The following is a 71632-nucleotide window of genomic DNA, read 5'->3' as shown; positions in this document are numbered from 1 at the left end:
CATTAATTCACATCAGCTTCTGAAACACGTATTGTATATTTAGATTTTATTCTTCAGGATATAATTTCAGCATGATAATTAAAATGTTTATTCAGCAATTTTGCAATTATCTGAACTATGCTACTTTTAAAGATGAAAGCACAATGACAATGTGAAAAGGGCTGAAAAGTGCTCTGCTCTCCCGAGTTGAGCCTGGAGAATGCACTTATTTTACGAATAGCAGAAAGGATGTAATACATATTTTTGCTAAAAGTTTTTATGGACTTGAAACCATGAAAGAAGATTGCAATTCTCTGTATAATGAAATGTAAGTCATATCGTGGAATAGAATACCAGGGAAATGTTTCTCTATTTCAACATTGTGCCATGTAACATACAGTAATTATGCATTGTGCATATTTCTCATTTTGCATTTAAATACAAACAGATTTTCATGGCAAATGTATTATTTGCCATTTTTCTACAAAAAGCTAAATCTCTTGACAATGGCATGCTTTATTCTTTTTGCCCAGAGGAGAAAGGAAAAAAATCTTACCTGAGCAGCCCAACAAAGAGTCAAAAATATCTCAACAGAATGACATAAATCCATCCATAATGCTGCTCATGTTGATCCCATCCAATAACTCTGAATTTAGCTCGAGGAGGGAACTTCCAGTGAACCCCGCTCCACACTTTGATAGCAACAGTCCAGTGATTCAGAAAGGACCGTCAAGCCGGAGTCAGGAAATAGATTTACAGCTCTTTCAATTCCACCTTTGAAATATCACTGCATCCCCTTGAAGAGCTGCTCCCGCTGACACTGAATTCATTTGCCCCTTCGCATTTACAGGCACGTGCCGAGTGCTCCTTAATTAACTGTAGTGGAATCTCTCCATTCACCGTCTGCATCCTTTCAGTGAGAGGCAGCCTCTGAGCAGCGACTCTCGCCGAGTCTCCTCTCAGCGAGCACCGAGAAACCAATGTTCCCGTGCAGCCTTCGCTGTGTGAAAAGACTGTATCACATGTCTTAAAGCCAGACTGCCTCTGGATTAGATGGCATGGTGGGAAGCAGCACCTGATCATCTGCTTCTGACAAATGCAAACGCGGGGAAACTGGCACCACTCACGTCACCGTGACCACATGATTAACAATTATTTACATTTAGAAGAGATCCCTTTTGCTCCCAGGGGGAACATTTCCTTTTTTCTTCTCTCCCTTTTCTCAGTTTCTACTCTGCCGCCACATAAAGAGAACTAAGAGCGTGGTTACTAATTTTAAGTGAGTAAAAGTTGTTCCCAGAAACTTGAGAAGGGAGTCGGGGTGTTATATTAGCAGATGCAAGCGCGTGAGGAGGGAAATGAGTAAACCCTCGGTCCTTAGCTTTACCTTTTGTGTCGTTAGCGAAAGGTGCAAAATGGAAGATTAGGAAAGAACATGTTTTTGACAGCTGAGCAAAAGACGAAGAAGAAAGCAGATTGTGACAAGAAATAATAATGTCGATTCAGCTGAAGGTCATCTTCACCTACAGTTCTTCACTGGATGATGGAGATATAATGGTGATCGTAACAAAGAGGTGGAGTGAGGGCTGTTCTTTGGAGTAAATCAGCGGCGATCTGTATGTGTGTGCACGATCTTCCCCATTCCTCGTCCCCTTTAACTACATAGTGAGCTCTACTTTTGCATTGTGTCTGGATTTCTGTTCTGTATCCCTGGCATGCAGAACATGCGCAAGGCCTGCAGCTCACACTGCCATCTCTACGGCATAAAGACTTCACATTTTATTTTTGATGCGTGCTCAGGAAGACAGGGTGCATTCCCAGTTCAGGACGCAGTGAAGAAAACCCAGAGTGAGAGGAACGGCAAGAAACTGCTTGAGATGTAGGCGCACTACAATGCAGCAATAATGTCAGAGGTTTTGGCAGAATCAACTCTGTGCAGAGAGGGTTTTTGGGACATATAGGAGGAAGCCAAATAGCGTAAATTGCTGAGTTGTTCTGTGCAGAACAATGGTTTCTGAAGATGGGGCGGCAGAGGACTGCATTTCATTCAAGCCATCTGTTTCACAGGGAATTTGTTCAGAAATAAAAGGAGTTGTTGGAGCACATCGGAGGTCTAGTATCTGAAACCGAGCCGTTAAAGCGAGAGTGTCTCCCCCCTCTGGCAGGCCATATGAGAGAGGACCGTGGCGGCGGAGCAGCAGCTAAGAGTATGGCGAAAAGCAATGGCGGAGCAATCCTGAAGGTGCGTTCACACCAAAAGCGAAACTATTTTTCGCGTCGCCCAAAACGCGTGAGTTTACTCGCTCGACCATTCGCCGTGTTCAAGCCATGAGCGTCGAGACGCTGCGGGAGGGGCGGGGCTTATCTCTGTGTCTCGTCTCCGTAAAGAGTTATCATCTCCTTCATCCACCAGAATAACTAACCACTAGTTCTGCTTTATACTTGTTGTGGACGTCCCACACACCAACGCGCTCGTGTTTGGGTTCATGACATCACCCGTAGGCTCACTCAGCTCGGTCACTTTCACCGATGAAGTTACTGTTACGTCTGGAAGACTTCCGCTTCCAGCGCTACGAGGGCGGAACTCAAGAGCTGATTGGCCCGAGTTGCGAGACGACCGCCTCAAAGTTGAAATATTTCAACTCGGGGCGAAAATTGTGCCGCTGAAAACGCGCCGCTGTAAACATCGCGTCTATCGCAGCCACAAGCGTCTGTACGTTGACTTTTCATGGGATTCAGTCGCGCAATTTTTTTGTTGCGCTTTTGGTGTGAACGCACCTTTTGAAGCGTCCAAGAAAAGTTTCTAGATTTCACCGGACCCAAAGAACAACAACCAATCAGAGCCAAGGAGTTTCTAACACAGCTGTCAATTCACTGCTCACAAAGCTCGCAAACTGGGCAGCGCTAAGGAAATCAATCATTCATTAAGATTCTGCATTGCCCATTTATTGCCTCAAATATTTTCAGAAACATACAATATATTTAGTAGGCCTATACTGTTTAGCTTTAAAATGAGAACAAAAAGGAGAACAAATAAACTCGGTTTTTGTTTCTTGCTACGAGCTACACGAGCAGCAACCATTTAGCTAGCTTTCAACGTCACTTTTGACTTGGTTGTTAATGTTGTGATGACTCACTGAGGCCTTTCCCTGTTCTTTAGGAAATATTAATTGTGCTTCCGAACATATATACCGGCTGCTTTGAGTGTTTCGGGAGCTTTGACGGATTCGACAGGAATTCAAGACATTCAAAACCCTGTGCTGTCGGCTAAGTATTACTGCCTACCCATTATGGATCCAAGTTTTATAAATTCAGGGTTACATTTCTTTTCCGCACCTTTTAGAACGTTTTCACGGGCAGGTTTATCTCGCCCATCCCCTGTCTTCATTTTAAAAAGCGATCGATTTTCATGTCACTGTGTCAGAGGGAACGTTTGCTAGCTAACAGAGAAACCCGCTTGTCGCTACCTGATTGTTTGACTTGATCGGCGTGACGATATTACTTTTTCCATTTAATCTAACCATTTTGCAGTACCTCCGTGGCCCAATGGTGGTGAGCTGCTCAACTAAGTACATTTCTGTCTTTTACAGGGAGCAGGACAGTTTATGTGGGAGGAATTAACTGAAAATAAACTAGAGCCCCCATGTTCAAGGATGCAATATTGTGACACTGAGAAATCCGATGTATCAGGCTTTGGCTTCACAGGCAATACGTGTTGGGATCAATTACTTGTTTGTTTTTTTGTCTATAAATGGAATTTAGTTGATAGCAAGAAAAATATAAGATATAAATCCTTCAAATTAAGTGGAACAATTACCATGTAGATTCATATAAAAATACCTCTTGATCTTAAAGTATGCTTGTTTGATGTTTTTTGAAGCAAAATAATTTCTATATGGATAAATGTTTGACACTCAATACTCATACAGCACAGGTGAACTTTACAGAACTGACTTTCTTTAACTGCATCAGGCTTTGATGCTTTCCTGTGACACCCCTTTACTTTAACGTCTAAAATACAAAATGCAAACTTTATAATGAAATTATTCCAATCCTAAAAAAAAGGAGCCTTTATCATTCTTGCAGTGCACCAAACAAATCAAACAGACTTTTTTTCTGACCTGCAGACAACCAGTTTTCTGTCCGAAGAAGGTTCATGCACTGCTGATTCAATGGACTCCTCTCTGAAAGGTTCTGACGGCTGCTCTCTGAAAAGGAAGAACATTTTTGTAAGAATGTTCACAAGAGTTGTCTCCTAAATCTAAAACAGTCGTCACAGATATGGCCAGAAAGCATAGACAGGCCCATGAGCTCCCACAGGCTTTTGGCCTGAATGTTACATACCTACAGTGATGAGATTCTCAGGGACATCGCACTTTTTCTTATATCTGCAGAAAGACAACATAAAGTCATGTATTTTACAAATAATGGCAGCAATATGATTCGACTCTTAACGCCTGTCTGATTCCATGTCAAATTTCCTTTCCAAATAGCATGCCCACAAGATAAGGTGTTGGTTGCTACGTTATGCCGAGGGTGGCTAGGCAGAGTAAAAATGTCAATAAATCGTTGTGTTTTGCTCAGTGTGGGAGAGCTGGAGATGTCTCAGGAAAAACTATGTAGCAGTTTTATATTTCGCTTCCCCCTCAGCTGTGCCTACATAACCGGAATCACTAAAGGTTTAGTTGCCCCCAAAAACATGTGACATTTTAAGATGAAATTACTCTTGATAACAACAATTCCATTTCCTGGAGGCCTGTTACAATTAGGCATAGAGCACATCCTGTAGATCATGTCACGCATCACCACGCGATGCATTTTGTACAACAAAGGAGGAGGGGGGAGCTCTTGTAGATAAATGTCATATATTTCTACAGGCATTTCTGCAGTAATTTCACACAAATCCTCACATCCGCCTTCCTTTCACAGAGGCTGTATGATTGCATTAGCTGTGAGAAACATTCAACAAAATAAGAATATATTATCTCGCTGTGTGTTTAACAATTCAAATATCTTCTCAGTGAGATCAATAAATCATTGCCAGAAAATTATTTACAGTGAAAAAGTGAGGGACCCCTCTCATTTGCATTTTCATTGAGTGTTTTTGTTTTCTGAAGCATTCTCTGCTCCTTTCTGGAAAGGTCAATGGGAAACAGTTGGTGTCTACTTTATCTGCATGAGCCGACTCACAAGTTCAGCCAAGTAAGAAATAAGATTATCTTTAGAAGGCAGTGTGAGGATCTGGCCTTTGAATCTTATTCAGCAGAGTATTAATGTCTTCGCGGGTAGAATCAGCCAAAACTGTTATTAAAATAACTCAAGTCTTGAGTGGATTTTTTTTCTTCTTCTTTTATTTAGCTCAATTAGCTCAACTCCTCATGTTTAATGGAAATTGGGTGTCTCACCTTCTACATCCGTTGATCCTAACATTTAATAGATTCTTTTAAGGATATTCATCTTTTCCATTATATCTTTGTCATGGATAAGAGTGAAGCATATTTCTCTCAGGCCAAACGACTCATTAATTTCACAGACACAAACGTTTCTACAACCGAGGAGTCATATGCGAAAACTCAGGTCACCCAATGTAATGCATGACTAGTTCAGCATATCATTTAAAACTGGAAAAGCCTTTTCTTCTTGATTATTTCCTGAGTCTGATTGACATTTACTGAAAGCTACACTATTTGATCTTTCCATCAAATATCATTGCACGCACATTATGAAAATGTCCAATTAACGAAGAGGGCTACAGTATTGCAGTGTCAGGAAGAAGAAAATAGAGCACTTCAACACAAGTAGCCATTCTTTGAGTCCAAACTGCTGATGACAGTCTCCAAAGAGAGCAGATGCCTTTGCCTTCTGGCTCTGGGCTTCACCGTTCCATTGCAGTCACTGCCTCTGTGGCTCCTGAGAGGTTCTACTGTAAAACCTGCTGTCTCTCCGGCATACAGGTGACGGAAAAAACCCGGATACAAAAGGTGGCTTTTATTCTAGCCTTTTAAAAAATAAATCATCGTCCGTCAGCGGTTATCTGGGTTAAGTGCCAGGCCTGGGATCGTGTTAATAATAGAGATTAAATGTTTTTGCCGAGTGGTGTGTGCGTTCGCATATTTTTAAGATTGAAGAATCACATATAAATATTATTAAACAGGGAGATAATATGAAAAAAAGGGGGAGGAAATCTTTTTCTCATACAGGTCATACAATCAATCATCGTCTTTGCCTTTATTTCCTCGTCTCACACGGTCGACATGGCACATTGAAGTCCTGTTGGCTCCATCACATCACATGACAACACCCAAATTGTGGTTGCTCATGTAATTGAACTTGCCAGTCTTCCTCGGAGGCCTCTATTCATCTCCTGAGATGAAACCACGCTTGCCCTCCGGATGTTTACATCAGCACCTGAACGGCATGGACATAATAATTTGGTCTCGTCTTGTAAGAACCGTGTGTTGTACGTCAAGAATGCACACATCAGACCATTTGTGCAAAGGGGTTTTGTCTTTTTATGCTGTAGTTGATGCTGGATTGTATAAATACATCCTCTTCTCTTTCACTGTTCCTCCCAAATAAAAATGAAAACTAGACAAAAAACCTGTGTAATACAGGGACATAAAAGTGTTATGTCTTATTTTTGGGGGTAGCTGGTGGCTGTTACGGCAAGTTAAAGAGCTATAATTACGGATGAAACCAGTGAGAGACATGCCAAATCTCTGCCGGTCTCCTCTGCAGACTTGAAGTGATTCAGCAAAAATCTCAGTCTGACCTGACAAGGTCATGCAACCTTTTGTGGAAAGCACTCGGCACAACAAATGGAGCCGAAACGGTTCGAAACCGTCTGTTTGCTCTCTAAAGGCGGCTCATTTGGGTTGGCTGTGGACATCCAACCCGACGCTCTCCATCCTAGTCGAGCATTTGTTCTGGGTCACCGCTGGCTTAATATGATTTGAACAGCTGGAGGAACCTCCCTGGTAGAGTTGAACATTTCTATAAGTGATAATGTTATTTCTGTTATCTGGGTGGTTCAAAATGTATAGATGGTATTAGGCAACTCTGCTACTGATAGGAAGGATGACCTGTTGAAAAGACAATATATAATTTTCTTTCATATGAAAATCAAGGAGCAACCTGGGCTTCACTAAATAAGGATAGTAGGCTAACAAAAATATTTAAATACTGTTTTGTAACATTGCAAGCAAAATAGTCATATTTGCCAGCAGTGAACCAGCGTGGAGCTTGTTTACACTCTGAGTCTGTGTGTGAAACTGGTCCAGAAGCCACCTGTAGCCGGAACTACCACAGAAGTGTAATTACTTCACAATGTGCATGAACAGAGTTTGTCTTTGCAATAGTGTCACAAACGTGCAAGATGCAGTCACAATACTTCAAGATGGGTGTATTCGAGCAAGGATGCCAAAATAGGGGGCAGGAAGTGGGAACGGTACCCTTGCCCCAATGACTTTTCTTACAATCAAAACGTAGAATCAAATAAACGTTGTTTCTCTTTCTAATAGCAAATGCTCCAGTGGATGTTTTTAATTTTTTTAATTTTAAATTTATTTAACCAGGAAATGCCTCACTGAGATTACAAATCTCCTTTACAAAGAGTGTCCTGGCCAAGACGGCAGCAGTAGCACGTCACACAAAGTTTCAGACAATACAACATAAAACAGTGACAGACAATATATAAAAACATTTTTTGTTTTTAAATCACAGCATGAATAAAACCAAAACTAAGACTCAAGTCAACACAACCCAGTTTACACAGGAGCATACAGGACTGTCTCAGAAAATTAGAATATTGTGATAAAGTTCTTTATTTTCTGTAATGCAATTAAAAAAACAAAAATGTCATGCATTCTGGATTCATTACAAATCAACTGAAATATTGCAAGCCTTTTATTCTTTTAATATTGCTGATTATGGCTTACAGCTTAAGAAAACTCAAATATCCTATTTCTAAATATTAGAATATCATGAAAAAGTATACTAGTAGGGTATTAAACAAATCACTTGAATCGTCTAATTAACTCGAAACACCTGGAAACACATTTTCAAATGTTTGATTTTGTTTTGCTGTTATAAATCTTTTTTTTACTTGGTCTGAGGAAATATTCAAATTTTATGAGATAGGATTTTAGAGTTTTCTTAAGCTGTAAGCCATAATCAGCAATATTAAAAGAATAAAAGGCTTGCAATATTTCAGTTGATTTGTAATGAATCCAGAATGCATGACATTTTTGTTTTTTTAATTGCATTACAGAAAATAAAGAACTTTATCACAATATTCTAATTTTCTGAGACAGTCCTGTATAGAAAGTCCACCACAGAGCAGGTCTACAGAGAAGGCTGCGCAAAAGGACTAGAAGACGGTCAAAGGGGAATGAATTACTGTAAGTCTATTTTGAATATTTTCACTAAATTTATTTAACCATTACTGTGCTCACTAGTCTCACCCACCTCCACAGGCATAATAGGAAAATAGCTAATATAAAAACTGAAATTGTATTCTTTCCTCTGTAAAGAGAGATGATTGCATATCAAGTTGGCTGGTTGAAGTACCGACTGTGTATGACTCCTGTGTGGTGGGAGAGGAGGCATTTTTCTTCTCACCAATGGAAGAGTAAGTCAGGTTTATGACTATGGGGAGCAGAGGGTGGCCTTTATTTCCATGAGAAGAGTCATTGTTATTGCCCTGCAAATTTATGGCTTGCTTCTGGAGAGAGCCTACCCGCAGAGTCCTGTCATTTCTCTTACTATCTTATGCATTATTGATAAGTCTATGGTCCTATCATCTATTGTGTGCAATTGTCATAACTCAACAACAGAAAACAACATATGCAGTATACTGTAGATGTAGAGTGAATCTCTCTTTTGTTCCATCTACTGTATTTTACACCACTTTTTTATGAGCTATTTCACCTGTTGAACGAAAGTTATGACAAAACCAAGCATGGTATCAACAACCCTGACCCCTCTTAAAAGGAGCTGCATTTAACGTTGTGCACATTAATATCGCGGCAAACCACTGTTTACTATGTAAAGATAAAGTGTAATGTCTACATGTATGCGTGTGGGTGTTATTATCAGACCTTCACCTTGCTTTGTTGACCCTCTGTGAGTGCTTTTAGTGCATTTGAGCACATGTTAGCATGCCCCGGCCGTTAGCTAACAACCGCTGCTCTGCACTTGCAGTCATACGGTGGATACATCTGATAACGACGCCCCGACAGACAGCGTCGTCTGTTCACACCCTGACACCCACCTCTCAGCTCCCCCTCAGGTAAACAATGGTAGCTCTGTCAGCACTTTTGTCATAGCTTGCAATTGTATACGTTTTTAGCACCGTTGGCTGCTGACTTACCGTCACCATGTCGAGAGGCAATCGAAATAACCCCATATTTCGCATCTTGCACATTTAAATGAAAATATCTTCTTTTATAATAAAAATTAAATACAAATTTGCATTCATGATTTGCTACACACAAACACACACACACACAGACACACACACACACACACACACACTTTAAATAACGAATCCCTTGCAGAATCGTCATGTAAAACAAATAAAAATAAAGAATAATAATCAATATTTGATCATAAAATTGAAGTCGGCGTCATTGACCAGTTTCCATGGTTTGACGCTTGGATTCAGATGAAGGTTAACGAGACACAGATGATGGCTGAAATCAGAATAGACGTGGGTTGTAATGAGCATGCTAATCCACAAAAAGAAGCTCTGATGCAGGTAAACTATTCAAGAAAAACAGAAAAAAATGTATGGGGATTAAAGCACTTCTTTGAATTATACAGACAGAAATGAGATATTTATATATGATTACCCCTGACTACGATGTGGTTCTGTGTGCATTACTGGGCTGTGCAAAAGAAATGCGTCGCTTGACAATACCCAAAACAACTGACTAATCGTTGACGTCTGCTTCAATTAATATGTCCTGATAAATTGCTAATAGGTTGCTATTAGCAATACACTCAGCAGTTACATGGGGAGATAATTAGACCAGCATGCTGTTAAAAGATAATAAGGATGAGCCTCTTGCACAAAGGATGCCCTCTTTTGACTGTGTCCTTCACCTGGCCGTGAACGCTGCTCAAAGAGAAGGCGGGAAAAAAAAGAAAGAGCATCCGGGTTCACACATCTTTCATTTTCCTTTTTATCAAAACCGCCAGTAAATCTGCCATCTTTCATGTGCAACCACACACAATACACTCATACATTAAAATCACTGTACTAAATAAGTTAATCAGTGATGTATTATTTGGCACCTCCCACATGTGCTACCTCTTTCGTCTCCTCTTTCCTACAAAGCTCCTCTCGCTGAAGGACCCTTCAGACCAGCAGCAATCATCCTATTTAGACAGCTGAGAGAGCTGCTTTTGGAAACATGGTATTGTATAATACAGCCTGTGCTTGCAATCATGCACTTCACTCTGCGGTGATGAGGTTAATTTGGGTCTTTTGTGAATATTTTGCATATTTGGTTGTTTTATATAAGCAGTTTAAATCAAGCTACTTTTTAGCTTTCAACTTGTTTTCTCATATATATATTAGATTATATGAAGATCATACTGGTCTTACTTCTCATTGAGGTTGTATGCGTTTTTGCTGTAAGAATCATTTATGCATATCCATATTGGATATGTTTTTTTCTTTTTTCCCGATTTGATAGTCAAATGATGTCAACAATATTTAAAGCTGTGCGGCTGTGCATCTGGTGCTTCAACAGAAAAGGAGGATAAAGACTTAACAAATTTATTTATTAGCTTCCCCCTTTCTGAAGTTCAGCCAATCCATCACCACTGAACGACCTTATGAATACATTTCAGCTGATTGGCTGCACAGGAGTCAGTTTGTGAGTTATGTGGTTTGTCATTCTGTTGCATTAGCTCGTCACTCTTCTCCATTAAAAAGATAGATATGGCTGCAACTGCTTGCTAAAATATATCAAATAATTATGTGTGGTGTAATTTTCCACATGAGAGAAATAAAGGGAAATAATTATAATTCTTACTTTAGGCTTCAATGGAGCCTATTACATATATTGCAGAACTAATAAATACTTGACTAAAAGGTTGATTTGTGTTGCATGACAGGAACAGGAATGATCAGACTAATTCTAGGAGGAAAAACAAACAATTCAACTGTTGAAATGATGTACTGTGTGTATGTATATATATGTATGTATATGTATATATATATATGTGTATGTATATATATATGCAGTGGCGGGCCGTGCATTTTCTATCTAGGCCTTCAATGCCGTCTTACTACAGCTGAACAACCTAATGTAAGATATTAGTTCACCAGTGTTCCGGTGCGGGGCTTTTATTGTTAAGGAGCAGACGGAAAAAGATAAAGTTGTCGTGTTTCTTGTGTTATTAAGTAACGTAAAACCCTCAGTTACACTGAGAATTCAGATAATCGTATCGTACACGTATATGTATATTTATATCGATGTATGTGTGTGTATTAAATACACACATACATCGATATAAATATGATGAAGATGAAAGTTCCTGTTTACCCAAACACATGACACAATTAATGAGTCTTTTCAATATGTCCCTGTTGTTCTTCACCTGTTCATTGTGCAGCTCCGTTGCCGCTTGTTCGTTGATCTGTAGATCCGCTCCGTGTCCCCAAAAGTTTTCAAAGCACCGTTGCTTGTAGGTGCCGAGTCGTACTCTGGTGTCTCGTTGCTGCCTCGGTTAGACAACTCAAGTTTGCAAAGCCAGTGTGGCTCCCAACACCAAATCGATCACTTGCAAATAATAGGCATCCCCAGCAGTCCGGTATGCAGAGCTTCTCGGAGCCTGAGCCATCGGTAGCGCTCGTAGTTGGAACTTTGAAAGTGGCGAACGAACCCCTGTCCCGCCTGTGACGGGCTTTGTAGCGTCGGCGTCGGTCTTAAAGTTCGTTGAGAATGGCGTTATAATTATATCCTCGACCAAATCGATATATTCTCCTCCTTCCGCCATTGTGGGTTGAACAAACAGCTTAGTAGTACGCGAATTATTTCGTTTATCAAATTCAGTTTCCTAGTTCTGAGGTTCTGCATATACCTGCCCATAGGACCCGCCTCTCAATATTGGTAATCCAATCAAAAGACGTGCAGCACTACGCCTGCTAGCTGCTCCTGTGCGGTTCCGGGGCCTTCTCGAAGGCCTACAGGAGCCAACTCTAAAGCTGATTGGTTGACACAACATCGTCATTCCCATTCACTTGAAGCTACCAGCGCCCGCAATGTTGATTCTGAAGGCCTAAGGGCAGATGTTAGCCCCCTGGCAACACACGATGGCTGAATATGATTGGATAAAATATCTAACATAAAGACCAGCCCTCCAAATCTCAACCTGACGCTGGCAGCAGCGCAACCAAGAGGAACGCTATGAAATTAAGAGAATAACTCTTACTCTGGGAAATAATTGAATACATATTTGTGGGCAAATATATTTAGAAAAAAATATATATTCTGATGATGTTTAGGCCAGCAGAGAAGGCCTTGCTGGCCCTGACGGCCCGCCACTGTATATATGTAAAGTAGCTAATTTGTACTGTGTGTTCTAATATATATCTTCACCTTGAGGCAGAAAGAGGTTTCTGGAGCCAAGCTACTGTCTGTGTACTAGATACTGCCATTATGACAAATCTTTGCTTTGCCTGTTTTATTTTTTATTGTGGACAGCGTCAGTGAAGCATTACAGATACATTACACTAAAGCTTGCAGTAAAAAATATTTTATGATTTTTTTATGTTTTCATGCCATTTCCTCAAGTTGACTTCCACATTTTGAGCTAAAGCATGCCCTCTACAACAATACATTAGGCGGTTCTGCAGGATGACATATTTATCAGTGCCTTTCAAAACTGTTTTTAAAAAACAGCTTGGTAGGAGTTTGGGAAAATGTTCAAATGACTTGATTAAGGTTAAGGAGTGATGGCTGTCACAGGAAAAGGGCCCAACATTTTATTTTGTTTACAACGTGACACACTTTCCTTCCTTACTCTTTAATTTATTTCTATTGGATGATAAGAACATATAATACCAGCCTGATCCTCTCAATTGAGACTGTTCTCCCAATAATATATATATATATATTAATATTTATTTATTTATTTATATATATATTTATATTTATTTATTTATTTATATATATATTTATATTTATATTTATATATATATATATAAACCCGTCAGCAACATTAGTGATTATAGTGGGAGCAAAGGACGAAGTTAGTCGACGATATTATTGTGTGACAAACAAAGTGCGCTTGGGGAGGAGATTGTAGATGATAGATGGGTCAACAACATATTGAACATGGGAGACTAGTCAACTTTGTTTGTAGAAGCGCTATACCATAATTTAATTACTCCATCATCTCATTCCAGTGATTATTCCCCTAACCTTCACCAGAGTACTTCTTAAATCATGATATTTCCCTAAACTTTAACCAAGATGTGTCTGTGTCTAAACCAAACCTTAACCATACCGTTACCCCATCAGTAATTTCATTTTTCTTTCCAATAGTGATTTTGGAAGGCAAACGAACCGATATCACAAGAATAACACCTGCCTTACGTTTTAATAAGAGCCCATTTTGAAATACTTTTCAGTTTTGATTTAATGTTCACCTCTCGGCTTTATTTATCCAGTTAACAAAACAGAAAGCCTCAATAAGATGCCGGGAATATTAATGAATTAATTTTACTAATAAAAGCAAAATAAAACTCATGGACAAAGCAAGATACTGAAGTTCAATACAACTTTTATCAAAGACAGAGATTAAGAAACTATGACTATCACAGCAGAAGTGGAATTGTTTGCTTTTTCCACGATGCCAGTCATGTATGAGTCTCTGTTGGAAGAATTCAGGTTATAATATATATATATTTTAAAAGAATTCCCTTCACTTAAAACAGAGTCTGCCTTGTTAACTGGAACTATTATATCAAACTGTAAATTATTTCCCGGTTGAAGGACAGCGAGACGTGCTGCTTTGCTCTTTTCATTGGGCCTGTTAGCGATAACGACATCCGCCGCTTTCTCCCGTCAGCGTGGTTTCATTTGAGTAATTTAATTTCACGTGTCCTTGAAACAGTTCTTCAAAATGACTAAAGAATACTTTTGACACCTAAAAAAGAGGAGAATTAGCTTGTATATTACTTTGTTTTCCCTCCACCTGTGCCGCCATAAAAGTATGTTGCTTAACCACATGGAATCTGAGGAGTAAAAAAACGTGTCTTCAAGAATACGTGCTGCACACAAAATGCATCCGCCTTCTATCGTCACTTACATCGAGAAAAAAAAAGAACCTATAGGCTCTGCTCTGAAGACTCTTTATTGACTTGTCCATATGGTTTATAGGTTTCTAAATGGCTTCACTTCTCTTGAGGAAAAGAATGGGAATTTAATCACACACCTGGGGGGGGGGGTAGCGAGGCAGCTGTGACAGTCAACAACCTCGTCATGTCAGCCTCAGACTCAGGAGAGACTGTCCTTGAAGCACAAAGGACCGCTGATGACATTGATTCACTTCTACTACTGTAGCACTCTTTCGCAGTTACAGAAGGCCAGTGTCTTCAAAGCCTTTTCAGCTGAGACAAGCGACACTAAAATTACTGCGCGCTCCGGGTATCAAAATAAGCTCTTCATTAATGCCTCCCACATTCCCAAGGAGAGCTCTGCACTCTGAACTTGCTCATCAACAAGTTAGTTTCAGAGCAATGATACATTCGATTATTACGGGTGATGGAAAAATAAATGTGCAGACGACACAATTTGGTAACAGAATCTCAGCATAACAAGGTTTTCCTAATGTGTAATTACTCAGATGTTATCAGTGAATCAGGTACTGCAGAAAGGCTCGCGGTTGATTTGTGCCGTCATGTTTCGTCCTGCTTTTCATTTTCGAGGCGAGGACGAGCCGATACGCCTCAGTCGCCGTAATAATTATTTCTGCTCCTCTTTCTCTCTCTCTCTCTTCTCCGTGCCCAGTCTCTCCGTCATGCTCTCAGTCTCAGCCGAGGCCCGGGGTGTCGATCCCCCCGAGGACATGCCGCTGAACGCCTATCGCAGGCGTCTGAATGTGGGGATTGGGGACAATATCAGATTCAATACTCTTTTCAAAAATCACGCCTGAGGAATTAAACTAAATCACACAATGGTGTCTCGGGTCGAATTGGTCACTCAAGTGTGCCGCCCTGATAGACTGACAACACAAGCCACTTACTTTTTGTGTCATCCACATGCCTCCGTTTGCATTGGAGACCGCGTGTGTGTGCACAATGTGTAACTATAAGTGGATGACATGTAGTTTATGTCATCCAGTCCTCGAGCTCTTCAATCAGAATTGTGTAGCATGTAGCAACTCAGTGTGGTATTCAAGGCATAGATTATAATACACAGGACAATCCTCACATTCTTCCTGTAATATGCATACAACGGCACCGCCGTCCCCAGACATGCAAGCTTTAGTGGTTGTCTGTGTTCACCAGATAAAGAGGAAGAATGCTTCTAATAAGCAGCAAGAGAGTCTCCACAACCAGTGTGTCTGCGGCGCGCATTTGTTCTCACAAAGGCTAAATGTATTTTGAGTGGCGGATTAAGGATATTGGTCCGAGGTTTCTGCATTGTCAACTTTGAAAAGTGGGGTAAATGTGTGCCGGGGTGATAATTCACACATTCTCTGGCTCGACGGCGGACAAAGGAGACGTAGTGTTCTGGGTTTTGGGAAATGTGTTTCACAGATTGTTAATTGTGGGAAACATAATCTCATTAAGTCTTTTTGCTTTGCGACTCAATTTCTTTTACAAGCATTGGTCATGATTGAGTAGTTTAGGGGTTTAAGTTTCTCTTTTTCCGTCTTCATAAGGGCCTGTTTGGTCCAATTTGTATTCCACGTGGATGTATCATGTCCAGCAGCAGGAACAGCACAGTTTGAAGATTTGAATGTCTTTAATATCATACTGTCTTGGTCTGATAAAGACATAAACATTCAGAAATTATTATTATTATTATTACTTCTTCATTAGGGTTTTGGCAAACTTCATTTTATTCTCAGTACAATACACACATGGTGTAAGAGGGGGTCACATCCTTTGCTTAAAGCTATAATCGATATGTTAGAATAAGTGAAATGAGGTCACTCAGTGTTGAACCTACTGAAACTTCTCCCTTGTGCTCATATATTAATATATCCCCCTAAATACTACACACTGTTCCTTTTAAGAGCAGCTCATTCTAATGTAAGAAAAACACAAAGATTCCTATTTCCATGTGATTATATACTAAAGAAAACATGCTTATTCAAATAGTCTTACATGTTTGCCAATATATCTCCTTTGACCCTGTACCTTAAGGAACAGAACTAAACAAAGCTCTCATGGCATTGTTTTGAAGCTGATTTCAGCAAAAATAAAGTTATACAAACTGGCCACTGCCTACTCTGCATCACACAGCAGAAGACAAAGGTTTAGGGAGGAGGTGGTGAAGAGAGTGAAGAGACATATCATCTCCTTCGTTGGTAGAGACCAAAATCAGAGCTAAAATATTCATTCACATCTTTAGGGAAATGTATTTACAAAGTATCAGAAGTTAAATAATGAATAATTCAGACATTACCTCTTTCAAAATGGTATATTATTATGGAATAGTTTATTTTTATAGAACCATTCACATGTAAGCAGCATTTGATTTGTGTTGCTAGTTGAGGTGGCGCGAAGTCTATTAAAATAATGTTTGTCAATTACATTTTGGGCGGAAGCAATGAGTTCATTAATCTACTAATTAATTGACCGAAAAATAACTAATACCAAATACCAAAGAATATCCCAAAATCTTCAGCTTCTCTGATGGAATGATTTGCTCTAATTTGGTATTTAATAATCAGAATCAGAATCAGTTTTATTGGCCAAGTAAGTTTGCACAAACAAGGAATTTGACTTGGTAAAGTGACTCTCAGTGTGCTTACACAAAATATACATTTCAACACAATACAAAACAAAACAAAACAGTGCAGTACAAAACAAACAGTGCAAATCAGTGCAACGGTCTAAGAAGTTTAATAAAGTGACTTAAGAAAGTATATACAAGGCGGAATGGCTATATACAGTACAGTAGCTGTGAAACAGTAGTGCAAGAAGAAGTGGAGAGTGCGAGAAGTACAGTGATAAATATATAAATATATATGCTACAGTGAGTTAGCTGTTGAGTAGTGAGACAGCGAGGGAGAAGAAACTTATGCAATGGATTGTATTTCATAAGCTCATGAAAAGAAATCTCATCTCGTGACTTCAGCTGCTGGATAAATGAAGTAAAAAATTATATTTCTTCGGAAATTGAATCCACCAGAAGTATAAATTAGAAGCAAATTAGATTCTGTCCCTGAGAACAGTTACTTGAGTATATTGACATAGTTGGTAACCACCACTGTAGAACAAAGCCTTTACACATGTTCTTTCAAGATGAACATTCACAGAAAGCTCTCATCTGATTCAGGCTTCCTTCCAGGGATTAGAGCCACTGAAACACAATCTAGACTTCCTCTGCTCTCCCCTCTACTCATTCGAGTTGTGTTGACTGCGTGCGCTCGAGAAAAAAACTCTATTTTTCAAAATAAATCTGAGAAAAAACTGATGATTTTACGCCACATAGGCCTAAATATCAAGGTGACCATGATCAATATGGACGGTGGCTGTTTGCAAAGATGATGGATTTTAAAGGCGCAAAGGGACTCTGTGCCTTGTTTTCACCAAATGATCTCACTAAATCTTGTGTTTCATCAGGGTTGAGGCGGCACACTGCAGGACACGCTGGGTCTCCAGTCTCCGGGAGGTGAGATTGAGTCATTGAGAGCTCCTTGGATCGACTGACATGGTAATCGCTCCTCTGTCGACATGCCTTTGTGAATCCGCGTTAGCTGCCCCGGCTATCCACGTTTATTTTAGACAATGGCGATGCGTCGTTAATAGCTGCGTCCGCAGGATGAATACACTCTTAAGACTCTGGTATTTTCATGACGTTGCCTTCCCTCTCCGAGTGAAAACATTGTGGAAACAGATTAGTTCTGCCGCTGCGGTTTAAGAAGATTAGCAGAGATTATTAACAAACATGCTGGATTAAAAGGACAGTATCACTCCCCTCTTTACAGACATCCCAACTGTGTGGTTAGAGCACAACTTTGCGTTCAACTGCACAAACCAGCAGCATTATGTCCCAGTATGGTCGCAGGCATCACACGGATTGGACGCCAGAGCTGCCTGGATTTAATCGTCTTGGTCCCGATTAAAGTCAGATTTACTGACATCAGTCACAGTTATCAGCCCAGTGATTACGCTCAAACTGTTCAGTAAGGAGATGATACAGAGTTTATGGGAACTGACACTAATTGGAGATCTCACTTTGTGGCCACTCATCATTTCCCGCCCCCCCCATTGGAATAGATGACACACGTGTTGCTATATTTTTTTTAAAGGTTTAAATAATGTCACCGTGCTTCACTAGACTAAAATGTTGTGCTTCACTAGACTAAAATGTTGATTGGTTGTGACCTGTATTTACTTCATAGCTCTTTTTAAACTTATGTGTTACTTCTTTTTGAAAATATTTACTTTATTCTTTGCAGTTGTTAATATAATATGCACAGCGGTGAAATTTTACTTTGTACATCTATTCAAGAACTGCACTCAAGTACAACTCAGGAGTATCTGTAAAAAAGTATTCACATTTTAAATTGAATTGTATACCATTACCAGGGAAACAATACACTTTTTATTCACAGCTACATACTATTTACTTTATAAATTAAGATTATACATTCAAAACAAATTCACATTTAAACTACATTTTTAAGCTTAAATAATTATTTGATTAATCAATTTGTTGATGAATAAAAAATTTGAGAATTGCCTATTGATTAAAAATTATAAAAATTCTTTAAAATGTCATGATTTCAGCTTCCCAAATGAGACAGTTTGCTGCTTTGTCTCAAATTAGAGTAAACTTACATCTTTTGAAGTTTCTCTGAAATTCACTACAATGCAAGGAATACTGATAATACATATGTACCTTTTTAGTGCATAACTTTTACTTTTTTAACTCAAACTACATTTGTGACTACATCATTTTGTTGAAATAATAGTCTAATACATTATGGTTGATTTCAAATTAAATCAGCATCCAAAGAGAAGACTTCCCACATATAAGACATGTACTCACACTGTTTATCGGATTTTCAGATAATGTTAGGTTATGAATATATGTATTGACTTTTACACAATTGTCATCCATCTGAAAAAAAAAGAAGTCAATATGCACCTTGCAGGGACATGAAGAGAATGGATCATTTCAGCATGCATCTGTAATAATGGCATTGTTCTTGCTGAATGGTTCCACCGTCTATCTCCGTACTGCAGCTGTACTGCTGTAATATGCTCAGGCTAGAATACAAAGTTATATAAAGTTAAATAAAGACCTGTAATGTGTTGATGGGAGCTGGCCAAGGATGCACATTATTTTTCTATCAAATACTCCATCTGTTGTTTGTTGGATAAGGCGCAATATTTGATCATGTATTATTAGGTTCTTCACAACATATAAGATAAATATGTATCAGCTGAGAAACAACCACAAATCACACTGTGAAATACTAAAACATTTGAAGGCCTGGCCTGTGGCTACATGATGAAACATGTACGAGTGTTGCATGCGCGATACTTTTAATGTCACCGAGGCTGATCAAAACATTTCAGTTCTTCACCTCCACATGCAAACGCAGGCTTTTTTAAAAATGCACACAAGTTTCCGAAGACTTATTTAAAAGTTAGATGCTAAAACATTTCCATAACCTCCATAATTCTTATGACTATACTAAAGCGATGCCGCAGTAAAACAACTTGTACGGATCCCTGTGGCAGAGCAAATGTATTTTACTGTAGACTAAAACTTTTAAGGGAATAAAGAATGTTTCTATAAGAGTGGGAGTTGAACTTATAGACGGGGGATTTCAGGAAAGGTATTTTAAGAGGTAGTGTGTAGACAGACATATCATTTTCTCGTAGTCTAATTGCTTCACATTCATAATATCTGTCACAAACCAGACTCAATGATGTAAAGAACCAGACCACCAATGAAGATGCCTGTAGTTTTATTGCAGTTTAGTTCATCGGAGAGATGTGTTGCACCTTGAGGACTCACATGGTAGAGTCCAGTGCCATCTAGTGGTAAGAAGATGGTAGTAAACACTGTATTGCCAAGAACGTTACACATACAAGACATGTGACCAGGTGAATGGTGCATAACAATAAACAGTGCAATACTATAAGACATCATTTAAAAATATAAAATATAAAAATCTACTTGATTAGTAAGGTCATTTTATTGTATTCAGCCCCTCGGTAAAGCCACTCGACAAAACAAAGAGGACCCATATTAAATGAGTCATTATGATAAATACATTGGAAACTGCAAGGAACTGTCGCCTTTCTGGATGTTTATGAAATAAAAGTAGAGTTACAGTTGACCCATGATGTAATAATAATGTACAATAACCAATAAAATACCAAATGTTGAACGGGTCCAAAGACTAACAACCTCATCCAAAGTAAAAAACAACTGTTAGTCACATTTCTATTATTACTGCTAACATTAATGCTTTGACTATTATTCTTTGCTTCTATTACTGCTGGTGTCTTTAGTATTAGTCGTAATTTTTTCCATCATTATACTGCTTACTACTTTCATTATATGAATCATTTATGGTGTAGGTGTTAGCTGTGTAGTAATTATATTATGTGGTTAAATCTATGTTAATACACATGCCCTCTATCCTCAGTCTCTTCTATCCTCTCCGAGGATGGACAGAAGTTCGTCTCCCTAACATTTTTTCATTTACCGGGGGTGGGGGGGGGAGCATGTTGCATGCAGTACAGATTGTAAAGCCCTCGTATTCAAATTTGTGATTTTGGGCGATGCAATACATTAAATTGAATTAAAGCCTGTGCATGCGGTGTCATCTGTCTATCGATTCAAATAAAATCATACTCAGCGTTTTCATCCATCGTTTTCATGTGCTGTATTTCCATCCTGGCTCATTTTAAGTTTTACTGCCTCTTCACAAGTCCTCATATCCGCAGCCACACTCTTCTCCTCGTCCAGTTTCTTGTAGTTGAAGTAATGCATGATGAAGAAAAATATGCCCGGCACCAGCATAAACACTCCGCACGCATAGTACATGTATTTGTATTCTCCGAAAATGTCAACCAGGGCTCCTGAAAGAGAAGAGGCACCATTGTTTACCATTTTATAAATTCACACATGTTGTTGATTATAAAAACCAAACAAAAAACAACAGTCTCATAAAACTACACAAACCTGAAAGTGGAGGTCCAAGAAGCACTGGTCCACACTCGATAATGGTGACGAGTCCAACCGCACTGGAGAAGCGATGAGCTCCAACAAGGTCCATCAGAACTTCAAAAAGCAGTGCACACACCATCCCGAACGCCACACCGAAGATGACGGCGTACACAACCAGACCCGCGTATCCCGGTAACAGTGGGCAGAGAAGGTGGCACACGCCATTGAAGGACACTGCAAAACTGAAAAAGTATTGGATCCGTGGCCGAATCCACTTGCTGTTGCCAATGAGGCCGGTCGCCGGTCTCACAAACATGTCCACCAGAGCAAAAATGGAGAGCAAGAAAGCTGCTGAATATTCATCGATCCCTTGATGCTTTGCTTTCGCAGCCATGAAGACCACCGGCGCAAAGAAGCCAAAAAACATGACCACATTACCAATGAGATAAATGAGGAAGCCCCGGTGTTTGAAAAGGGACAAATCTATGAATTTGGCAAGACAGCCCGGACTCTTGCTCTCGTCTTGGTTCTCTTTGGCCAGGAGGTCGGAGGACTGCTCACCGGGGTCTGGAGCAGCGGCTTCCTCAGCTGGATCAGTCTTTGGTTTTGGTCGGGTATTAGTATGAACCGGTCTCATCAAAGCGCCGGCTACGCAGCAGTTCAGAACAATGGCTCCCAGGATGAGGAAGCTCCCTCTCCAGCCAAAAGAGTCAAACAGAAACTGATTGAGAGGAGCAAGAGTGAAGAGAATAACTGGACTTCCTGCCATGGCGATCCCGTTCGCCATGGGCCTTTTGACCTGGAAGTAGGTACCTATGATCGTCAGGGCCGGCTGGAGGTTGAGGGCGAGTCCAAAACCTGTTGAGATAATAGAAATAATACAATATGTGTTCAAATGACTCTAACTTCGGATACTGTTGTCCTTAAATGTAAAGACAGATCGAGAAACATTAAGGCGGGTGAACACTTAAGTCTATTTAAATGTTAATATTCACCACTCGCCCATGGATTATTTCTGTTTCTGATTTTAAATACAAACTCATAAAACCATGAAAATTAGAAATGAAAGTATACAACAAGGAATTGTTGACAAATCCAAAAAAGATATACTTTTTTATTCCAAGAGAAAATCAGACACTAAAGTTCTTTTGTGTGCCTCGGTAGGCGGAGCCTCTCGATGAGATTTAAGTTTAAAGTCTTTGTTTACGTGGTGGTATTAGTACGATCATGTGTTTTGGTGCACGTGCAAGCATGTAGGGATTTTCGTAATCATCCGATTTAGTCAAACACTTTCAAAAGATTTCGGCCACAACTATGCGTATTGTTCCAATAGTAAAATATTTACACATTGCACAGCAGGTGGAAGTTAACCCCCCATAGTGGCATTAACGTCACGAATGGACTGACTCTGATGATCAAAACACGCCTTCATCCTCCCTTTGTCAGCTGGCAACATCAAGCAAACAGTACAGCAGCCAACTTAAACAAAGCATACATTGAATTGTTGCTCATGTGATATGATTATTATTGAGAAAAAAACATAGATCATTTACCACCAATAACTCCAACGCAAAGATACAGATGCATGATAGTCCTGCCAAAAGAAGCAAGCACCATGCCAGCGCTGACCATGAGCCCACCGACCATAACCACAGGTCTGCTGCCATAGCGGTTGACCAGTACGCTGCTCACAGGTCCTGTACAGAGAAGAGAAATATGTCATTTTATTGGTCCCTTCTTTTACTGAAGATTCACAGAACTGAGGCTGTGTCTGTTGAATAAAAGACACATGTATGATAGAATAACTTTGCTCATGCGAAATGTTGATGGGAAACATGAAAAACATTATTTTAAAATGCCTTTGTGAAGAAGATACGATTGCCACTGACCTCCTGCATACATGGATGCGAGCATGACTGAGGACAGCCATGCAATCTCGCTGTAGGAGACGGTAAAATATTCCTGAATCTCCTTAAAGAAGATGGTGAGGGACTTGGGAAAGGCATAGGAGAATCCTATGGAGATGAAAGCGCCAACGACAACAGCCCAGCCCCAGCCTCCATCTGGTGGTGCGTGGCCTCCTTTGGTTGCTGCTGCAGGCGGCATGTTCGGTACCACCGGCTGAAAGTGAAAAGAAGTTTAAAAACAACAACCGCACATTTATAATCAAAGCTGGGGCAACGTTTACATGGCGCCGACCATAAAACATACATTCTATATATCACAGGAGCTCACCTCTGCACACTCCCTGAAACCGTAATGGTCAAGCTATGAATCCTGTTGTTGTAAGAGGCTGTGGCTGCCTCTCGGCGGGAAGACCCTGCTGTTGAGAGGCCTTTGATCTCATCACGTGTGTTTGCATGCCAAATACAAGTGACCATACTCAGAAAAGAAACATTCAACAACAACAGGCGTCCCTTGGGCCTCGGCCACAGATGGTCCGCCAAAGCCGTGTGGGACTTGTTGTTGTTGAATACCAACTAAATAAGCTACATTGTAAATGTACTTTTCTAGTCTTGACAACTCAAAGTGCTTTACCCCACTTCATGTCATCATTAACCCGTTCACACACTCAGTCTTACACTGATGGCTGGGGCGAGACTAACTAACATTCACACAGCGTTCACACACTGTAGGCACAGCTACAGGAGCAACTTGGAGTTAAGTGTCTTGCCCAAGGACACATCAACATGGACATGGATCGCAGCAGATCCTCTGATTGAGGATGACCCTGCGGTCGCCCAGCTGTCTTTTATCTTAATTAAAATGATGGAGGTGTTCAAATGTAATCAGACTTTACAGTATACCTAATTAGCATCGAATATAACCAGGAGCCCTCAGTAATTCGTTTCAGCTATTCAGAAATAATTAAGTAAAGCACTGAGAAATGAAAAATATATCTTTAGGGCATTCTCAAATAACAGAAAATCATTAAATTAAATCTCAAGAAGACCAATAAAAGATATCCCCTTTGAGAAACGGGTTGTCTTTTAAAACTGGCGTTCACCTTTATTCCACTGACAATTGGTTTGTTTTAAAAAGCAGCAGAGTGGGACCTCTCGCAAGAAATATCACTCCGCTGGAGCTACACAATAGCCACGCCCCCTAATGTCACGCTCTCTGTCAGCTGCTGCTAATAATTCATTCACGCAGTTTGTATGGATGTAATATCCTTCTTCTTTTTTTTAAATAAGCGGTTGTGAGCACGGGAGACAACTTTAAGAGTTTGTATGCGGAGCGTTTGCTTTTCAACACGGGTGACCTCTGCTACTCCGCCGCTTGTGTAACATGCATGCTGCTACCCGAAAGGCAGCACAGAACCCCTCTGTGTTGCTTAGTTTGTCGCCGGTTGGATCGCAGGGTGCACTTTGGAGATGTTATCCCAAATGAGTGTGCCTGACCCGATTGCCCGGTTGCGTAACGTGGACGTTCAACTCAAAAGCGGCTACTACGGTGACACATTCCCCCCACGAGCGTCATCTGCATCGGATCATCAGCTCGGAGCCTGCGAAGGTACACTTCTCTCGTGTGGTACTATTGGACTGTAGCCTCCAGTGCACGTGCACACACGTACCCATCGGTTCCATGTGTTGAGTAACATGAAATAACCTCAAGGCATTTTTTAAATGTTCATCGATATGCTCCCTTCAGATGTTTGAGGCTCATCTGTTTAAAATAGTTTCAGACATCAATGTTGCTATTTTTTATTCAATTTAATATTTTTAATTTTTAATTGCTATGTTTTTTCCAGTCGGGTCCGCCTAAATGCTGTCTGAGTATTTTCCTCTGTCAGGTCCTGCAGGATTGCATCACATGTTGGCTTTTGTGCATGCTATTAAATTAGCGCCCAATTTAAGCAATGTAACGCAAGTTATAGCCAAACGTGAGCTGCCGTGTCGGTACGTGTACCCTAGAGTAGACTGAAGGTTCGTACCCCGTTCGGCCAAAGATGCTCGCGAACGAAAGACCACCACTCTGCCGTTGTAATGGTAGAAGATAACAATTTTAAGGGAATGTATTGGCATTTGGGATGCAGTAAGAATACAGCGGAGTGGTACCTCTGTTTCTGAATAAACACTCTAAAAAGCACCGCGTGCAGTCAAAAATGTCAAAGTATTTCGTCAACGTTCTCTTTGTACCCATTTTTTAGAAAGTTAGCGGCTAACTCTTAGCTATAACGCGGTCGAGTACTGGTCGGCAGCTGATGCCGAAGGATCAACTAAAAGTTTTTTGTTCACAGTTAACTTAACCTTTAACAAACATCACCTCAGTGTCCAAAGCCCGTCACATCAACGTCTCTGGATCTTGACCCCGGAGTGTGTGTGTGTGTGTGTCCGAGTGTCCGAGCAGCCGCTCGTCCTGTCCCGTGATGCTATAATGGTCACTTTCCCTCAGCTGCAAAAGTTGAGACTGGAAATATCTTGTGGGCTACGTTAGGGGTCGTCAGATATCCAGATAAACCTAGCTTTAAATGTCAGGTGACGCGAGTCAGAAAATATGTTCCAGTGTTCAACAATGTAAACCAATATATCTCGAGATATGCAACCTACTACATCCAAATGATGCGTTAAATGACCATCGAATTTAATTTTGACTGTGATATCATTTTTACTCGACATTAGTTTTTATTGTTATCCTTAGAACTTTCATCTAGGTTTTCCAGGTGGATTGGGTTAGAATTATTTGTCTTTTAACATTAATGGTGAATCATTAACGTTATGCTGCAGGCAACTCTTGATAAAATGACTTTTTTTCCATAAATTAGTCCAGATCTTTTTTTATTGATAAAAGTAATACATTTGATCAGTGTAATACAAAACAACTTGTTTTTAATATCTATCATACGCATTATCAATTTTAATATTTTTTTGGGTTCCACGGTTACAGTTTGCACAGTATAATTCATTGTCCCCCTGTGAGCAATGGTTTTTGAGAAAAGTATTAATTAGACCCCATCTAAAGCAAACCTGCTTCAAACACTTAGTATCCCACGTTCATGAATATACTAGTTTCTAAAGAGTCCACTCCCTGCTCTGTTTCAGGTGCTGTACGGTGGGCTTTGTCCCATATGTGTCACGGAGATCCAGTTCTTCCAGTTTCTGCAGAGAAACCGGCCTGTGAAAGTCGATTTTGTTGACATTTCCCTGCCAGTCTACACTGCAGAGAAATACAAGGATGTCAGCTACCAGACGGCCATGGAGGAAATGCATGTGATTGATGAGAAAGACGAGGTGACCTTTCGTTCAGCCGGCTTTACGAAGACTATAATATTGTGTGGCCGGTTGATTTTTTGCACATTAGCCGACATGTCATTTTTATTATGTAGTAGTATTATGCCAGTCCTCTAACGTCGGGTGCATTGGCAGGTTCATCGTGGGATACCAGCTTTGGCAGTCATGTACAGAGCAGTTGGCCTCGGCTGGTTGGGTCGCCTCATGATGTGGTCACCTGTGAGACCATTCATGGACAGGACCTACGCCATCTTTGCCAGGAATCGCTTAAAGTGGACCGGGCGGTGGGGGAGAGTGCACCAAAGGACACTGTGAATAGACAAAGCGTTGATTCCAGGCCGCAGAAAAGTTTTAACGTTTAATTGTGTCATATCTGTCCATTTAGTCTTTAACCGTTTATCCTGTTCAGGGTCACGGGGTCGCTGGAGCCGATCCCAGCTGACGTTGGGCGAAGACAGGGTTCACCCTGGACATCACCAGACCATCGCCGGGCTAATTGTGTTATGCGTTTAAGTTAACTGACCGTTAAGAAGAACTAGATAAATACCACTTAGTCTTTCCGGTTAACACTCAATTTATGATTATTTATGGAAAGGTTTAAAAGTTGTTAGCTGAAGGTTAAGCCTTGTTAAATGTGTATACGTCAACGCCATTATATGCTGCAGAATATCTTGTACTTGTAAAACAGTAAGTTTGGTTAAACATACTTGAGTTAAAGTGAAGAAAACATTAACTTCAAATTATTACTGTCACTTTAATTCTTGGCTGGAGATGAAGAATAAATATAACAGTTTAATAACACAATCTTCTGGAGTTTTTTTTGTTGGTTCTGTGTTTTAATAATTCAATCTTTTATTCTTATTGTGTAGAACTCCGAGTAGAACTCTGGTAAAATGACTTAGGTTAACCCTAACAAGCATTACGGCGCAGAGAAAAGGCCGTAATGCAAGAGGGTAATGGTGTACGATGTCCAACACTGTCACAATAGGACACATCTACAGAAAGTGGAGAAGTTTAGTCATATATATCCTGTTGTACAGAATCTCAGAATGAGGTGCATTCAAAACCGGAAAGAGAACTAAACTGTCAAGAAGCCGCCACTAGGTGTCAGTGTAAGTCTACAATAATCACCCTTGAGGGAAGTTGTTCTTCTGCTGTTTGGCAGGGAGGATTATTTGCGTGGGCTGTAACGATGAGTGAAATCTTTTTCTCACAGTCCTCACAGTAAAGAAAACAAACATTACAACACTTTGCAAGTTACTGAATGATCATTTATTGGCTACGTTAAAAGGTGAGAGAGTAAGGGAGTGGTTGTGCACTTTGTGTTTAAGACAGACGCAGAAATAATTGTTATATTAATTTTTTTACAATATAAAAGTCTTGGAATAGTTTATTGAGAAAAGTTATAGGATAGAATGCTGAAAAAAGTAATTTTAAAAGTCTTGAATAAAGTATCATAAAATAATGCAAAAGATATTGATTTAGAGTGTTGTGTAAGAATGTAAATTATTTTTAAAAAATGACAGTCATAAAGAATTTCACAATATAGTGTGAGAAAGAAAGTCGTAAAAGTCACAGTAAACTATGCTGAACAAGTCACATGGAAATCATTGTGTAGTTTGTGAAATAAGTCATATACAACTCATGAGTCACGCAATAGTACATTGAAAAAGTTATAAAAGAGTCGTAGAACATTTACAAAATCATCGTATTGTTCAAAAGGTCATAATATAGAGTATAGTGAAAAAAAGCCACGTAAAAGGGTCACTTTTTTTCAATTATGGTTAAATTCTTAACTATAAAATAATGTTCCATTGTGACATTGTTTACACCCTTTTAACTGGACAGTTAGTTCCAGTTTAAATGAAAAGTTGTTTTCATGATTTAGTTGTTGTGAAAGGACCCGTTTGTTTGTACATTGTAATTACTCGGTCTAGACTGGTTACTAGTTACACTGTAACTTGTAGACTACAATCTTAAACATGACTGCATTTATTTATATGTATTTTACGCACGGCAAACCTAATTAGATGCGATTATTTTAATTATTTTATATCACATGTTGTGACCTGTGCTCAGTTTCTAAGAAGGCTGTTTGTTTTGGAGGAAGGTGTGTTTGCTGTGACGTAAGCAGCAGCTAACTTTCAGCTCACCGAGACCCTTGAGCTAACTCTCTAATTTTAGCTTGCAGTCCGGCGGTCAACAGGGACAATAAAGTTCAGCCCGTGTGGTCTCACACAGCATTGGCTTATGCTTGTCCGCCCCTCAGCCCAGCTCCACCAATCACGGTTAAGTACTGCATGAGAGAAAGGTTGAATTAAGTATCAAAAGAAGAAATAGTGCTTCTGACAGTTTGTTAAAATGAGGTGCTGGATTAAACAAAACATTGATTGATTGGATTAAAGTTATTACAAGTTCCATGTAGTTTTCTGAAGAGGATGGATCCTGGTGACTGGTGACCTCTTGACCTTTCCTCTTGAACCACCAGCAGGGGGACATTCTTTTGGAAATGTATTGCCAGGAAACGTGGTCAGGTCTTCATGTTCCCTCAGCATGAATGATACTAACGTTGATGTCAAAGTTTTCATCTGGTGCCGAGTCAAAAATGAACATCAACGCGCTTACTTGCTCCTTTTTGGAAATGCTTCCTCGGAGATAATACCAAAGAAATGAATAATCTCCAGGGGGTGCGTTTTTACCTTTCCTCCAATAGGTATACATTCAAACCTGAAGCTCTCAATTACTTTTCTTGAGGAGGCTCCGAATGGTTTTCTTTCACTGGGAGGACATCAATCATTTTCTAAAATATATCCAGATACATTAACATTTATTTCAAGAGAAAGGATGTTCCTCAAGCTGACCATCCAACCGCTGCTGCTGAGTGAGAAGCTGCAGGGTCGTGGGGGTCAATGTGTCCACCGTCTCCTGGATCACTGACTACCTCACAGGCAGACCTGGGACGGTCGTCAGTGATGTTGGAGCCCCACAGGGAACTGCTCTGTCGCCCTTCCTGCTGACCTTGTACACCATTGACTTCCAGTACAACTCGGGGGTCACGCCATCTGCAAAAGTGCTGATGACTCTGTAGTGGTCGGGTGTATTAAGGATGGACAGGAAGTGGAGTACAGGGCAGTAGCGGATGACTTTGTGGAGTGGGCCGAGAGAAATCACCTGCTTCTGAACGTGGCCGAGAGCAGAGAGACGGTGGTCAGAGACGGTATCAAAGTCAACCAGCACACAACGGAGATCTTTAAAAAAGATTTTAGGAAACAGCTCTTCGATAGAGCATGGTTCTGGACTGGCAACATTCATAAAGATATAGTCATGTTGCTATTCACATTGACTCGCCCTTCTCTCGCGGTTTTGCAAAAGTTTCAATGCAGGAGAATTTGGACGCTAAGTCTTCTTCCAGAGGTAAAAACGGAAGGCTGGCCATGAGAAAAACTTTAAACGTTTTGTTATAAAGTCTAAACAGAGAAAAGTGGGTGCCGATCAGTCGACAGTGACAACTAACAATATTTCTAGCAGCTGGGAGGAGGAATTCCTCTTCCAATCTCTTTCACACATTCCTGACAGTCCACGTCATAGCTGTAGCAAGACAAACCTGATGTTTGCATGCCGTCCTCCATAAAACGCTCGAGGAGCAGATGTCGAACACAGGGACAGGTGGTACTTAGTGCAAAACACGTCATAGAAACATACTTCAGTCAGAGTACAGTATGTCCAAAATGTCACATCATAGAATGTCAAAATAAATGTTGGCATAGGTTGAAAGAAACAACCTATGCCAAAATAGAACATTGAAAATAGTCACGCTATAGTATTTTGAAAAAAGTTAGTCGAGTGTCGAAAACATTTATGAAAATGTTAGACCATATTTAGCCTGTTGTAAAGTTATAGAACAATATGGTTGTTATTATTTATTTTCATTTTAATTTTATTTTTTTACATGTTATTTTTATGTTTTTGTCTGAGTACCATTGTTTACGTACAATGTGTACATATTTACAATATGGTAACAACAAATTATAAAAATAGTCTTTTTTTTAACATCAGGCTTATTCATATCTTCCTCTTCTCCAGTGTTACCATTGGTTTGCACTTTGTTATTACATTACATTACATTATGAACCATCAAACTGTATACCGGTATACTTTTATTCAATTCCTGTTGGATTTTTATAGCACTTATTTATGTACATACTATGGCCTACTACCAAAAAGAAAATCGAGAACACTCAATTACATTCAAGCTTTTTTCTTTCTTTTTTTTAAGTGCTCCGATTACAAGACTCTAGCCATGACCGCTGCGCTCTTTCCTAAAAGTTCATGGTCGTTGCCATCTTGGGTCACATGTGACATAAAGGACACATATTATTAAAGTAACTCTTAATGAATCAAACAATGTTCAATTTAAATGTTATTCAACATGTGTTCATAATTATTTACGTTTTAAAACTTCACAAACCTGTAAAGACAGAATGAGACAGGTGCCGGGACCAGCTGCTCGGTGCAGCTTCGTACTACTTTCTTAGAAATTACCCTCCCCCCCCCCCCCCCCCACACACACACACACGCACACACACACAAAATACATAAGATGTGTCAAAATATCTGAGTGTTTGATAGAGATTTTGATGTTGGAAGACAAAGACAATGTTCTCCTATATATATATATATATATATATAACATTGATGTATATTGTTCAGCATCATATTAGCATCCAAAGAAATATAACTAAAAAGCATATGCTATTTTTGCGATCAACAATTCAAACATTTATTCTCACCATCTAGAACTCTGGTTATGTCAGTCAAATGTGTTTCTTTAACATGAGCATTGCTGATAGATGAGAAGGCAGACAACAACTTTGGATATTGAGGAAAATATTGAGCCTCACAATAACAAACATGACTCCTGCAAAACACAAAGTAATTGTGTACTGTATACAGTACATTACTGACAAATATACAGAAAAGAGAAAATGGAGAATGCTAAATGAAGTCAAATATCCCAGTGCACAGCATTGCAGATTTAGTTTCACTCAAAAGCAGATAAAGAACCAAACTGTCAGGAAGCTGCCACTAGATGTCATCGTAAATCTAAAATAATCACCCGAGAGTGAAATTGTTGCCCATAATCTGTTGTGATTATTTGCCAGATCTTGTTTGAGCTGTTCATTTGAAGGTGATGGGTGACATAATTCTCGACATCACTTTTTAGCATTTCTAGGAAACTAAAATATAAAACAAATCAACTGACCGAACTGGCATGATATTTGTCATTTGAAGCCTCTCCTGTTATGAGCAGGTTTCATCATCATTACATTGCAATACAAAACAGCATGTGCTTTAATAAGGTTATATGATTTGAGACACTAAACACACTATTTGGCAAACACATTTTTTATTTACACAAAGGCAAAATACATTAATGAAATGTACTTCAGTAAATCCTTTAGATTATAGCTGGAAATACTTATTTTCTGTCGAGGACAAAAGGTGAGCGAATAAGGGAGGTTCTTTACCTAGAAATAAATCACTGTGTACCTTGTGTCCCTTTTAATGATTGCAGAGTACAGTAATATTTGTTATATAATAAGAAGGGATGTCCTCGACCAAAGAAATTCCTACTCAACTAACACTCGTACTATTTTGTCAACTCATGGATTAGTTGATTTAATCGACAAACTGAGTTTCTCCACAGAATCTGAATCACACAAAAGCGCGTTTAATCTTGTGTTTACAAGAAATCTCTTCAGATATTTCTTGGAAATAAATCTTTGATTGAACTCTACTAAATAAATCCCAGTTGACTAAGACCAAGATGACCAGGACCAGAAGTTCAGGAGTCGAATTATTTATATTATTTGTTGTTGAAGGTGATGATATACAGTATTTACAAAATAAGACAATGCTATAACTATAAAATACTTTATAGTTCAATAGGTTCGGTCTTTTTATTATTATTACATACTGGCTTCCATTTTTTCCACTGCTGTAACAGCAAAGTCACAGAATTAAAAATAAAAATACCCTTCAGCATACATACAAAATAGTAACACTAACTTGTAGGCTTGTATTTTTTCAGGATGCCGTCCCTTGGACATAAATAATTAGACTTGCTTGTTTAGTTTCACATGTTGTGACCTGTGCACAGTTTCTAGGAAGCCGGTGTGTTTTCGAAGGAAGGTGTGTGTGTGTGTGTATTGCTGTGACGTAAGCAGCAGCTAACTTCAGCTCACTGAGACCCTTGAGTCGACACCATCTCTCTAATTTTAGCTTCCAGTCCCGCAGTAAGCAGTGTCAACACATGACTTTAAGCATGGGTGGTATTACACAACATTGGCTTATGCTTGTCCGCCCCTCAGCCCAGCTCCACCAATAGTACTGCAGAAGAGAAAGGTTGAATTAAGTATCAAAAGATATAGTGCGTCTGACCATTTAAAAAAAATGGTGTACTGGATTTAAAAAACAGAGACTTGGCTGAAGAGGAATTGCGAAGACAGAAGAACTTGGTGTTGTGTTTAAGGTAAAACCTTAGTGTATGTTTTCATGACATTTCCTGTGACGGTTGCAGTAGCTGTAGGCTACTCAATGACCTTCCCCCGCTTGTGTGGATGTTTGTCTACAAGCAGCTTAGCTTTCTCTTTGTCAAGGAAACAAAGAAAATGTTCAGCAATTTATTTTACACGGTAGAATATTCGGAGACTGCTGGAACGCCCGTAAAGGTATGAGTCATCACATTTATATCTCAGTGGAAATAGCAGATCTTTTGGCAGCATCAACTGTTAATTACAGGTTGTGTTCGGAGAAAAGGTGTGTGCAAGGTTGTTGTTGAACATAATTGTCATGGTTACAGGTACTGGAACCCAAAAGCATGACAAACACAGGAGGAGGCAGTTTACTTAATCTTTCAGGCAGGGTCAAATCCAGGTGGTCCGTCAAACAGGGCAACAAATCCAAAAGGGGCAGGCAAAAATCTCAAGTCAGGTGAACAGGCAAGCAGGGTCGTAACAGGCAGAGCAGAACTAGTACAAGGAATTCACTGGAGAGTTTGGCGGTGACACACAAGACAATCTGGCAGAGGATGAGTGGAAGTGAGGGAGCTAAATAGTGAGGGACTAATGCGGGGATGGGCTGCAGGTGAGAAGGGCGTGAGGACCAGGTGAAGGGAATGAGGGACTAACGAGGTGATCAGAGGCAGGTGAGAAGGGCGTGAGAGACAATCAGGTGAGGATGACAGGATCTGGAATGACAGGAGTTAATTAAACGTGTAAGCAGGATGAATTTAGCTAAGAAGGTGGGGAATTTGTGACAATAATGTCATAGTTCTAAAACCATTATCAAACTATTTAAATAAGGGATGGGTAGATTCATGGCGATTGAAAAAACCCACAATAAAAGACTTTACATTTTACTCAAATCCCCATAACTCTTACTCTAGGCTAGATTACTTCTTTACTCCACGGACAATAGCATTATGAGTTCTAAATGATAGGACTGGCTCACTTCACATCTCAGACCACGCCCCTATTACTCTCACATGAACTTTGCAAAGCCCGGTACATTTTTTCGTAATTGGTAAATCTTAACATGATTAAACACTAAACTAAGACTCTGAATATGCTAAATGTTATGCTGCCAAACGTCAACAAACTACACTCTCCTTGTTAGCATGTTTATTTTAGCATTTAGCATCACTTTGCTCATACAGTCTCACAGAGCTGCTTCTATTTCCTTAGATTCCTGTTGAAAATGCTCCTACGGCCAAAATCAACGCAAGTTCAAGAGTGAGATTTGGATTACACCTTGCAGGTCAATCATGGGTCGCTACCTCAGCACCAACTTGTGTTCAAGTTCAGTGAACAAAACAATGAGAACATATTGCAAAGTTAGGTACCTAATGAGCCTCCTTAGAAAGTACCCTCATCTGGCTAATGCAACACTCGGCCTGGACCTCCACAGATATTACCTGCTATCACCTCCTCATCTCTCCAGATTTACAAGAAAAGGTGTATTCAACCATTCAAATGACAGTGCTGCAGGCTCTGCTTCCAACAACTTCCTCCGAGATAATACCAAAGAACTGAATCATCTCCAGGTGGTGCGTTTTTACTCGTCTTCCAATAGGAATACATTCAAACCTGACGCTCCGATTGGGATCCTCGAGGAGGCTGACACTGGTTTACTTTTGAGTTCACTGGGAGGACGTCTTGGTCAATCATTTAAGAGGATGTCCAAACACATCAATATTTATTTCAAGAGAAAGGAGGTTTCCCTCGCTGAAAATGCCATCCTTGTCGTCGCAACTCCAGAATGTCTTGAAAGTTCAAAGAGGCGTTGTCAAAGTCAAACAGCAGCCACAGGGCAAAATATATCAGGTGCAGACACAATGCAGACTGTGAAAAAAGATAACCAGAATACCTCAGGAATGAGTCCTTCAACACAAAGAAACTTTGAACTGCAACTATTTCACATCAGCTCTTTGGCGACAGCATTTGGGGAGAGCTACAATTACATTGCTGGTCACATTAACTCGGCCTTCTCTCCCGATTTGACAAAAGTTCAAATGCAGGAGAATTTGGACACCATGTCTTCCACAAGAAGGAAAAACAGAAAGCTGAAGAAGAGACAAACACAAAACACTTACATCATGAAGTCGAAAGAAGCTGAAACGTCTCCAGTCAAATCAGGTGCCGATCAGCCAACACTGGAAACAAACAATATCTCCAGCAGCTGGGAGGAGGGCTACCTCCATTTTGCCAGACATATCAATTCATACTTTGGTGCCACAGTTACCAAAGAAGTTAATCAAGATCAGATAAGGAAGGAACAACTTTCTGAAGAAAATAGCACTTACAAAAAACACTTTTCAGTACAATCTACCTCACAAACCCAGGGTGCCATATCACAATTGAAGCAAGACAAACCTACCATCCATGGAACAGGAGGCCTTTTTCACAGCAGCTCTAATACCACTAACTTCGGAGAGAACTATTTCCAAACGGCCAGCCACATAAATCAGTATTTTAAAGGTCAAAGTGGATTGGAGGAAGACACTGATGGAAATCTCTTAACAGAGATGGATCCTGGATCTGCTACCTCTGAGAGACTTAAGACTGTGTCCTTCATGGACTGCCTGTACAACCCCACAACTGCCATCCCTGACTTGCTAGGCGCTTATCTGAAACTCGGCCCTTTGACTCAGACCCGTAAGCCTGCTATGACGTCGCCAGAGACAATGCTGGCTAAAAAGGTGAGTTGAGGTTACATGTTCAGTGATCAAGAATGTGAGAAACTGAAAATGTAAAAATAAATTGATTGTTATAGCTTCCCGGTATTTCCCTTATAACACAAGTTGACACGGCCCACTATGCCTCATCTCATTCTTCAGCATTGTTATTCAAAATGTCATAAAAAAAGCAAAGTTTTATGCAAATGTTTATTTCTGGTTGTGTGTTCTCAGCTGGTATTGAGTCAGAGGCAGGCAATGAAAGTGACATCGGGGCTGATCGGCACTCTGTCACAGGCTTTGTCTCCCGAAGCTCTGGCTGCCTGCGTGGAGGCACTCAATGAACACCTCATCCGTTACCCATCATGCAAAGCTTTAATGTGGCAGGTCTGTTGGAAGTAAAACCACAACATGTACAAACGTTTAACTGACTGATTTGACCTCAGCGAATTCTCAAAGAAGTTTTTGTTTCCAGGAAAGAACGGCAGTCACATTGTTGAAAAAGCGACGGACCCACCGAGATAACCAGGTGCTTCAGAGCGCGTTAAGAGAAAGCTTGGCTCAAATCGGCTATGTGGACCCGGTCAAAGGTCGTGGCATAAGAGTACTCTCAATTGACGGTGGTGGCACAAGGTAACAGTGAGAACAAATATTATTGATGAATGATTGCCCTTTACAAATTTAGTGTGCATGAATATGTATTTATTATTTAAATTATCAATTAATTTTTCATTTATTTTCCCGATAATCTATTCATTGTTTTGTCAATAAAATGTAAGAAGATAGTGAAAAGTGGTATCAAGACTTTGTGTTCAATCCAATTGACAGTTCAAAACACAGAGAATGCTCTAGAATATAACAACGCAAAGGAAAGTAGCAAAGAGGCATTTTGAGTTTGAAAAATAACTCAAAGAATTAATCGATTATCAAAATAGTTGTTCATTGATTTTTATGTCTACCAACTAATTGTTTCAGCTTAAATCTGTTAAAGATGGTCTCTTTGTGCTGTGTATATCATTACTTCACTTGATCAATTAACTTTAATATGTTTATTCTACATTTCATTTTCATGATATTCAATTTATTGTATTGTCCCTTTCCAGAGGTGTGGTGCCTTTGCAGGTATTAAAGCTACTGGAAGCTGAAACAGGCAAGAAGATCCATCAGCTGTTTGACTACATCTGTGGCGTGAGCACAGGTGACAAACAACTTCACCGAGAGATACCAACAATATAATGTATGCCTAACTACCTCTCGATGCTTCTGAGTCTGAATCCATCTGTCTTTCTCTGCATGCGTTCATTCTAGGTGCCGTTCTGGCCTTCATGCTGGGTCTTGCTCATTTCTCTATTGAGGAGTGTGCGGACATGTATCGTCGTTTTGGCTCTGAAGTGTTTCGGCAGAACCCGCTGGTCGGCACTGTGAAGATGGGCTGGAGTCACTCTTACTATGACACCGAGACCTGGGAGACAATACTACGGTATTCACAGAATAGATTCTGACACTATAAATGTACTAAGTGTATGTGGTATAAGACAGCTGGTCTGATGGAATTTTATATTTTCATTATGTTTAGAGAAAAGCTAGGAAATAGAGTACTTATCAAAACCGCCGGCGATGAGTTGAGTCCCAAGGTAAGAATTCTGCATTTTAATGCTGAACATTTCCGTTTGCACGTGGTTTTGTAAACATCTCATGGAAGGTATTGTTATTATCTGCTCAGGTTTCAGCAGTCAGCGCTGTGGTAAACTGGGGTACCAGTCCAAAGGCCTTCGTCTTCCGCAACTACAACCACAAACCAGGCTCTCTCAGCCGCTACGCAGGAGGCTCAGCTTTCCAGATGTGGCAGGCAGTGCGAGCATCATCAGCCGCCCCAGGATACTTCCGGGAGTTTCCCTTACAGAGTGACATTCACCAGGTAGGGAACCAAACACATCTTTAAAGCATTGTTTTTAATGCAACTGAGATGAAAAAGGTAAGATATGGGATGAGTTCATATTATAAGGAGATTATTTAGAGATTAGAAAGGAACAAAATACTTGAGCTGTACATTTTTAGATGAATTTCTGTATGTCTTCGTAGGATGGAGGAATCATCTTGAACAATCCCTGTGCCTTGGCTGTTCATGAGAGCCGTCTATTGTGGCCCAACCAGCCCTTCCAGTGTGTGCTGTCCCTGGGCACTGGTCGCTATGACAATGCAAAAAAGGGACCTACCACCTCCACCAGCCTGAGGGCCAAAATCAGCAACCTGATCTGCAGTGCTACTGACACTGAAGGAGTCCACACCCTTTTGGACGAGTTGTTGGCTCCAGATGTGTACTTCCGCTTTAACCCCATGTTAAGTGCTCTGGTGTCCCTGGATGAGAGTCGGCCACAGGCCCTGGACCAGCTACAGAGAGACACTCAGAACTACCTGGAGAGAAACCGGTCCAAAGTGGCAAGACTCTGTTTGGTGCTCGGGGCGGAGCGCTCAGCTGCGAGCAGGACAAAGGACTGGATGAGTGAGAGGGCCTGGGAGATGAAGCAGAGATGGGTGTGAGTACGTACAATATGAGGTATGTGTACGCAGAAATGCATACCCAGAACACACTGATACCCATTGGACTAGGTGGTAATTTTCAGAAACTTTTGCGCCGTGGCTATATGGATAGCAATGTCAATCTGTCAGTTTGCCCACCATATTGGACAGAGTAATTTATATGATCAACTATTGAATTGATTGCCATTCAATTGTGTACAGACATTCATGGTCACAAGTGTCACGAGGTGCGTGGTGAGGCAAAAGCTCAGGCACAAAGGAAAAAGGCCGGTGTGTAGGTACAATGAAACAAATAATACTCTTTTACTGAGAAAAAGTCACGAGGAACTCAAGCTGGAAGGGGAAGTGAAACACAGGATTTAAAAAGGGAATTTACAACAGGAATTAAGGACAGGAATCAACGACAGGACTAAACAACACGTACCAACGACAGGACTAAACAACAACAATCTGATAGTGGACAAAGGAAATAATGGGAGTATATATATAAGGGGGGAAACCACAGGTGTAGGGCATGAGCAATCAGGGAGGCAGAGGAGTGGCTGAGGGCAGGTGAAGCCAATGAGCAATCAAGAGACACTGGGGAGACAGACACAGAACTAACAGGGTGTTACGTCGAGATGAGGCCTCATTGAATTTGGTGATCGCCATTAGCCCAACCAAATCAAACCAATCTAAAATGGATTGCCCTAAAACCTGGTGCAGACATTCATGTCCGTCTCTGAATGAATTGCATTTATGTTGTTGATCTAATGCAATTATCAGGTCAACATTTAGATTTCTTTCAATGCTAATTTCAAAACTAAAAACATTCCTACCAGCCTCTGTTCTGTTTTATGTTTAGTCCTAATTAGATAATTGTATTTTGCTAATTACGAAACTAAGATGGTGAACAATGTGAACATTAAACCTGGCAAACATATGCATGTTATTGTGAGCTGGTACAATATACCAGAGGCACTTGTGTGATATATATGGCGTGTCTACACTTTTTATTCGCATAAATATAAATGAGAGCCAATAGTTTAGTAATGCCTCAAGTCTCTTTGGTTCTGCTTTATATGCTACAGCGATTGTGTGTTGGCCTCTGAATTGTTGAGGGTCTATTTGTGATCCCAGTTGTCTTTGCTCATTGCATTTCTCTGTCATTTGCATCTGTTGTTGTGAAACTTGGACCCTTGCCAAAAATATGTGATGTACAGTTTGCGGCTGAATTGTTCCACCCCCCTTCAGAGAGGGTTGAACAATCACAGAGAAACCTTTCAAGTCAGCATAAGACAATTTATAGATAAAATAGAGTCACGAAGAAGCCAGATAGTTGTTATAATGCAATAAGATGTTTCGGCTGTTATGTCCACTTCCTGTTGTACATGCATCAACAAGCCTCACATATAGCACGTTAATGCACTTTATTTAAATAATGCTTTGTGTAATTTGCACATGTGACATAATAATCTGAATATTAATATTAATGTTGCACTTCTCAGTGTGGTTGAATGTGATATAAGCTATATAATACGTGTATGTGACATCACAGATAAAGTAGTGTATTATTGTGCAAATGAACATTGTTTCATTGTGTCATTTGAATAAATGAATATTTATAAAAACTTTTGTTTTTGTCATTACATGTTTGTTTTGTTCCTGTAATGAACACATACATCTCCCCGATCTTGGCAAATTGTGTCAGACTTTATCAATGAGGGGGAAAAAATCATCCACTCACTCGAATGTGACGGGTTAACCGCTCCCCCTCCTCCCCCCCCCCCCCCACACACACACACCCATGCTTGTGGAAGCTGTGTCCTCCCTCTCCACAATAGACTGACTTTGTTCCGAACAGAAACGCTTTGTGTGAGAGAGTGTGCGTTAGTGCCAGCCAGAGTGAAGATACAAGGTCAGTAACCCACTCCCCATCTAACGCACTGCAAATCAACAGCACACATGAACAAATACCATCTCAAGCTGCAGCGGACTGCTGCTAAATAACAGCTCGATGACACCTAAACCACTAAGTTACTTTATTAAACTATTTATTCTCTCATCGCTGTGGCGATGACGTTGTACTTATGTGAGGATTTCATAATGGATTTATTATTATGGGCCCTCTGGCCCGGTTTTTCAGGCGTGTGACCCAGACTCAGGGCCGCCGTTCTGACGGGCCACATGAGTCCGTGTTATCTTATTTTTTACCTGAGTTAAGGTGGAGTGACAAATAAGACAAATAATAGATGCTGCTGGAAAAGTAGTGTGAAAGAAAGAAGAAAGTAGGAGTCAGCTTTCAATGCAACAAGGAGCAGAGAAAACTATTTAAACTACACTCAAAGGTAGGAGGACCCCGAACAATCACCACTTTTTATATGAGCTTTCGGACATAAAGTTCAAAGAATCGGAGCACATTGAGACACGCTCGCGTATCATATAGTGTCTCGCCATGTGAAGCAGCGCTTTAGTCCTTGCAGCTGTTGTTCAAGACGGCTCTCATGGGAAGTCAAGGTTTTGATGATGTCATAGTCTGACTTGAGAGGTGGGATGGGTCACCAGCTGCATCAGCAGATTTGTATCAGAGTGAACACAAGATGGTTCAGCTTCCACGCCTGTGAGATGACTGGCATTAATCTGCATCACTTTTTATGTGGCATTGTTTTAGTGACTAATGTGATGTGCGTTTGACTTGATGAACTACTCATGCATTTATAATGTCCAGAAATGTACTATAAGTTTCCCTTATGTTGCCCAGCTCACTAAATACCCATTAGTCTTAATATACTTTTTTAATTCAACAGTGTATATAATATACATATACATAACAGCAATGTATTGGTTCGCCGTAACAATTTGGACAGAAGGTCCTCAGACGATGAATCCGACCAACATTGGGAATCCACAGATGCCCGTTACCTCACTATAAAAAGGCAGAGCTCAGGTTTGTGAGACAATTACATTATTACATTACATGTCATTTAGCAGACGCTTTTATTTGGCCAAAAGCGACACAATAATCACATTTCACCTAACAAACAACAAACTAACAACAACAAGAATAGTAACAACTCAACATAGTCGAGACTACAAAAAAAAAAAGTAAGTAAGTGCTATCTAAGTGCCACTGAATAATAATAACAATAATGTGATGATAGCACAGTGGTGATGACTCATCACAGCTCAGTGTCCTGGAGTCTCTTTTCTGGCCTTTTCTTATGTGGCCCCTGATGCAGTGACGTCAAAGTGCAAATGAAAGGTGCTCCGAGGCTGAAAAGGCGACTTGTGCGGTCGAACGTTCCCCCCCACATGCCATCTGCTTTTACCCGAGCCCTGTGCACACGTGCCAAAGGAAACCCGCGAGAGCATAGAGACCTTCTTGTCGCCACTGAGCTGGCTCTGTCCGTCCCTCTGCCTCTTCACTGTGCAGTCTGGTGCATGGCACTGATCATTGCTCACTGCCAGGCCTGCTTTAGTCCAATGTATGGGTTGGGGCATTCTGACACACCACTTCTGCTTTCTTTTCTGTGTGAGGCACGTCAGGTTGTGTTTCGCTTGTGAGGAGGGTATCAGGGCCTGAGGATGCAGGCTGTGGGAGTCCTCACGGTCTACGTCACAAGTGGCCTGATACTCTTTCCGAATATGAATGAAGATATATCAAATTCTTAACGATGAGGAATATGTTTCTTCAAACATTACAATTTTAAGATGGCTTCATTTGTAGACTTCCAGATGCAAATCTTCAAGACAAGTTTATTTTGTTTCTGTAGGTAGAGCCACCTCATTGTATCCCCCCTCGTTCCTCAGCACCAAGCTATTGTTTGGCCCAGTCAGTGCCGGTTTGTTTATGCAGTCCTGTGCGGATGCCTAAAAGCCTACACAGATCAGGACTCTGTGGACAGCATTGAGATGTCTTTTGTTTTACATAAATACAGCTTCTCTCCTTCTCATTTTGGCACTTTTTCTAGAAAAGAAAACTGCTGTATCTCCACTGTAGGATTTTCTCAGCTGAGCTTTCCTTCTCTGGGGATATCCCACAAAATGGGAAAATCTGAAAATCTGAAACTACAGATGGTGTAAGAAGTGAGTTAAACATAACTGGTTTCATATAGCAGAAGGTAAACAGGAGAAAGTACTAGTTATTCTTAATGAGGAACATGTGAACGCCGATTTCCATCCTTTGTCAGAGCTATTGCGCAGGAGTCACGTGACTTGTCATCTGACACATGTACAATTCATATGAGAGAAACAAACATTGCTCTTGTTTCCCAAGTTCTCTCCAGTCAACAATAAAGCCCACATTTTGATGTAATCAAAACCAACAAGAATGCGAAAGCTTGTTGCTTTGAGAAATAATAACCGGGCTCAAGTGGCCCTGCCTGTTTTCAGTCCAAATCTTATAAAAAATGCCCCCAACTACTGGTGTAATAAATCAAAACATGTATTAAATTTTTTCTTCGAGAATATCCGTTTGTTTATTGTGTGAACAGACTTTGAGACTGTGTTTGATTGAGATGGATTGTTCAGAATCGTGAGAGACGTTTGTGGGCGAGGAGTAGGTGGTGTGTGACGCTCATTCGTTATTCATGAGATGGGTGGGCAGAGTGTAAGTGGCAGTGACGGACAGAAACTTTATTACTGAAGTGTATCAACTCTTCTAGGGTTCTTGACCTGGTCATTGAAGGACAGAGGCTTTAATTGGTATACTGGCCAAACAAGAAGAGTTTTGTTGAGACAAATCGTTGGAATTATTGATGCGTTGGGGAAGCCGAAGCGATGGGGCGGATAGAGCGCTGATTTGACTTTATATGAGAGCGGTAGGTACTGACACATTTTTGTTCTGGTCATACTAACAGGACTTGTGGTTCAATGCATATTAACAGCAATAATGTGGTGAAAAGAATGGAAAAGACATCTAATTTAACCCTTTACTACTATTGAGTCATCGGACATTCAGGCAGTTCATTACGGTGTAATCACCTCTTCTTATATTGTGTGATAAACTACAGTACAAAGTAAATGTGATACAGCAGTGTGATCAAAGTAGTGGAGATGTTAGTGGTTGGAATAATTAAGTACAATGTTGAGGTATTTGATGCCACTAATGCTTTTACCCCATTACATTTCAGAGGGACCTCTTTTCCTTTTGACTCCACAGCGTTTTTACTTTTCATATTATTTGTATTATATTTAAAACATTCGGGAAAGCTCCAATAAAAAGAAATTCACATCGAACCGGTTCACCAAAGAGGGATTATACCGTCTAAACTTTAACATTTGATTAAATATCTGAATATATATTGACTATAAATATTTTACATTTAAAGAGTTATTCAATGATGCAATATCCAACAAGAATATTGATTTAATACGAATAAATATCCAAAATAAATAGCAATTTATGAAGCAGAACTTTCTTTTCTTCCTTTCTCTCCAATTTATCAACTCAGAACCCCTCATATTAATTGTGTGACCCTTTGGCAGCCGCCTGACCCCTAGGTTGAGAACCACTGGATTAAACTACCGAACTACAACTAGTTCCACCTCCATGTACAACAACAACAACAACAACAACCAGTAAACAGCTGCCTGAACATTAGTGCATGAGTTATAATAATCAAATTGTAACTGATGTATAATAAAACAACATTAACATCCATGGAGATTCATTAATTAAATCTGTTATAAGAGTTTTATTTACAGTCCTTTGTGCTGTTTTTAATCTGCATGACATGACTGTGCTGTACACTGGATATTCTTTATTTTTCTTACTCCAATTTGAGAAACAGGAGAACTGCTTGGTTCCATGAGATGGGGATACTGGTGGAACCAGCGCTGCTCCTTATTTTATGGCAGAGCGTTTGGGCTTTGGACATCCCTCTGGAAAGTAAGTCGGTAATTTAACGTGCATGATATGTGTATGAGTTAAGATATACGTCTCTAATAAACCAAATTGATTCTCTGCCTGCAGTCAGGCAGCCCCCGGTCATCATAAAGCAGTCGATGAAAGATCATATTGTTGACCCCAAAGACACCATGGTCATCGAGTGTGAAGCCAGAGGAAACCCTCATCCCATGTAAGAGCTGATGTAGACCGCGGAAGAGTTTTGTTTACTCCCGTATAATTATCTGCAAACCACCCCTCAAGTTTTTTTTTAATGTCTCTTTGCTTTTTGCTCAATAATGAAGTTTCTCATGGAGACGTAACGGGAAGTATTTCAACGTGGCCCGTGACTCTCAAGCGTCGATGCGAAGGCGTTCAGGGACTCTGGACATCTACGCCTGGAACAATCCAGAACAGTACGAGGCAGAGTATCAGTGCATTGCCTCCAATATGTATGGATCTGCATATTCCAACAAGATCAGACTACGGCTATACAGTAAGGAGAGCTCGACATCCAACTAGTTATTTGTGGCCACTGACCGGTGATGGTACATGACCTCATTGTGTGTGACACAAATTGACATCACTTTGGAATGAAATGAGAAAATGAGAGCACACTTTTTCTATTAAACACTCGAGATCTATGGGACAGCATCCTTTTCAAATTTTAGACATTGAAAGCATAAATGTAAACTTATGTGATTTTTGATATTTTACACACTTTAATTTGACTTTCTTGAAGAGTTGCATTACTCGTTACTGTTTCGTGAATATATATTTTTTAATGCGAGTAGAATTATACCAAAAAAACAACAAGAGAAATACCTTCAAAAACAAAGAATAAGTCAGGCTATATTCTGTATTCTGGTATTGGTCGGCCCAAACTAACAATGTGTTAATTTTCTGTCTAGCAACAAAGTAAAAGACTTGTTGAAGACACAAAGTCACATATATATATATATATACCTTTTCTTTATGTAAACAGCTGCATAGTGATGTTTTGTGTTGTTGTTGCAAACATTACTCAAACAGAAGTATACATTGTATTTGATAGGAACTATTTTCAGCAGAACCGAAGCATAAAGCCAGTTTAGGTGGGATTAGCTCAAATCAAAGTAAAGTGAGGCTTATTGATGTCTTTTTCAACAATGGAGCTCTCTGGCAAAGGACACAAATTAACTGTACCCAGCATACTAGATGCATGAAACAATGCATGATGGTAGGATGACTTCATTGCCTGTTTTGATCTGTTCACGAGATTCAAGTCCTACAAGATAATATAATCATTTGATGAGCTCAGTTATTAGTACGTTGCTGTTCAGATGTGTGATGTGTGCTGTTGGGAGAATAACAAAACAACAACTGTGCTGCTCAATGGATCATTTCAAAACTGTGTTTGTGAAGGACCTCCTGTTTGGCCGAGGGAGATTCTGGAGCCTGTGGTGGTCAGCGCTGGCTTGCCTCTGGTCCTGTCCTGTGACCCGCCACGAGGCCCGCCGACACCTGAAACCTACTGGATGTCCAGCTGTAAGAGTCTCTAAATGTTTGAATCAATCAGGCTCAACAAGGAGTCCTTGTAAAGATCCGCCGATCGAACGAGCGTTCACGAATTATAGAAATATTCTATTTGTGACACCATCTCAGGCTCATATGCGAGGCCTTTCAACTGGCCCATTCAGACCGCTTTCCCCACCATGCAGCCGGTGTGGCCGGACCGCAGGGTGTCTATGGGAGTGAACGGAGATCTGTATTTCTCTAACATCCTGTTCAACGACTCTGCTGCTGATTACTGCTGTAACGCCCGCTTCCCCAACAAGAATGTCATCCAGCAGAAGATGCCTGTGGTCGTTAAAGTGCTGACAAGTGAGTATATGACCGCTGTTCACAGGGTCCCCTTGTTTTTGGGTTCACAAAATATTGCTTTTTAGTTGTAACCTGCAGTGGTGGAAAGTAACTCATTACATTTTCTCAAGTACTGTACTTAAATTCACTTTTTAGGTACTTTATAATTCTACTCTCAAGCTATCCAGGAGTAGTGACAAATAAGACTCATCTTTACCTGTTGCAACATTACAGTAATGTTCACATTAATGCATCATAAAGTACAATTTCAATATCATAATATACAGTACATTGTGCTGAAATGGGCCAATCTGCGAAATTAGAAAGTTTTATGTTTTAATGCAGGATCTTTATATGTAACATTATTTATACACTGCAGTATTGCTACCTTAACTTAGATAACTCTTACTTAATGTTTGGTCACCTGAAAGCTGCATGTGTAACCTTCAGATATGGGCCGACCCTAAAAGCAAAGCAAATGTATGAATGCAAAGGATGTAAAGAAAACTACAAATACGGTTTAGATTCAGAAATCTGAGGCGGGAAGTTTGGTCTGATTCATGGCAGGGCTCTTTGGCCTGTGGTGGGTCAGGTGACATGCTCTATTCTTACCCAGTAATTGCAAAAGACCAATGAAATAAAAAAAACAAATCAGATTCACTCCATGCTAAATAATTTCTTATTTTATTTTATTCATTTATTTTCTTATGTAAAATGTGTCCAAAACAGATTTTATAATATTTATGTCAATGTGCTGCTTTTCCTGTCCATCTTTATACAAAAAATAATTTGGGAACTGATTTATTCTTTTTATTTATTCATTTATAAACTAACACTGTTCTGTTCTACTATGACACGTTGACTCTTTTTCCCATTAACTCGTTTTTTTAATGATTATTATGCCCATAAACTGGTCCATTTGGTTTTACGTTAGACTGTACCCTCAAGAAGAGTCCTTGTTTGCTCAAACACAATGCACTTATTGTGGAGAGAGTGTGCACGGCATCAGCTGTCCTCTTATTTTAGTTCGCCTGTTTCATGGTGAGACAGGGTCAGGGTTGTGAATGCGTGTGACCGACGTATTCTGGTTTGTTTTGGGATGTTTCCTCTGCAGCTCGCACGGTGGCCGAGGCCGCCCCAACCTGGCTGTCTCCCACAGGCTCATCCAGCTCCATACTCGTCCTGCAAGGGGAAGAACTTCTCCTGGAGTGTATCAGTGCAGGAGTGTAAGTGTCAACTTAAAATCACTTCATATTCTGTAGCTGATAGAATATCAATGTTACAGTTTCAAAAAGCCACCGTGTCTATATTTCCTCTTTGGTGTAATCTTTACTTTGATTTCATGAAAGTGGTCCTGTGTAAAGCCTTGTTTATCATCATCAAGGCCGACTCCCAGTATCACATGGACCAAGAATGGCGACCGCCTGGTGGTATCGCCTCGCATGAAAGTAAAGAACTTCAACAAGATGATTCAAATCCCAAAAGCATCTTTTGAGGATGCAGGAGAATATACTTGCACCGCTACCAATAAAATTGGATACATTCAGCACACAATAACCGTCAGGGTCAAAGGTGAGGGTCTCTCTCAGAAAAGAAAGTGTTGTTTCCTACTTCACAATCGTGTTGAAACAACTAAATTCCTTGTATTTGACAGCGGCCCCCTTCTGGCTGGAGAAACCCACGGATCTGGTCTTAGCCCCGGAGGAAAATGGACGCCTGTTGTGTCAATCTGATGGGGCTCCGCGTCCCACAGTCAGCTGGTTCATCAACGGGGAACCGATTGAAAGTATGATTTTGGAGTTTATGCCGACTGGCTGTAAAAGTGAATGTAAATAAACTGTCGTCTGTGTTTTTCTTCCAGCTGCTACACCTCAGCCTAACAGACAGGTGTCAGGAGACACGCTGACTTTACGCAGTGTGACCGTTGAAAACACTGCAGTCTATCAGTGCAATGTTTCCAATCAATTTGGGTACTTGATGGCCAATGCTTTTGTCAACGTGCTGCGTAAGTAACCACTTAACCATCATCCATTTACAGTGTAAAATTTGTTTTTTGCTTTTTTTTGCTCTGAGATAAAACAATATTATTATTCAGAATAATAATATATGACAATATAGAATATAATAAAATAAAAGATAATATGAAATGATATAAGATAATAAAAGCTGCTAAAGAAATTAAGCAGGATGTGATGGAAATGTTTTGAAATTGAGTTTTAAATTAAATAGTGAGAATCATGTACTGTATATGTATTTTAATATATATATTTTTTACTACTGCTTTGGGAAGGAATGTACTAAATATTGACAAGGGGATGTGCAAACATTCACAGTATAAAGTATAATTATGAATAATATTCATTTTAAATTCTCAATTTTTCTGTAGATGCAACGCCACGTATTATTGGGCCCAAGAATGAGCTCATCAAGGTGATAGAGGGCAGTCGTACCCTCCTTGACTGCCGCTACTTTGGTTCTCCAGTACCTGAATTGCGATGGTGAGAAGACGCTGGAAGGCATTTTAATGCAAAGAGTGTGTTCAGACATCAGCTCACAGTTGTTGTGTGTGTGTGCGTTTATGGGTCTGCTCAAACAGGTCTAAATATGGACAGGGTACTCTTGAAGGCAATCGTTTTAAGACTCAAGGTAACGGGACTCTGGAGATCCAAAACATACGGATAGAGGACCAGGGAACTTACGTTTGTGTAGTCAGCAACATCGCAGGAAGAGATGAGAGTCAAGTCAGATTAGAGGTTAAAGGTGAGGGTCCCACAGTTTTATACAAAACACATTTTACTTTTAATTCTTTGATTGTGGGCTCCATCATGTGCTTTTTTTGCATTCACTCTTCTCAGAGCCCACTTTAATTGTCACAAGACCACAGAGTATGAAGGTCATCCGTGGGAGTGATGTGCGCTTTGAGTGTGGTGTGAAAGCAGATGTAACGACTCCTGTCACAACCACCTGGATGAAAGGCAAAAAGCACGTCACTCTCGGCTGGAGGTACGTCATTCATGAACGAGTTCGCTAGAGATATCATTATTTAAAATTTTTATTTTTCGCGTGAACCAGTTAGTTCTTTTACTTTATCCTCAGGATTTCTCTGGATGAATCAAATCTGGTCATCACTAATGTAAACGGGGGTGATGAGGGAAATTACACCTGTGTGATCAAGAGTGAGCTGGACCAGAAGTATGCCTCAGCACGCCTAATGGTGATGGGTGAGTATGACACTTTTAAAACGCATCACATTTAATCAAGCATACGACATGTTTGACTTTTTAATACTTTATGCATGTTTGTGTTTAGACCGTCCAGATCCTCCCTCCAAGTTGGAGTTGTCCGATCCATATGAACGTAGTGTCAGACTCAGCTGGGTGGCTGGAGACAGCAACCACAACCCTATAACAGGTAAGAGCTGTTCAAACGAATAAACCTACGGAAATAAAAAACGTGTCGTAACGTCTCGTTCATAGGAAATTCGTGGCGTATTAATCATACATTTTCAGCGATATTTCTCAATGTATTGCTGTGTTACAGAGTACTTGGTGCAGTATGATGATGATGACTGGTTGCCTGGTAAGTGGAGAAACCTTTCAACGTATCCAGGGAACCTCAACTCTGTCATCCTGCATCTCACGCCTTTCACCTACTACGAGTTTCGGGTAATCGCTATCAATGAAATCGGAATGAGTCGCCCGAGTCGTCCATCCACGCGCTTCCAGAGCAGCGGTGCTCGTGAGTTTGATCTTCCTTTAATGGACACTTTCAGACACATATTTTAAGACGATTGTGTGGCACATTTTCAATGAACAGTTGGATTTACTTTGGGGGAAATACACCAATTTGTTTTCTAGCAAAGAGTTAGATGAGAAGATCGATACACATACACATACTTGTGCTATGGTATGCTGACCTCTCCTGGCCTAGAGCTTATATACATAGTGGTATCAATCTTTATCTTACTCGCAAGAAATGTAATCAGGGTGTTTCTCGTAGTGCTGAACTCTTCCTTTAAAGCTAATGATCTTACCACTGCATTGGTTCTCTTGACAGCCCCAGATATTATCCCAAAGAACTTAAAGGGTGTGGGTACATGGAGGAATAACATGGAGATCAGCTGGGAGGTAAAGAACACTATTTATCTTGCCTGTTGACTATATTTTAATTCTATCACAATGAAATCAGACTATGCTGGTCCCTGTTAACCATGTTTCAGCCTCTGACCTACAGAGAGTGGAACGGACCCCACCTGAAGTATCTGGTGTGGTGGAAAAGGAGAGATTCCCGAGAGGAGTGGAAGAATGCAACCACTAAATGGCTGAGATACTACATCTACGATGCAGATACCTTCACTCCGTATGACTTAAAAGTCCAGGCTGTCAATGACTTTGGGCTGGGTCCAGAGTCTCCTGTTGTCATTGGTTACTCTGGGGAGGACCGTAAGTGCCTAAATACTCCGTATTATATAGATGAGTACCAAAGGCAGAAAAACCTAACTTCTTTTGTGCCGATTCCCCCCAAAAAAATTCTGTGCTGATTTTAACCCAATTAAAAGCAAAGTCATCATCAAATGTTAGCCAATGGGTTCTGAGATTGCATTTCAGACAATGTTTTCTGCCTTTTTTGCTCTCCATATGGACTGTTGAGAGATAAATATAGATCATACAAACCCTATTCATGTACATCTCTTCATATTTAGATGAACATTTACTTCAAGTATGCCAGACTCAGGTTTAGATGTTAAGTGATCTATTTGGCAATTTGGTTGAGATCTGGTGACTGCGAAGGAAAACGCATTATAATTCTTTACATCATTTTGTAATACACATCAAACCAGTCAATGACCAGTTCTAACTTCTATGGAACCTCCATTGTTATGATTCTCCACACATATTTTACTCCATTCTTAATCCTAATCTACAGGGAATCATGAATGTTTTCAGACGAATAAACCACTCTCACCTCTTATTCTTTCTAGATTTGTTGTTTTTTCTTCTTATTTTCTTACATCTAGGGGCCACATTTTCCAATGACCTCCCTTTGTGTTAATTGATGACCGAAGTCAAAGCCATCTCTGTTTTCCTCAGGTCCCTTAACCGCACCAATGAACCTGAGAGTGTCCGACATCGAGAGCACTCAGGTGACTTTGCACTGGGATTCAGTCACACGCGGCTCAATGATGGGCGATCTGAAAGAATACAAGGTGCGTCTACAGGGCATTTCTTTGTAGCAGCAGCAAGCAAAGTTAGAGTAAAAATAAAACTATTTGGTATGGAAAATGCTCAATATATACAAAACAATAAAATAGCAGAGCATATGATAAATGTAAAGAAATTTTATAACAATGAAAATGAAAAAAAATGAAAAGTATATACAGTGTATATAAGTGTGTATATAAGTGTGTATATAAAGTATATACAGTTAAAGTGGTGCTAAGGTTTTTGATATTAATTAAATTGAAGGAGAATCAGAACAGAGGTGATTCATTATAAACAATTTCTTTCAAATCCATACAAATACAACTGAAAGTAAAAAAACTTTATTTATTTTTCTTAAAGATAAGTTGGGGAAAAACTAAGTAAGAGATCACAACAAGTGACTGAAGGAAAGGTTAGATAGAAAAGTAACATGTCCAAATCAAGAGAAAACAGGATATGATTGACCTTATATTGTTGTAAGGTCATTTATTTTAATTTGTACCTAATCAATTGTTTCACTCACTACCATTTGTCTTCATTATAAATAAATAAAAATATTGCCCATATGTTGAACGCTATCATTTAAAATATTGAATTGATACTTTGTGGAATATTAAAGTTGATTATTTATTATTTCTTTGTATTTGACGTATAAGAAAGATACACCTAGTTGGACCGGTCATCGATCTGCCTCCCCTGGTTTTGTAGAGCCAACCCAATCCTCTAGGAAAGCCTTTTTGTTTCTTTTTCTTATTCTACGTTTATTATTCTATAAAGCCTGTGACTTTAATATAGAGATGTTGATATAACTGAATAAAACTCAATGAAAATATTTTCTTGCAATACAGCGCTTTCAGCATAACCAAAATGCTTCTCATCTCTCAGGCCTACTATTGGAGGGACAGCAGCCAGCTGAGGTGGCTGTGGGTCAATAGAGGGATGAAGTCGAAAGCGTTTTCAAACAACGATCCAGAGCCCTCTGGGGTCCTCACCGGACTCATCCCCTATAGCAACTACAAGTTGTATTTAGTCGTGGCAAACAATCGTTATGAAGGTCCGGCGGGAAATAATATCCACTTCTCAACGCCTGAGGGAGGTAAGAAAAAGTCACAAATTGATCAACCGGGGAACAAGAGAACAACGCTCACGTGTGTCGTCTCCTGCTGTGTTTTTGTCTTTAGTACCATCTGTTCCCAGATCTTTCAGGATCCAACAGCGACATCTAGACAGTATTTATGTCGACTGGGACATTCCAGCTGAACCCAACGGTGTCATTATTGGATATTCCCTCAAGTACCAGACAGGTACCCAAAACCCAACATCTGTCACTAGGCGAAACAGCAAGGCTTTAATGATAGAAAAGAAAAAGGCACATTTTTCTAATTCAACAATTCCACATGCCACTAAAGTCCACATCCCTACAGCACATAATATCACACTTAACTATGCACATAAAAACCAAAATGCCACTGAAGTATATTCTTGAGAGGGTAATGAACACCTGTGTAGGCGCTCTCTGAGCAGGGAAGCTCCTCAACAGCTCAGTTGCGTGCACTTTACCGGCATCAAGGGTGCTCCTAACACACTGGAATATCCACTCTCTCCACAGTGAACGCCACCAGGGAAGAGGAGTCTCGAGTTGAGGAGTTCACTCCAAACGTAACAAGTTTCTCGCTCCGGCGGTTCGACCGCTACACTCGTTACAGATTCTCCGTGGCGGCACAGACTCGGATCGGGATAGGGGAGTGGCATACGGAAGAGTCGCAGCACTACACCACTGAAAGTACTTTACTGCGTGCAACGCATCTAGTCATCTTCCAAATAAACGCATTGAATTTCTGAGTGGATGCTGACTTTGATGTGTGTCCTAACGCTGCGTGTGTGTGTGTTTCAGCATATGCTCAGGACCAGGTGGACATCTCCACTCAGGGCTGGTTCATCGGGATGATGTGTGCAGTGGCTCTCATCGTGCTCATCCTACTCATCGTCTGCTTCATCAAGAGGAGCCGAGGGGGGAAATACCCAGGTACATTGGTGACTCCTCTTATTACGCAACGCCCAATAGCACCACACTGTGTATTCAGTGTAGCTTTTTCTAATTTCAGTACGGGAAAAAAAAGATATTTCATTGGAGCCAGTGGATGACAATGATCAGGAGGGATCATTCGACTACAGGTAAGCAAGACATTGGACTGAAAAAGATACCGACTGCAACAATGCACTAAAGAACATTTAGATTTGGTCTGTACTGTCTTATCTACCCAACTTTTCCTCATTCCAAGATGTGCAACAACATGTACTATTATTTTTACAATAGTGTGGTAATAATACCCATCCCAAAATATATATTTTTGTTTTCCATAACACTGTACAGGACTATTCTAATTACCAGCAGTAGCTCTGTATTTACACCCTTTGCTCTGTAGCTGTGCATTATCTTTATGATTGGTGACTCAAAGCTGCCCTTTGGAATAATTTAGACAAATCTTATGTTGTAAAAGTTATGAAATACAATACAAACAATGTTAATATTACTTTTCCTCACCATGAAATACATAATCTATTAATAATAACACAACCCTGATAGCATTGCCACACGTTTAAATGATGAAACTATTACACTACTCACCACAATGCACTGATGTGCGAATTTCTCTTAACTGCATTAATTGCCATCACTTGGTCCTTTATATTGTTAATATTTGTAATATTTGAAATTGTGCATTGTTTGTATCCACGTTATGCAGCTAGCAGTCTTCCTCACTGCCTTTCTGGTGCGTTGCTTTGTGAATTGCTTGTGCACAATACAAACAAAATGGCGACCTTCTTAAAACATGAGCTTCATAGCCCTGCTACTTGTCAAAAACTGGGCAGGGTATTTCATATCAATTAAATGTGTCCATGAGCTGCACAAGTGCAAATCAAATCTGATTAAAGTATGTATCGCCTTCTTTATGATAACTCGTTGATCACACTTGAATTATTTTCTGTTTTCATTTAATCTACCTTTTCTATCCAAACCTTTATTCTCCCGAGACCTCAACCTGTTCTTTTCCCCCTGAACCACTCAAGGTCTCTTGAAAGGTATGAAAAGACTAAATATTGACACATTGACACTATTGACATTTAAACTTTACAACCCTGCATGGGTTGTTATTTATTTATTTCTACAGTATGTAACTTGTTTGGAGCTATGAATAGCATATTCATAACATAATATTGGAACTGTAACAAACATAATGTGATGTGTATGAATGGATGATGAGTGAAATGAGATAAAATGATCTAACCCGTCATACAAATGATGAACTCATTCTTCATATTCTAGGATAGCACGTATCTCCACTCTGCCTTACCCCCGGCGGTAAGTACATGAACATCTTAAATGTATTGATACATCAGGTTTAGTTGGACCCTTTATCCTTTTCTGTCATCTAGTGCGGACATTACGCACCACGACTGTATTTGTTGTGCACTATTTCGCAGAGAGGAGGAAAGGGGGCTTCAAAGAGGCCAGCTGCACATGGATACAATGATGAAGCGATCAGCGAGCGACGACAGTCTGGTGGACTACGGGGAAGGAGGAGAGATACCGTTCAACGAGGACGGCTCGTTCATCGGCCAGTACACAGGAACCAGGAGAGACGTCAGGGAGATGGACTTTGGTGCAAGTCTGCAGATTCACTCTCCCATGAAAACCATCTACTCCCTGGCGTAAACATTCAAACTGTCTCCCTATTTGTCGCGTGACTTCACCGTGCTTGTACTCTCACTTTGAATTAAGAACTGACGGTGCTTGTGGTTTGTTTGCAGAAGGGAACAGCTGGAGCCTGAGGCGCTGTAACCCTTTGTGTCTTCATGTATGCAGATGATGCAACGTTCACGCATTTAACGACGAAAATGGCTAAATAGTTGGGATAGTACTAGAGATGAGATGCTTGTTCATCTGATGAAAAGCAAGCTTTACCTTTTGTGTTTTGTATTGCATTTCCTGTAAATAAAAATGTGTTTGTGCTCATGCATGAGTACAAGTGCAGTTATCCTGTCCAAGGAGAGACATGGCTGCACATCAGAGGAGACAGAATGAATACGTTTATCATGTTGATAAAAGCAGTTGCAAGGACCAACTTTACTTCTGTTTTTACATATTCTTCTTTCAGCTAATTTCAATAATGAGATGTGGTTTTTTTATGTGTTGGCTGTTTAAAATAAGGTCTGCATACTTTCACGATCAAGGGAGGCAAAATGTTCTCCCTGAACTTAGTGTACTCTTTGTTATATCGACTAGTTTTTATGGTTCAATGTGAGAGTATAAAAGTCTTATTGATTATAGCTGAAGGATTATAAAGTATCTCCAAGGACTAATGATTTATCAGCACGGTCAGTTTGCCAATTGTGCTTTGCTAGGAAGCAAGAGGTCAAACCATTTAGGGAATCATAAAGCTGCAAAAAATAAGCTGTAAAATGAGAAGGATGTTTCTCTTTGAACTTGCCGTAACTGTATTTCCCATTTCCCTTCACCATGGAGAAGGGTAGAAATCATTAATCTTGATGTAACAGCTTTAGTTCATTTGACCTCTAACATTATATTGTGTATTACCACAGTTATGTCCTTAATGTATATAAAGTGGTCATGTGTATTCATAGCATGTTTGTTGTGATTATAAATGTTGAATTCAGGTGCTCTGTTCCTGAATTTTAAAAGGGGTGAGTTATTATTCCTTGAGTATAATTGGGTTTGAACCCTTTGCAGATATCTTAGTTTCCATCCTCAGCACACATTGTCCAATGTGTTTCAATCAAAAAAACACCTGTGAGTGTAGGATTACTTTCATTTCTGCACGCTTCTTATGAAGCAAATCCAGTAGAAAGACTAGAAACAGGGAAACACACATGTTATCTGTTAAAGCTAACAGAACTGACCTAAGAGTACATTAAGTTACGTTAAGTTAGCTGACTGTAGCTTCATATTTACCAAATGAACAACAGTGGATTTAAACTTCTTACCTTATAATCTCTTTCTCACAAGAAAGTGAATAAGCTTATAACCCTAAGTGTCCCTTTAACTGATGCGGCATCACTTGGTCTTTCAAACAGCTTAAAGCAAAAATGGAAAGTATATTTCTATCTTGTTGAACTCTGGCCTTTTGGCTGGCATTTAAGATAACTATCACATCATCAAAGGATCATACAACGTATTGGGAAAGGACATCTTATCTACAACCTTCTCCTCCCTTCAACATTTATCAGGCCTCAGATATGATACTGTAATCCCCGATATTAAGATTTTATTATGGCACCCCTCTGATTATAGAATAAAGCCTCATGAGTCATGACTGTGTGACACAATTCAGGACTACAAAAGAGATGACTTTACACAGATTTGAAATATTGCAGTCAATATGTGGTTGAAGTGTCGACTTGTATCTTTAATTAATTCAATGGATAAAACAAAACTATCACATTAACCGTTTAGGAATTACAATAATGTTTACACATTCCTCTCCATTTTCAGAAAATGAAAAGTAATAGAACAATTGCCTTACAAATGGTTTGATGGGCAGGTGTGGCCTATTCCCTCATTATTTTATGACAATTTAAGACGATAAAAAGGTCTGGAAAAGATTCAAAATGTTAAATTTGATATAAGTAGCAGGATGAGTTTAAGTCAAAGAATACAGAAGATTTACAACAAGGTGCAAACCACTGGTAACGCTGAAGAACAGGAAGGCCAGATTAAACTTTGCCAGAAAACATATGAATTAGCCTGATCAGTTTTGGATGAAGGTTCTCTGGAAAATGAAACCGAGATTAACTTGTACCAGAATGATGCGAAGAGAAAAGCGTAAAGAAAGAAAGGAACCGCTCCTGATTGGAAGCAAACCACATCACCTGGTTAACATGGTGGAGGCAGTGCTATGGCATGGACATGCCAATGATCCACCTTGAAGTCCTTTTTATAGACGTGATGGCTGCCAATGGCAGTGGGTCACTGGTGTCCATTGGTGATGTCAGAGCTGATATACAGGACTGTCTCAGAAAATTAGAATATTGTGATAAAGTTCTTTATTTTCTGTAATGCAATTAAAAAAACAAAAATGTCATGCATTCTGGATTCATTACAAATCAACTGAAATATTGCAAGCCTTTTATTCTTTTAATATTGCTGATTATGGCTTACAGCTTAAGAAAACTCTAAAATCCTATCTCATAAAATTAGAATATTTCCTCAGACCAAGTAAAAAAAAAAATTTATAACAGCAAAACAAAATCAAACATTTGAAAATGTCCATTAATGCACTCAGTACTTGGTTGGGAATCCTTTTGCAGTTGATTAGTAATGAATCCAGAATGCATGACATTTTTGTTTTTTTAATTGCATTACAGAAAATAAAGAACTTTATCACAATATTCTAATTTTCTGAGACAGTCCTGTAAGTAGCAGGATGAGTTTTAAGGTGTTAAGGCTATACTATCTGCTCAGATTCAGCAAAATGCTGCAAAACTGATTGGACAACGTTCTCAGTACAGATGAATAATGACCCAAAACATACTGGGAAAACAGTGCAAGGCAAATTAATGGAATATTCTTCATTGGGCAAGTCAGTCACCTGATCTCAACCCAAGTGAGCATGCTTTTTATGTACTTCAGATGAGACTGAAGGCAGAAAGAACCACCAACAAGCAGCCAGTGGTGTATAAAGTACCCAAAAGTCATACTTGAGTAAAAGTAAAGATACTTGACTGGAAAATTACTCAAGTAAAAGTAAAAGTCACCTATGAGAATACTACTTGAGTAAAAGTATTAAAGTATCTGATTTTTTTTGTACTTAAGTATCAAAAGTAATTTTCTGATATTAAATGTACTTAAGTATTGAAAGTAAAAGTAAAAGTAAATGCTGTTAATAAAAAAAACAAAGGGTCAGAATTTTGAGAATTATTAAGTTTATTTGTTTGGGTGCTGTGGCCGCCATGAACAAGGAGTATGAGCTAGGATGAACTTAACAATATATGAATACTATGAAATTACTAAAATATAAAAACACGATTAACACAGAAAAAAGCAGCACCAAAAGTAACAACCAGAATCATCACTTTAAAGTGAAAAATGTATTGTTCATCTTCAAAAGAAGTTGATTTTCAAAATGGACAGATTTCAGTGTCGCTCTTCTGGGGCTGAAGACGAGTCCTGCGATGCTGAAGAGCCGTTCACATGGTGCAGGTAGAGTGTGTCTAGCTTCACAGGCCCTGATGCAGGTAGAGTGTGTCTAGCTTCACAGGCCCTGATGATGCAGGTAGAGTGTGTCTAGCTTCACAGGCCCTGATGCAGGTAGAGTGTGTCTAGCTTCACAGGCCCTGATGCAGGTAGAGTGTGTCTAGCTTCACAGGCCCTGATGCAGGTAGAGTGTGTCTAGCTTCACAGGCCTGGTGCAGGTAGAGTGTGTCTAGCTTCACAGACCCTGATGCAGGTAGAGTGTGTCTAGCTTCACAGACAGCAGCACACAGTTGAGAAGCATTTCAGCAAGTCAATGTGATCCACGTCTCCATCCAGCTGTTTGCTGCTGTCATGCGCTTGAGATGACGAAGAAGAAGTCCTCTTCATCAGATGAACTGGACCTGGTGGCATTACCTAGCTGCAGGGAGGGTTCTTCCATGTGCTGCTTGATGTAGTCCATTCCTGAAATAAAGTGAGAGTATTACAGACATGATAGAATTAATAACACTTCCTAACATGTCATGACCCCAACCAACGGTTTTGTACAAAATAGTTTATTTTAATTTGAAGTTTATACATTTAGTTTCATGCACTGTCCGTGCATCCAGAGTTGATTTGTGAATATGTACTTGTATCTCTGTAGTTAAACACAACAACAGTCCCAAATCAATATCGTCGCCATTACTGGACCGTCATTCTTATAATATTAATACAAATAATTATAATAATGCTGTAATGATTAACATTATATTATAGCTAAGACGACTCAAATCAACAAATTCTCACAACTGTCAACACTTCTTCAGCTCATTAACTCGCTCGCGATCTGTCTTCTCCACTCACGCTAATTGTCTCATTTAATTTACGATAGCTAGCGAACGTTAGCCTAACATACAACATGCGTAGGACAATCAGACACCTGTTTCCCCCCCTCTCCTGCCAAAGATATAACTTACTCCAATCCTGAGGACAACATTGCTAGATATCTTAACAGGTTTATGATGACTAAACATTAACGTTGCGGCTCATGGGATTAATCTTAATTTACCTCAATGTGTTTCCTGAGGTTGGTGAGTTGTTGAAGGCCAGTATCTCCGTAGCTTTCGGTCGGCATGAGAGGCACTTCATCCGGTAGGAAGGAACTTTCACTCCGACAAAAGAAAAGAGTTCGCCCAAATATGGCCACGGACGTTGATCTTGGTCCCCGTGGTTGTTCGAGTAGCTTCCATTGCTGCTCCACATGAAATGAGTCGTATCTGTAGCCGCTCGCTCGCTAACATCCTGGGCATCACTGGGAATTGAAAGAACGCGGCAAGGACCACTGATCCCCAACCTGGTGCTCGTGCTGCGTTCAGGTGCGCTGCGGTGTGTTCCACAACAGTCCCCGATGTTTCTCATGATTATTTGTTTCCGTAGTAACGAGTAACGATACTGTTTCAGGGGAAATGTATCGGAGTAAAAGTACAAGTTTTCATTGCAAAATGTAGTGAAGTAAAAGTAAAAGTAAACAGAAATATAAGTAGTAAAATAAAGTACAGATACCCAAAAAAACTACTTAAGTAAAGTAACGAAGTACTTCTACTTCGTTACTATACACCACTGCAAGCAGCAGTAGGCTGTAGAGAAGGCCTGGCAAAGCATCTCAGGGAATAAAACTCAGCATTTGGTGATGACTGTGGAAGTAAGACTTTATACATTAACTGAAAAGGATTTTCCTCCAAGTATTAAAAAGAATCATTATGTTCACTATTATGTTAGTTTGTCCAATTCCTTCTGAATCTCTGAAAATGTGGGTGACTGTGTTGTGTAATGTTCCCTGACTGTTGATACACATCAATCCTTGTCCTGAAATGGAAAAGTTGGAAAAAGGAAAGTTTAAATGTGATCACTAATAAATAAAGACTACTTCAGCTGCTGTTACCATGGAAAACATTTAATCATAATGTTAAATAAAATACAATCATGTGTTCATCAAGGTCATCTTATCTGCATGAATTGGCCAGCTCTCTTGATCTGATTGACTTTGCAGAGTTACCTTGACATAACCTTTTGTGCTTTGATGCAGTTTTATCTGGCAATAATAAAACAGATATCATCTTCATGTCATCTTCAGCAGATCTTTATAGTGTAATGTGACAACTATTCTTTTCAAAAGGATCCATTGCATGTCACTGTCATGCCCTTTGTCCCCGTGTCTTATCACATCAATAAAAAGGACTCCAAGGTGGATCATTGGCACGTCCAGCCAATCACTGCAAACAGGTAAACCATCAGCATACAGCTTTGAGTAGCCTATATTTTATTAGTATGTGCAGTATTACTACCTGCAGCGCAGTCTCTAGATGTTAAACTGGTTCCAGTCTACAAAAAACATATTGGAATTTCATAAAGATTCATAATTCTTTCTTTTTTATTGTTGCAGCTTTGAGAAAAGATCAACATGGCTCGTCTAACAATCTTGGCTGGTAAGTTACATTCTTGTATGTTCATTCCTTCAAATGCAATTATTTTGTGCATATTTTAAAATTAATTGAATGTCATTTTTTAAAGGATTGTCTCTTTTGATGTGTCTCCAGATGGGTATGCATTCACTATTTAATGTATTTATATCATAAATGGTCATTTTCTTCTTAATCCCTATGACCTTATAGAGACTCAACTCTAATAATTGTTTCTCTCTCCAAAAGTGTCTTCCACCAAACTGGTGTGCTACTTCACTAACTGGTCCCAGTATAGACCAGGTGCTGGCAGATATCTGCCTGCCAATGTAGATCCCAATCTCTGCACTCACCTGATCTACGCCTTTTCAATAATCAACCCTTCTAACGAGCTGGTGACCTATGAGTGGAATGATGATGTTCTCTACAAATCCTTCAATGCACTGAAGAATAGGTGAGTTGTTCCAGCCTGCAGTCAATCTGCCATTCTCTCACAACTAATCTCATCTATATTTGAGAGGAAGTTGCATGTTTTAGTGTGTCTGGTTAAGTGGTGTCAGCTATTTTTCTGTTTAGTTGTAATACTTAACGCTCGATTTTTGACCATTAGTCTCAGATTTAATCCAAAAACAAGTCTTGTATGGTTGTAATTAATAAAGCTTATTTGTCTCACGCAACAATTTGGATTCAGGTCTTTTACTTGTAGAATATTCTTACATTGTGGGACTGCTACTTCTACAGGGGCAGTAAAGGGTTTAACTTCTCCCTTCACTAATTCATTGTTTATCCTGCACAGAAACCCCCAGCTGAAGACTCTGCTGGCTGTTGGCGGGTGGAACTTTGGTATAACACAGTGAGTCCACAAGGTTTCAACCTAAGGCGGTCGATTACAGTATATCATAGAACAATGACAACATCTTCAACAGTAAAGCTATAACTTTTTTTCACATAATTATAGATTTTCCATCATGGCTGCATCACCTTCCAACCGTGAGAGATTCATCCAGTCTTCAATCAGATTCTTGAGACTGCATGGCTTTGACGGGCTGGACCTGGACTGGGAGTATCCTGGTGCACGAGGAAGCCCACCTGAGGACAAGCATAGGTTCACAGTGCTCTGCCAGGTCAGTTTGTAAAATGTACACCTCCCTTAGTCCCGATCAGCATTGACATAATCCTGCACCAACACAGCATCCTCGTTTGAGATGAAAAAACAATTTGACTATAAATATTCTCATAAAGTACACATAATTACCCTAAACTATTTCCTCTTGCATTCAGGAACTACTCGCTGCCTTCGAAAAAGAAGCAGCTGAGACTCGCAAACCACGATTGCTGTTTACAGCTGCAGTGGCTGCAGGGAGGGGAAACATCGACAATGGTTATGAGATTGCTGAAGTGTTGAAGTAAGTTCCTGAGACGTCGCCATTTAGCTTTTAAGTTGATTAAAAGAAGAGTTATTTTCTATTTTGTGATATTATGCTTGTCTAACAGATCCTTCGACTTTATAAATGTCATGACCTACGACTTCCACGGAGCATGGGACACGTTCACGGGTCACAACAGCCCTCTGTACCGCAGCTCTTTTGATCAGGGCAACAACATCTACTCCAACGTGGTGAGTACAATTCTGAACACAATGCTGTTGTGATCCTCAGCACCCAACACGATGAGTCCCGAACAGGTCTTGTTTTTAAAGACACAAGGAGTGTATGAATGCATCGCCCCTTCCAAAAATAATCCCATATGACCCACTAGAAGTGTGTGGAGTGGTTTGTATGCAAACTGCCCTCTGTCTGTATATTATATCTTTCATATAAATGTACCTGTGTTTGGGCTGTTTCTATTCAATTCAGTTTATTTTGTACAGACCATTATCACAAATTAAAAATTTGCCTCAGAGGGCTTTACAATCTGGACACATACGACATCCCTGTCCCAGGACCTCACATCGGATCAGGATAAACTCCCAAAAAATAGAAAAAACCCTTTCACAGGGAAAAAAAGGGAAGAAACCTTGAAGAGAGTAACAGAGGAGGATCCCTCTCCAGGATGGACAGATGCAATATATGTCATGTGTACAGAAGGAATCATTACAGAGTAACAAAACATTCAATGAGTATGACAGAGTGTATGAATAGTTGGTCGTAGGCATGGACCATGATTCAGACCTCCATGATCCATCAGGCAGATGGAGGTATAGAGGAGGAGTGGGCGGAGCATCAGAGCCAGCCAGGTCCAATGGACCCTTTGAGACGGGAAGTCACAAGGACTTCGGAGAGGAAGCAGAGTTAGTAATGTGCAATGGAGAGATGCAAATTCATCCATAAGTAGAAAAAGGAGAGGAGATAGGTGTTCAGTATATCCTAAAACATCCCCCAGCAGTTTATAAACCTATAGCAGCATATCTAGGGGCTGGACAAGGTGAACCTGATTCAGCCCTAACTATAAGCGCTATCGAAGAGGAACGTCTTTAGTCGACTCTTAAATGAGGTGACTGTCTGCCTCCCGGACTGAAGGTGGAAGCTGGTTGCATAAAAGAGGAGCTTGATAACTGAAGGCTCTGGCTCTGATCCTACTTTTAAAGACACTAGGAACCACAAGTAGCCCCGTATTTAGCAAGCGCATCTCTAGTGGGGCAATATGGTACTACAAGCTCCTTAAGATATGATGGAGCATTACCAATCAAGGCTTTGTATGTGAGGAGAAGAATTCAAAATGTGATTCTTGATTTTACTGGGAGCCAGTGCAGAGCAGCTAATACAGGAGTAATGTCTTTTCTTAGTTCTAGTGAGTACACAAGCTGCAGCATTCTGGATCAACTGGAGGGACCTAAGAGACTTATTAGAGCAGCCTGATAAAAAGGAGTTGCAGGAATCTAGTCTAAAAGTAATGAACGCGTGAAATAGTTGTTCTGCATTTTTTTGAGACAAGATTTGTCTGATTTTTGAAATATTACGTTTATGAAAAAATGCAGGCCTTGAGATTTACTTCATGTGGGAGTTAAAGGAAAATTCCTGATCAAAGATAACGCTGAGATTCTTTACAGTGGTGTTGGATGCCAGGGCAATGCCGTCTACAGAAACCACATCACCAGATAATTGATCTGAGGTGTTCAGGGCCGAGTAAAATAACTTTAGTTTTGTCAGAGGTTAACATCTAGAAGTTGCAGGTCATCCATATTTTGATGTCTTTAAGACATCCTTGAATTGCAGTAAGCTGGTTGGTCTCCTCTGGTTTGATCCATCGATATAATTGAGTGTCATCTGCATAACAATGAAAGTTCATGGAATGTTTCCTGATAATCTTGCCCAAAGGCAGCATATATAAGGTAAATACAATTGGTCCTAGCACAGAACCTTGGGGAACTCCATGACTAACGTTGGCGGTCATCGACGCTTCATCGTTTACAAATACAAATTGAAATTGATCTGATCTGCACACAAACGTAAGTTATGAAAATGTAAAAAATGGTTAATCAAAAAGCAAAGTAAACAATCTTTGTTGCGAGTGACTCTGTAGTTGGTTTTCACCCGCTGGTGAGCACCTTAATCCTTTTTGAGCTGGGGAGGAGGGGCCTACTTTAACAAACCCCACATATTAATTTGTTTTTATTTTTGTAATGTTTCCTTTTCTTCTCAAAGGACTTTGCTTTAAAATATTGGAGGGACCAAGGTGCTCCTGTTGAAAAGCTCATAATGGGATTTGCTACATATGGACGCACATTTCGCACATCATCAGCGGCTAACGGCGTTGGGGCACCAACCAGCGGAGCAGCCTCTGCTGGGCCCTACACCCGTGAGGCTGGGTTTTGGTCTTACTATGAGGTGAGTTAAGGTTCAACACAAGAGCAACCATACGATATAATGCATAACTCAAATAAATTCAAAAAGGATGTTTGAATATAATTTTCTTCCATTTGTGTACAGATTTGTCCTTTCCTCCAAGGAGCCAGCCTCCACTGGATTGATGAACAAAGTGTTCCCTATGCCATCAAAGGAAATGAGTGGGTTGGGTTTGATAACATGCAAAGCATTGCAATCAAGGTAATTAGTAACATATCATCCTCCACATCTATGTTTATGGAGTTAATATGAACAAGGTAAAAGTAGTAATATCACTATCACTACTTGCCAGCTAACAGTATCTATGCCTCCTAAATTAGAAGATGCACACTAGGTAAAGCTCAACGCATTAAAGCTGCACACGCAGCCCAAACTATATTCAATACCTTAGATTGAGCAGAAACGTTATCCTTTGGCAAACACAACCTCAGGTATGGAATTAGGCCATTACAGTTTTTTGTTGTTGCATTTTTGCTATTTCCAAATGTTTCATAGAAACACCACAAAGATGAGCAAATATATACTGTACAGAATTCACAAGCACATTCACCACTCAGTTGACTCAGTGCAATCTGCATGATAGGCTGAACTAATGAGCAGAGCTGGATGACCCTCTGATACTCGCATATAGAAAAAAAAGATCTTAGAAACATGTATTAAAATTCTTATGTCAATGGATTTAATTGTATTTATTTAACCTGACAAAATTATACTTTTCTTAAATATGTTGCTATGTTAAATAACCGTATAAGGCACTTTTTTTACAATAAATATAGCTCAACTACAAACTTCTCCCAACTGGGCGTGGATCTATATGCTAACCTTGTAATTTCTTATTTATGTTTGGGGATTCTTGGATGTGATGAAAACTCTTGCTGTTTATATGTATTAAAAACAACAGAACTTGCATTTTGAACTAAAGCATTATCTCTAATTTAAATCCCATATAGGCACAGTATATGAAAGATAACAAATTTGGGGGAGCCTTCGTCTGGTCTCTGGACCTAGATGATTTTAATGGACAGTTCTGTGGCCAGGGAAACTATCCCCTCATTAGTCATCTACGCTCTATGCTGGATTCAGGTGAGTCAGACCTCAACGCTGCACAACACGTACATGTTTCATCATCTTCACTGAACAAATAAAACCATCCATAATCTATTGAATTGAAATTATAAATGTTGTTATCTTGGTAGATATTCCACCTCCACCTCCTGTAACCACACCTCCACCAGCGGTTACTACACATAACCCAGGCTCAGGCAACAGCACGACTACCAGAGCTCCAACAACTCACAGTGTTCCAACAACTACCATTGCCAAAACAACAACCGTGGGTGTCACTGGAAGTGATTTCTGCTCTGGGAAGGCTGACGGCCTCTACGTAAATGACATGAACCCTAATTCCTTTTATCATTGCTCTCACCGAAACACATACCTCCAGCTGTGTTCAGTTAATCTAGTTTTCAGTAAAAGATGCAACTGCTGTGACTGGGCTTAAATAAATGTCTTTTCGTGAAACAAAACTGTCTTATTTCTAAAATGTTTAATTTGATTACTGTCGGAGGAGAAAATGTGTTAACAGTTCTCTCTCCCAAATGTTTATGGGGGGTAATCTAATCCTGTGGGGTCACGTGAAAAGGTCACAAACCGATGACTTGAGGAAATGACCAAACCGGAAAGGTCACTCAAATGGTCACTTGGTTGTGGGGGTGCAGAATAAACAGAGCCTTCAGGGGTCTCAACTTTCTCTGATAGGGGAAACAGACGGACTCTAGAATGTGTGCATCTCGGCGAGGTGTATAAAGAGGAGGCGAATCAACCAAGAAGGCAGCATTCAGTCTGCCACTCTCATTCGGAGGGTTCAGAGTTTGCTCCACTCAGCTGGGTGTTTCCATGACTTGGTTGTGTGATTACTTATTTGTCTGATGACTTATTTGTCTAAAGGACTCACTTGTCCATTTGTTTGTACCTGGCTCACACTCTGATCATTTGTGAACTTGTTACTATATAATAAAGTGTGATAAGACCACCGTGCTTAAAGTACTTTTGATTTCTCACAAGGCATCGGAACATTAATTCCACCACAATTACGTGTTATAGACTTTTCAATTTTAAAAAACATGATTCTGACATGAAGCAAAAAATGGTGACTTCACAAAAAAACAGGACTGCAGAACACAACAACAACAACATCAAATTGTTACTTGTGCCCTTCATATTACGCATTATATTTTTAATGAATGATCCCCAAGTCATATGTAAAATCTACTTTCTGTACTATACACTGAGACACACTTCTGGCTTTTTACATCTCCCTGGCTTGTAGTTTGTAAAAAGAAGATTCACTTTCAGGACACTGACTCTGAACACGGGAGCTTTTCCTGGTCTGTCCAAAGAGGCCCCAAAATATATGCAGGAAAAAAATGCTTTTAGATTGCTAAAATACTATAAATTGAAAGCTTTCGAAAGAAATCGGTGAATTGATACCAATCAAAGTGTAAATTGCATGATGAATACAGATGTCAGACAGTCCAAACACTAATAAATGATCTGTGACAGGAAGATTTGGGACTATCGATTACAAGGGCTCACTCACACCCTGTTTATTTGCTCAATGTAATGCAACGGATCAGAGTCCAAAACTTTGGGATGTATAGTTTGTCAATTTGTTTCTTGTTAATCATTATCATGGCTTGGGTATTTTCCATCAACAGAGAAAAGTATTCAGTTTTTTTCTTGACATAAAAAGAGCTCATCTAAGTACAACCGCCATGTGTAAGTTAACTCTAATTGCAGATAAGGCATAATGAAAATGTAATTGTTTTTACAAAATCAGTTTGACTTTAGTTTGAATAACAGTTTTTTTCAAGCGCTACCAAGCCTTTGTCCAAACAGTGGTCACATTTTCAAAACTCTAAACACAATTAGCACAGCAACGGTCTTTTGTGGCCGTACCATTCACACATTTCATGTCGTTTTCACACAATATGCAGTCAGTGAACACATTTTCACAATGCTTACATTTTCTTAACAAACAAGCTATACCTCTAAACAAAATTATGGATTGTTTTTGTTTTATTTACGAATGTTAACACACAACATCCCACAATGGCAAACACAATATTCCAAACCTTAGATACAGTCTCAAAACCTGTTCTGCAATGATATCAGTTATAAAACAATATATCTCAGCTGATAAGAAACAAACAATTGATTCCCCATCTCCTCTTGATGGTATAGGTACGTTTGGAATGTTTTTGAGAAATATGTTTAAGCAAGTTTTGGATTAGAATTTAAGTTTTGATTATGACAGGTTGAGATGTTGCAGACACCGCCTACATTGACTTACCGAATGTTGTTCAATCAGCTATTGCAGCCGTTGCCCCAAAACATAGTTCATTTGTAAAAAAAAAAAAAAACAGTTTGGATTGAACTTTTTTATGCTCTTGTGTGTTTCTTGGATATTCTGTTCACTGTAAGCAATACTCATACCTGCAAACTCATGAGGGGTGAAAAAGGTGACAACCCTTTTTTGTTGTTGTCACCACACCACATCCACGTTGTTTGAAGCCTCAAAGCTTTTAGAACCACAACTACAGTCATTTTATTGTTCTGACCACAAATCTAAATAATTATAATAAACAGTTTAAGACCAAAAGGTTCTCCGCTCTGACTCAGCCCTATAATGATAGTAATAACAAATATACATTGTCATTATATATAATATGGTTAAAGTCATTCATGAACCAACTTCCTTTTTTTTTGCCTGAACAGTCCTCATGGACTTCTCCCTGAATCTGTTCTGTCTCTACCTGTTTGTCACGACACTCATATTATAACTTCTATACATATTACATACCTGCCATAAATATCATGATACCCCATACCAGAATTCAATACACCATACAAACAATATGGTACCATAATTACGAGACTGGTATATTTATCTATAATAGTAATAAATAAAACATCTGTATGGTTCACTTTTTACCAACTTTTTCAACACTTAACAAATGACAGTAATATTAGTATTCATACAGCCAGATATGAATGAAACTACATGGTTCCATCATAGAATTGATGATACACTATGAGGCCGTTAGTCTCTGACCAGATGATCCACAGTTCATCAGGATGAGCAGCTAGAGAGTTACAGAACTTTACAGACTGAAACATTTCACTTCTGGCATCTTTTTATTTTTTAAGCCGTAGTCTCTAAAGCTGCGCCTCTTCTCTCGCTGTGAGCTGCGCAGCGCAGTGTGCGCAGACAGCTCGACACGGAGCAGCGCGTGCGCTCTGATCGCTCTCTTAATGAAGTATCGATACTAAAAATATGCTAAATCACATCGTGTTTAACGTACGGGTACTTTGTTAGCATCGCTACACCGTGCAGCGTGACAGGAGTAGATGTAGCGGGCTAACATTCAAGCTAACCTGAACCCCCAAACGCTGTGGACATCTGAACGCTGATTGGCCGAGACGCGACACGTCCCATCAAAGATGTTTTATTGCGAAGAGCAACACTTCACACTTTTCTCCGCGTCTCACTGCAATCTCAACGGCAGCGGGCCAGGTGACCCCAAAAAAAAACTCTTCGGATCTCCACGATTCACGTGGATGACCTATTTTGAGTTCAAAACGGTGAATTTCACCGAAAGGTGACAAGTTTGCAGGTATGAATACTGTAAAACTTTTTCTGTTCCATCATACTGTAAACAGTATTTATACTGTACTTCCTGTTGTAAACAGTAAAGAGAAAAAAACTGATTTGGTATTTACTGGAATGCTTTTGAAATGTGAACATTACATGTGGACATACAGTTCCCAACCAAGAAATTTAGTTTAAAAACAGTGGATTGCATGTTTTGCATGCAAATACCTGTAAAGCTGAAACATAAAAGTCTATGCAGTTTTTGTAATGTCAGCAATAGCCAGTGTTTTGAAACCTGGTGTACTTTGATTGACTGGAAGGAGCTTGTGAAGTGAAAACAAGAGTTATTCTATGACAGAATAATTTCATTTTGAGTCAGATATCCAGTGTTTTGGTAAAGTTAGTGTCTGCAGAAAAAGATGTGTTCTATTTTGAAATGAAGAGTTAGTATATATTTAACAAAATGTGCTTTTGACAAGAAAATTATCCATTTGGCCAATTGTGCTTTGTAGGTGTGAGTCTGTGTTAAGAGTTTAGAAAAAGTATCTGAAGTACGGGTACGCGCTTGTTAGCGATTGAAAAAAACTGTAATATTTACTAACTTCATATGTACCTTTGAAGGTCTTTGTCTTTTCCTTGGTGGTTTGGGTGAGTCTGAGTTGAAACAATAATTAATATTGAACAAGCTCATAGCAACTAAACTAAGTAATTTATTTATCCTTAAATATGATTTTAAATAATTTCTGCCACTCCATGAATAGTGTCATCCTCCAGACTGGTGTGTATTTCACTAACTGGTCCCAATACCGACCTGGCAATGGGAAGTTTATGCCTCTGGACATTCATCAGAATCTGTGTACCCACCTGATATATGCCTTTCTGGAATTAATGAGCCCCCGGCTGAGCGCTGCTGTGTTGGAGTTTCCCCCCGATAATGAGAGGTTCAGCTCTTTCCCCACGGATGATTTTGAAGTCGAACAACTAGTCATTGCTTCTGCAGAGTATATTCTGAACACACATTTAACAGTTTATTCAAGCTGCACGTAATCCCCCCCTAGACGAGAGACATTACTTGGTAGAGTGAGAAAGCCAGCTTAGCAGCAACAGCTTCAGGTGTCATTATCTTGGGTCTTATTTTGAAGTCCTTCCGCGTTTATCAATCAGCGTTCTTGTCTGTACTTCTCTGTACTTGTGTTCTCATGGACACGTAAAACGTCATCAGTCTCGGTGGCTACACACGTGACATCAGGCATATTCACACTTCCTAGTTAGGTTATCCATGACCAGTGTGGAGATGTATGTGCATGTTGGGCTTATTGACATTATATAAACTATATAAACTACCGTCAACCCCCAACCCGGACCTACCCAGCCTCTTTGCTGCTTCACTGATATCTCGCAGCATGAAGTGGAGGCCATCATCAAAAAGATGAAACCCTCCACCTGTGCCCTGGACCCCTTTCCCACAGCTCTGGTCAAATCGAACATTGGTGCCATAAGTCCCCTGATCACTTCAGTGATAAACCACTCCATCCAGTCTGGTCATGTTCCTTCCCCATTAAAAGCTGCTATCATCAAACCACTCCTCAAAAAACTCACCTTAGACCCTGAAGTCCTGGCTAATTATAGACCCATCTCCAACCTGCCATTTCTATCAAAGGTGCTGGAGAAGGTAATTTCCATTCAGATTCACGAACATCTCAAACACAATAACCTCTTTGAAAAGTTCCAGTCTGGTTTCCGCCAGGGCCACAGTACAGAAACTGCCTTAGTCAGGGTGACCAATGACCTGCTGATGACAGCTGACACCGGATCTCCATCCCTCCTCATCCTCCTGGATCTAACTGCAGCGTTTGACACCGTCGACCATAACATTCTACTCCATCGTCTTCGCTCGACAATTGGACTCTTGACTCTGCCCTAAACTGGTTCACCTCATATCTCACCGGGAGGACTGAGCACGTCACCTTGGGAGTGGCAAAATCACAAACACACTTTGTGAACTGTGGTGTCCCTCAAGGATCAGTCCTCGGCCCCACCCTTTTCACCATATACATGTCCCCCCTTGGTCGTGTCATCAGCCGGCATGGAATATCTTTCCATTGCTATGCTGATGACACGCAGCTCTACATCAGAACAAAGCCAACCCCTTCCGCACCTCTGCCATCATCCAACATAACCACATGCCTGGAGGAGAT

The 71632-nt window shown here is 39.9% G+C and overlaps 5 protein-coding genes across 7 annotated transcripts in view; 3 read left to right on the top strand and 2 right to left on the bottom strand.

The window, feature by feature from the left end:
• The window catches only part of LOC130199676 (chemokine-like protein TAFA-1), a 22480-nt gene extending 21574 nt beyond the window's left edge, over positions 1–906 (bottom strand). Inside the window, exon 1 of the mRNA XM_056423381.1 lies at positions 536–906. Coding sequence (XP_056279356.1) covers positions 536–589 — 54 coding nt within the window. The 5' untranslated portion in view covers positions 590–906. The remainder of the gene's footprint in view (positions 1–535) is intronic.
• Positions 907–20137: 19231 nt separating this feature from the next.
• Positions 20138–26391, bottom strand: LOC130199857 (monocarboxylate transporter 2-like). 3 transcript variants are annotated; one of them, XM_056423678.1, is made up of 6 exons: positions 25632–26391; positions 23601–23688; positions 23255–23486; positions 22919–23062; positions 21381–22223; positions 20138–21277 (listed from the first exon to the last, which is right to left on the bottom strand). In XM_056423678.1, exons 3-6 carry the CDS (start codon positions 23469–23471, stop codon positions 21060–21062), a joined length of 1422 nt encoding a protein of 473 aa, XP_056279653.1. In that variant the 5' UTR covers positions 23472–23486; positions 23601–23688; positions 25632–26391; the 3' UTR covers positions 20138–21059. The 3 variants fall into 3 exon arrangements, with proteins under 3 accessions (XP_056279653.1, XP_056279654.1, XP_056279652.1); XM_056423679.1 differs by having other exon boundaries at positions 23601–23685; XM_056423677.1 differs by lacking the exon at positions 23601–23688.
• Positions 26392–32958: 6567 nt separating this feature from the next.
• On the top strand, positions 32959–39987 carry LOC130199517 (calcium-independent phospholipase A2-gamma-like). Its single transcript, XM_056423072.1, has 9 exons — positions 32959–33128; positions 34342–35855; positions 36066–36218; positions 36307–36464; positions 36935–37029; positions 37140–37311; positions 37408–37465; positions 37555–37749; positions 37914–39987. The coding sequence occupies exons 2-9, from the start codon at positions 34422–34424 to the stop codon at positions 38370–38372; spliced, it is 2724 nt and encodes a 907-aa protein (XP_056279047.1). The 5' UTR covers positions 32959–33128; positions 34342–34421; the 3' UTR covers positions 38373–39987.
• A 4178-nt stretch (positions 39988–44165) lies between these two features.
• On the top strand, positions 44166–55988 carry nfascb (neurofascin homolog (chicken) b). Its single transcript, XM_056422888.1, has 26 exons — positions 44166–44241; positions 44326–44431; positions 44544–44734; positions 45643–45765; positions 45883–46101; positions 47195–47306; positions 47465–47652; positions 47735–47866; positions 47942–48085; positions 48467–48578; positions 48677–48840; positions 48936–49083; positions 49177–49301; positions 49390–49491; positions 49621–49818; positions 50137–50207; positions 50300–50522; positions 51171–51286; positions 52167–52377; positions 52463–52585; positions 52891–53064; positions 53176–53307; positions 53387–53456; positions 54354–54365; positions 54610–54645; positions 54768–55988. Exons 1-26 carry the CDS (start codon positions 44166–44168, stop codon positions 54997–54999), a joined length of 3540 nt encoding a protein of 1179 aa, XP_056278863.1. The 3' UTR covers positions 55000–55988.
• Positions 55989–60531: 4543 nt separating this feature from the next.
• LOC130199539 (acidic mammalian chitinase-like) lies at positions 60532–66804 on the top strand. Its single transcript, XM_056423129.1, has 10 exons — positions 60532–61077; positions 61185–61389; positions 61732–61788; positions 61894–62059; positions 62217–62341; positions 62430–62553; positions 64580–64762; positions 64865–64981; positions 65731–65863; positions 65977–66804. Exons 1-10 carry the CDS (start codon positions 61032–61034, stop codon positions 66279–66281), a joined length of 1461 nt encoding a protein of 486 aa, XP_056279104.1. The 5' UTR covers positions 60532–61031; the 3' UTR covers positions 66282–66804.
• The last annotated feature ends 4828 nt before the right edge of the window (positions 66805–71632 follow it).

This window comes from Pseudoliparis swirei, chromosome 9 (assembly GCF_029220125.1).
Source record: "Pseudoliparis swirei isolate HS2019 ecotype Mariana Trench chromosome 9, NWPU_hadal_v1, whole genome shotgun sequence".
Lineage (NCBI taxonomy): Eukaryota > Metazoa > Chordata > Actinopteri > Perciformes > Liparidae > Pseudoliparis > Pseudoliparis swirei.
Note: the sequence above shows the minus strand (reverse complement) of the source record. Positions and strands in the feature narration are given on the sequence as shown.

Bases quoted from the DNA above. Each gene is read 5' to 3' on its own strand.
- LOC130199539 (XM_056423129.1), top strand. From the start codon at position 61,032: ATGTCATTTTTTAAAGGATTGTCTCTTTTGATGTGTCTCCAGATGG. The intron at 64,982-65,730 runs GTAATTAGTAAC...AATCCCATATAG, and splicing joins TGCAAAGCATTGCAATCAAG to GCACAGTATATGAAAGATAA. The intron at 65,864-65,976 runs GTGAGTCAGACC...TTATCTTGGTAG, and splicing joins ACGCTCTATGCTGGATTCAG to ATATTCCACCTCCACCTCCT.
- LOC130199517 (XM_056423072.1), top strand. From the start codon at position 34,422: ATGGGTCGCTACCTCAGCACCAACTTGTGTTCAAGTTCAGTGAACAAA. The intron at 36,219-36,306 runs GTCTGTTGGAAG...TTTTGTTTCCAG, and splicing joins GCAAAGCTTTAATGTGGCAG to GAAAGAACGGCAGTCACATT. The intron at 37,750-37,913 runs GTAGGGAACCAA...ATGTCTTCGTAG, and splicing joins TACAGAGTGACATTCACCAG to GATGGAGGAATCATCTTGAA.
- LOC130199857 (XM_056423678.1), bottom strand. From the start codon at position 23,471: ATGCCGCCTGCAGCAGCAACCAAAGGAGGCCACGCACCACCAGATGGA. The intron at 23,063-23,254 runs GTCAGTGGCAAT...TTCTCTGTACAG, and splicing joins CGCATCCATGTATGCAGGAG to GACCTGTGAGCAGCGTACTG. The intron at 22,224-22,918 runs GTAAATGATCTA...TTATCTCAACAG, and splicing joins TTGCGTTGGAGTTATTGGTG to GTTTTGGACTCGCCCTCAAC.
- nfascb (XM_056422888.1), top strand. From the start codon at position 44,166: ATGGGGATACTGGTGGAACCAGCGCTGCTCCTTATTTTATGGCAGAGC. The intron at 49,084-49,176 runs GTACGTCATTCA...CTTTATCCTCAG, and splicing joins CACGTCACTCTCGGCTGGAG to GATTTCTCTGGATGAATCAA. The intron at 52,378-52,462 runs GTAAGAAAAAGT...TTTTGTCTTTAG, and splicing joins CTTCTCAACGCCTGAGGGAG to TACCATCTGTTCCCAGATCT.